Consider the following 62,881-nt stretch of genomic DNA (forward strand, 5'->3'; position numbering starts at 1 on the left):
GGATATTGTGCTAGGCTGTGTTTTGTTCATTGGATAAAGAACATCATGTGATGAGTAAGGGCATAGATTTGGAGTCAGGTTGCCTAGTTTCAGTCTGGCTCAACATTTTGTAACCTTGATCAAGTAACTTGGTTTAGTGCCTCAGCTTGTAAAGGGGAGATGACATGGTTCCCAAACCCTGGGGTTATTGATAAGGATATAAATCATTTACAGTGGCTAAGTTACAAAAAATTTACCAATATAGCTATAAATGTGCTTTTTTATGTATATTTTCTCACTGAGTGAAAAGAACCCTCTATGAAGTACAAATTCTGACCACTTTACAGATGAAGAATCTGCAAATGATAGAGGCTAAATTTTCTATATGGGCATTCAGTCAGCAAGTGAAGAACACAATCTAAATCAGAGCCCAAGACCCTTGACTCCAAATCCTTATTTCTACTATGCAGACTGCTTCATTGCTAGATGTTCATTTGATATCTTAGCTTGGGTTTTCCTGAAAGCAGATTCCAAGGTAAATATGGGCATCACTTAGTATCAATTGCAACTGACTCTTTAATCTCCAAGACTATCTTGCAAAAAGTCATATGAATGGCTACATTTTGGGACAGCCAGTACTAGGGGTGGAAAGGAAAAAACTGTATTCACCAACTCCTGTCTTCCATTGATGCAAATTTTGCTCCTTGTGTGGGCAGAAATGGGCCTCATAACATTACATTTTAGAAGCAATAGGAGCTACTGGGTGGATGGTGAGATGCACGTATTACAGACACCAGGCAAGCCAGTGTCAGTTTGCTCCTTTGCAAAATCAATGGAAGCCCACACAGAGTTGAGTTGGTACCACAGAAATGGCTCAAGAAGAAACAGTGTCCTTAGGCCCTAAACAGAGGTGAGGCAAAGAGGATATGGGAGTGCATAAGAAGTGTTTGACAAATATGGTAACCAATACTCTCTTAATAAATCTTTTATAGCTCTTAGCTCAAAGCTAGGTCAAATGGAATATTGCTTAGAGTAATCCTCTAATTTATGCTTGCCCTTTCAAGTTTAATAGCAATTAAGTATAAGCAGCAATAACTGCCCTGTTGACTAAGGCACCATGTCACTGGAGTTGCCAGATAAAATATAGGATGCTCAGTTAAATTAAAATTTCAGAAAAATAATGTATAAGTAATGCCTCAAGTATTACACAGGCATCATGTTAAATCTGACTTTTAGGTAAACAATGAATATTTCTTTTAGTATAAATATGTCCCAAATATTGCATAGGACATATGTATATTTAAAAAGGTGTTCATTATTTATCTGAAACTCAAATTAAATTGCATATCCTTCATTTATTCCTCTTCATTTATCAACCCTAATGTTAGCTCATTTGGTCATTTAGGATTCTAGCAAAACCCCCAAGACTGGTTCTGCACAAGAGTAAGCAAACACACAATAAATGAGAATGAGAGGGGTGATGGATATTTTATTCTTAAGAAATATTCCCCATGGGTTTGCAATATAGGAGCTGACATTTCTGCCATTTGAATAATTTACTTGTATTATGACATTTTGTCTGCAGAGGTTTTAATTGAAATGCAAGTAAAGTAACCCAGAAGGGTGCCTCTCAGCTTACCTATTACAAGTTAGAATGGATTAGTTACAACCCTGTTGCTGTACTATCTGAAACATGTAGATGTATTGGGATCCACGGGAGGCAATGAGGGACAGGAGAATTATGTGTGGTTCAGCCTCGCTCCACCTTTCTTTGGCTACAACAGTCGGGTGGCTCTGTGCAAGATGGCTAAGTAGTACAGTCTTTCTGTATCTACATGGAATTGGGTGTTGGTGAGCACAGTTAATGTCTTTCTCATAGAGCCCTAAGGAAGAAAAACCTTGAAAAATTAGATTTTGATTAGAGAGAATACCAATGACAACAATAATAATCATTTTACATTGTATGGCTTCATAATTCAAAAACATTCATTTGAGAATTGTAAAATCCTAGAAGTCATCCAAACATAAGTAGTCCCATTTCACAGATTAAAAATTTGAGACTGAAAGATTAGGGAACTTATCTGAGATTGCAAAGTTGGTAAGAAACAGAATAGAGATGAAACTGTATTTTGGAACTTGAGATTTTCTGCACTTTCTTTATCTATGAAGCGCAAATTTATTTAAGTAGTAGAACTTCTGAAAGTTATGATGTCCCTTGAAGCACATCTATTTTATTCACAAGATTACATTATATGTACACAATAGAAAGACCATGAGCACATATATCCACATCAAAAACTGATAATATGAGAATAAACCATTTTTATGTTTTCCCATGAATATTAATAGGGGATTTAAACAAGCCTCTAATTAATATGAAAAAAACAGAGATCAGCTGTCAGATACAGCTCCAAGTCAGAATTAAGACTACAATTAATAAGCAATTTGCAACAGTCCTGTGAGAATGATCGAGTATTGCCCTCATTTTGAAGATGAGAAAGTGGAACAGAGAAGGTAAATAACAGAGCAAGTGTCACATAGCATGAGATGAAGATGAAATGATTTCTGCCTAACACTGCTTTCTTTGGTTTGTCACATTTTCTGCCATGTTTTACTATCACATTGATAACTAAATGTGCTTTATAGATTGGCAGCTGCCCTGGGAGAGAAGGACTTTAATCCAGTTTTATTTAACTAGAGGCCAGGGGGTTTTAGTTCTCAAGCATGTGAATGCCCTCCTCCTAGGTGATTGAGAACCTTATGTTGGAATTGGGGAGGGAGAGAGAGAGAGGCAAAATTCTGCACATGACCTTTCCAAAACATTGTTCTGTTACTATAATTGGAACCATTTTGTGCCCACAGGTATATGCAGCTGCAGCAAACAAAGTGGAGAGTTGTGATTGTGTAAATAGATTCAAGCTTTTATCCTCTCCTTAAATACTATCCTAAACATGTGTATTTCCCTGGGTCCCATCAGGAAACAAGTGGCACTCAAACTGGATGTTTGGAGAGAGTTTAATGAAGGGAATATATAGAAGAGTGAAGGTAGTATTGAAGGAAACCAAAAATGGACATTGAAACCCCCTAAACTAGCAACAGCAGCGTTATTATCTCCCTATGATCTTTAGGTCTAAGAAGCAAAAGGAGGGAGAGGTAACAGAAACCTGGAGAGGTTCACCAAACAGGAACTGTGGCAGTTAATTGAGGAATGCAGCCATGCCTCTTTGCCAAACCAGGCACAGCAGGGCGGAAGCATCTTCTCTTCTCCCTTCTCATCTTTTGCTGGTTAGACTCATTGGCCAAACTCAACCAGACACAAGAGAGCCAAGGAGCCTAATTGATGCAACCCACAGCAGTCAGCCTCTTGGGGCACACAGGTAGAGGAGGGTAGAGAATAAATATGAATCAGGCAAATGAAGAAAAGCCAGTACAACACATACTGAAATCAATGACTACCACGTTTTAAACATTATGTTAAACACAATGTCTATGCTATGTCTAACAATTATGGGTAGTTTACTTATAATCGATCTTCAGTATACAGCATGAATAAAGTCATCCCTATTGTCTACAATATACTAGATTCATACCATAAAATTTCTCAATTCATCTTTTATGAATTATACTTTTTATACAATTTCCTTAAGGGAACACATTACCTCATGGAGAATACTACAGAATGTTCTCTAAAAGATGATAATTAATTTTGGACCATGTATAGACTTTGAAATACCTTGTTGTAAGGCTAAAATTTTTGTCACCTTTCTGGGAAGAAATTTACTCAAGAGGTAAGACAGGAATGTTTTGTGGATTCATAGCTGTCCGTGTAGTGTGATACACCAACATTGAGAAAGTGCTTCCTAACTGGACCCTGAGATGTTACATTAAATAATTAGAAATTCCTTCTTATGGCTTCATTGTTTTGTGGTTTAATTTTTGTAAACACAAATATTATAAGAATTAGAACATAGTTCATTCATTAATTCATCTAATTCTTCCTTTATTAAACATTTATTTTTACTGTTTGTAGTTTACTTAGACATTAGAGTAAAAACAAGAAAATTCCTGTCCTCAAGGTGCTCAGAGTCAAATGGAGATTGGACAAAGTATTCAGGAACTCCAGAATTGGTTGATACATGCTATGGCAGAGGAATATACAAGATACTACAGGAGAATATCTAACTCTTTCTTGGAGGATGAGAGAAGGAAAGGAGAGTGGTAAGGATCAAGATAAGACTCTTTGTAGCTGAAATAATATCTTAGCTGAAAATATATGGAAGTACATCAGATGGATAACATGGAGGTAAGTGTAGAAAGTGGGCTTTGCAGGCCAAATAGGTCCCTCATCCTTGACCCCAGATAATCTGAATTCATAAGAGTGCTCTGAGGTTAAAGGATGAAGGGCCTTGAATTTTAACTTATGCAGCTGATGAAAGATGAAGTAAAGAAGAGACCCTACTTAGGGTTGCATGAAGGAGGCCAGAATAGAAAATGAGTCAATTAAAGTGGTTTTGCAATGGTTTTAACAAAACATGAGGAAATGTGAACCAATGAGGTGGTAGTGAGAGTAGAGAGGATTGAGGGATTCTGAAAAATATTCAGGAGCATGACTTTGTAATCAATTCAGTGGTATGAAGACTAGCTGAGGGTAGGAAGAGCAAAAGAAAGATTAGAGTGATGCCCATGTTTTTGTCTGCAGTGACTGAGTCTCTAGTATTGTTATGCTTTTGATGTGGTGTCCCCCAAAAGCTCACGTATGAGAAAATGCAAGAGGTTTGGAGGAGAGATGATTGAATTATAGCCTTAACCTAATCAGTGGATTAATCCCTAATGGGATTAACTGAGTGGTGACTGGAGGCAGGTGGGGTATGGCTGGAGGAACTGGTTCATTGGGGGTCTGGCTTTGAGGTATACATTTGTATCTCGAAAGTGGAGGGCTTGGTCTCTCTGCTTTCTGATCATCATGTGAGTTGCTTCCTTCCGCCATGATGTTTGGCCTCACCTTGACCCCCAAGGAATGGATCTGGCTGTCTTTGGACCTCTGAACCCATGAGCACTTAAATAAACTTTTCTTCCTCTACAGTTATTATTGTATCTTTTAGTCATAGCAGCATCAAGTATTGACTGAGATGAGGAATGTAGGTGGAGGGAAAGGTTTGCACATGGAAACATCTTGAAAAAGACCCTGTGAGAAAGGTCTGAAGGCCTTGTCAGAGTGTGGGTGATAATTGAAGCAGAAACTATGTGGGGTTAGCAGAGAAGAGGCACAAAAGCTAATCTTTTAGGAAGAAAACTAAGCTTAAGATCCATGTGAAGGCAGAAAAGTTCATCGATGAGACCCAAAACTCTTAAAGGAACAGTAGTCTAAAATGTCAAATGTTACGGAGAGATCATATTAATTTAGAATAGATCAGGCTGCAAATAACAGACTCAAAATGGGGTTAGAGCATTATAAAAGACTCGTCAAGAAGTTTGAGATAGGTGGTCTCTTTGTGGGTTCATATCATGGAGAATCCAGGCACTTTACATCCCTCTGCTCTGCCACCTGTCAATAATTTCAGTAAGACTATAATTTCTACCCCAGAGCCACAGGCTGGATACTCCAAGCAAAAGGTTTGCCTCAGAGAACATTCCAAGCAGAAATCAAGGAGAGTTGAAAGAGTAAGGCTTTCTCCTTATGTGTCTCATTCTTTTTCAGGGAGGAAAACTTTCTCCATGGGATCCCATCAGATTTCTTCTGATGCCCCACAGATGGGGTTCATTCATTCCCACACCTAGATCAGTGGCTGAAAGGAAAGTGATCATGGTTGTCATGACCGGCTTAGGTCAAACATGATTCGTCCCTGATGGATGGGTAAACAAAGAGTCCTGAGAGCAAAAAGTGGGTAAAAACAGCAATTTTCAGTGTTTGTCTGCTATAGGAGTTGAGTAAGTATGGGATGGAAGGATGTACATTAGATTTGACATTTAGGAGTTTATTGGTAACCTCACAGTAAGAAAAGTTTCAGAATGGGATAGTGAGGGCTGAGTTAGAAAGAGGCACTGAGGCAGGTTGCAGTGGGTTGAAGAGTATATAGAAGGAGGCTATATGCTATGTTTATCAATCCTCTTTTGAAAACAAATTGTGATAAATGGAGAGATGGTGTAGGTTATCTGAGTGTTTGGGGGAAAGAAAAACCAAGATAAAAGAAATTGGAACATGGAAGATAAACTCTGCCCAGTTCACCATTTGCAAAAGGTACCATCTTTGGCAAGGAGGATGATTTTCTCCACATTTGAATTTCTTCTCATTGTTAGGTTTGACCACAGCCTATAATTTTTAGAAGGCCAAGTCAGCAGCGAGAGGTTGTTTTGAACTCTAATAAAGCCTTACTATTCCACAGCTGTGTACAGTTGCGGGGAAATGTGATCAAAAGGTTTCTACAAAGCACTTAAATTACATTAGCTGGAAGGGGTTCAATTTTGAACTCTTTCCAGGATTTTTAATAGAGAGATTATATATTTCATTTAAAAAGCAAGGATAAGGCAGAGGGTGGGTGATCTATCTAATTGAATAAGAACACAGATTTTTCTACTGAAGTCATGCACTGTATTTTTTCACTGGTGCTTGACAATCTGTGTATGCCTCAAAATCTCTTTTCCTCCATCTGCCCATTGCTGGGAGGACTGATGGGTAGTCTCCTCTTCACATCAGTCATCTTGAGGACAGGCAGAATCAGATAATCTTACTGGTTGATGAGTTGTTTCTTCTGCTATAGGGTCATTAGGCTTAGCTCTTAAGCTTATGAAAATGTAAAGCAGTAGGAGAAAGGTTGTGACTTGTAGACAAATGTACTGATGGGAACCATCACAGGACAACTGATCACCTCTCTTTCTGGTCATACAGCACTATCTCTAAACATGCATTTTAGGGAAAGAGTCTTAAGTACAGAGAAGTTAAATACAGGGTAATTCAGTCTGACTCTATCTGGCTGGCGCCTTTTTGAGCTGCTTTACCCAATTTGGGACAGTATTCCCTCTGGGCTTTACCAATTTAGAAGCAGAGTATCAGAGATGAAGGATTTAAGCAATCCTCTGATTAATACGAGTAAACAGAGATCTAGTAATCTCTGTCAGACACAGCCTCTAAAGAGTCTGTAGCTTTTGCTCTACTAGACCTGGTAGGCCTCATTTTTCATAATATCTTAGTTAATCAAGAGAAAACCCTAAGAAAATATTAATATATTAATATCCAAACTGTGTCAAGCTCTCTTTAATTTTCAGGCACTTAAAATGGTCTGAAGCCTAGGCTGGCCTTGAAGCTCTCATTCTAGGCAATGGGAAGCTGCCAATTCAGAAAAGATTGCTATGTGGGGAATGGCTAAAGGACAGTTAAACTGTGATTTGCTTATTTATCCAATACCTCTCATTTAAAAAAAAAAAAAAAAAGTTAAAGGGTGTTTCATCTAGTTAGACTTTCCTGCAACAACAGTCCAAAAGCTAGGCATTGCACCAATCAGGATTCTCGGCAGCAAACAACAAACTCTGGCTAAGTAAGGCAGGAAATGAAGTTGAATAAAAAGGACAATGGAGAGTCCCTACACTCTCCAAAAGGGTAGGAATCAAATTTAGAGGACACGTAGTCAAACTGTGCTGAAAATCATGCTGTGGAACCAGTTCTACAAGCACACACTGCCACCCCTGCTGGTTGGTGGACATTGCAGATGGCGTTCCTGGCATTGTCAGAAATGGATCATGATGTTGTTGCCCTTCCTGCTGACTCTGGGAATTGAATGTAGGTGCCATTCACTGCTGCCATCCATCAGCAGGAAGAAATAGGTTCAGTTCCCTCTTTGAATGTCTAGTTTCCAGTTTAAAGCCTGGGGCAAGGGCAGCTGATTGGCAGAACTCTAGATATAGCCAATGTTCTAGCAGCAAGAGAGGAGGGAAAAAGATGTGTCTGACACATTCAGATTATACAATGGGAGATTTAATACTTCCTCATAAGATGAGTGGTTCAGATACTGGGCAGTCAAAAAGGACAAATGTTGACTATAGTGACCCACAGTAGTTTCATTTTGTTATTTTTACTATAGTTTATTGTTTTGAGAAGGTAATATAATCAGAAGTTGAAAAATTAAAAAGAAAAGTAAAAAGCCAATCTTCCTCTTCCCTGTTTCCCAGTCATCCACTGGTAGATTGTTTACTGTTATCAATACTCACTTTCCCTCCCTGGAGGAGGATTATATTCCCCCCACCCTTTGTAGTCAGGCTTGGCTATGTGATTGGCATGGATCAATGAAACATAAGCATTTGTGGCCACTCCCTTCTGGGATGAAGTTTCAAAAGCCAATTCGTTTTTTGCCTTTCTTTCTTTCCTTCTGCCATGTTGACTGGCAGTGTTTCAAATGGTGATGACGTTCCAGAGTACATTAGATATTTCTTATTTGTTCCTACAGGGTCTATCCCCCCACCCCCATGATCATTTGTGCTGTGGAGACTGCCTTTTATGGACTGTAATAATAAGTTCTTTTGTCTTCTGGCTTCTGGTTGCGTTTCACTAATGAGAGCTACTGGCCAGAAATCAGAAGGCAAAGTAGTGTGAATCTAGGATAGTGATCCTCTTGTTTTCTCCCATTCAACTCTCGATGGGATGGCTGCATACCTCTCCAAAGATCTCCAATTCCTGCTAGGTGCAACCTACTCTTTTTAGGTAATTCCATTGCTGTTGATTTCCCTCAACCTTATTCTCACTTCCCTTTAATAAGCTCACCTTAATTACTTATTAATTACTTATTTGAGTATGTCATCTGCTCCCTACCAGGACCTAACACACAAAGGACAACTATCATGAGCTAAAGACTCTCCCTTTAACCCAGATTTCTGTTTTTTTTTTTTTTTTTTACCATGGCAAAACCTTGCATATTCTGACTGGTATGCAGTGTTTTTAGTTTCTTATAAAGCAGTTATATTTTAATCAATAATTGTTGTCACAACCACTGTGGGGCTTAATAAAAACATACACGTTCATGTTTTCCTCCTGCAGAGTCAGTCTTAAGCGGGGCCCAGACCTTTTATTTTTAATAAGTTCCAAACCATTGGTTTTTGAGGATTCCCAGGATCAATAATATATCTCATATTGGCCTGTGTTTTTTTCAGATGCATTTTATGGATTGTGGAATTTGAAGAAGCATTATACAGGGTTCTCCAGACAAACAGAACCAGTAGGATGTATTTTAAGGAACTGGCTCATGCAACTATGGAAGCTGGCAAGTCCAAAATCTGCAATTCAAGTTGGAAGGCATCTGCTGGCAGAATTCCCTCCTGCTTGGGGGAGTTCAGTCTTTTTTTCTACTAAGGTTTTTAGCTGATTAGAAAAATCCCACCCACATTATGGAGGGCAATCTGCTTTACTCAAAGTCCACTGATTAAAATGTTAATCTCTTCCAAAAAAAAAAAAAAAACTCTTACAGAAACATCCAGAATAATGTTTGATCACATATCTGGGCACCATGGCCCAGCCAAGTTGACACACAAAATTAATCATCACAGGAAGTTGTATGACACATGAGTAGGATTAAATACTAAGTGTTGAAGAGGATGGTAATACTCCATTGGCAGAGATGCTTTAAAAGAAAACCAGATACATGTTAGTATCTGTATTTGTTGGTGTCAGTCAAATGACACACTGGCTAAGTAAAATTTCTTGATTCATCATGTATATGGAATTTCCTTTAAAATCCATACAGAACACTTCTGTGTAGTTAAAAATATGTGCCTTGTCATTAGACAGCCTTGTTTTGAGCCCTGGCTCCCCCTTGGTTATCTGTGTGAATCTGGAAAAGCTCCTTAAGTCCTTCATCTTTGGTTTTCTTTAATATGACAATTAAATTGGAAAATGTACCTAAAGCACTTAGTAAAGTTTCTAAAACAAAGTAGATATTCAATATGTTTTTAAAAAGACAGTTCAAGGACTGGGGTTGTGGTTTAGTGGTAGAGCACTTGCCTCACATGTATGAGGCACTGGGTTTGAATCTCAGCATTGCATATAAATAAATGGATAAAATAAGGTCCATCAACAACTAAAAAAAAAACCAAGACAATGCAAAATTGCATTTTACTTCATAATTGTATGAGAAGAGGTGAACCACTTAAACTATTTTCAGTATCTTTTCTTTAAAAAAATTTAGAGATCATGTTAATATTCTTTCCAGACTTTTATCTGACATGTGCCAGGAGAGTTCTTGGAAGTGAGGCAGAGCAAAGTAAGAGGGAGAACAGCTCAGATGTATAAGTATTCACAAATCTTGTGTCTGGGAACAGTTTGATTCAAAATAGTTGCATGGATGTACTGGCAGAGAACCTTTCTCTCCTTTACCTAAGAGCAATGACTCATTTTCAACCTTAATGAGAAAGGAAGTGTGAGTCCCAGTGTTGGCAGGCAACATTTATGTACACGTCTCCACCTTTCAGCTATCAAAGCCATGGGGTATTGTACAAATCTAAGATTCTCCTTGTTTGCAGAGCAGAGAAACTGATGCTGTTGAACCGTGTTAAACCGGGGATGGATTCTATTTAGCCCAAGAAGGGAGCAGGTATGTGAGCAGCAGTCTTGTGGCTTTTATAGATAAAGGTAGCCATAGCTAACCATGTGCTCCCCTGGTTCATATTCTTGACCTTAGCCTTCCATTTTAGTTATCTGCTATGTTTCTGATGGACAGCTACACATATTCTAAGAGCATTAGTCCTTAGTGGTCAAACCCATGCTTCTTGTTAACTTGACTTCATCTCATACTACTTAAAAGATGGTGGACCCAAAATAATTTTGAAATGTTTTTGGTAAAATTTTATAGCTTCCCACAGTGCTCTGCTGCAGCCATAACATTCTCCCTTTGTGTGGAGTTCTGAATCCTTTGCTTATGCACTTTGGTCTGCTGATGACTTAGGTCCCAGGGTATTGCCAGTAAAAGGTTCTGGCGAGAAGTGCTTTGGATCATTTGAGTGTTTGGTATTCTTCTAAATCCATCCACAACAAACTGAGGACTTTGTAGAAGCATGCCCGTTTTGTGATTACATGACCTCAGTGCAAGAAAATGTCAGTTGGTATAAATTTTTCATAACCACTATTCTACCTCAATTTCAGAAGGTAACCGATACTATTTTTGAGAGAAACGTCCTTGAAGCATTGGCACTTCAAGTTTTCTCCTATCATGTTCAGGGGTCTTTCTTCTGCTCCTGCCTTTCCACTACCCCCTCCTTCAGAGACAATGTGAGAAAGAAGAAAACCTGGTGGATAAACTAGGAAGGCAAGGGAATCAGTAGGACCAGCTGTCATCAGGAACACAGTCTGGACTCTGTAACTCTATGGATTTTGTGAGACAAAATGGAATAGAACCAGATCATTTTTATGTCTCTCTAGCTCTATGATTCTAGGAACTCCAGGACTATACAGAACGCTGTGCCACTCAAGGTTTCAGCTACCCCTACAAGGCACATCATTTCATCCCTGTTTTGAAGAAATGGATATTTGTTGACATTTTAAACATAAAGAATATTTTAAAATATTAATATACAACTGGTTAATATATTAAAAGGTTACCTTTTATGTTGCATTTTTGTTGGAGTAAAAAACTCATAACATCTAACATTTTAACCATTTTAAGTACAGTTTTATCATGTTAAGTCTGTTCACATGGTGAAACAAATCTCCAGAACATTTTTATCTTGCCAAACTGAAACTCTATGCCCATTAAATGACAACTGCCTTGGCCCCTTCCCCCTGACTCTGATAAGCATTGTTCTACTTTCCATTTCTATAAATTTGACTGTAAGACACATGGTCCAACAAGCAAGAGTATATAGCATGAGAAGAGGACTAAAAGCAGAACCCTAGGGAACACAATCTCTTTAAGATGCCATCAGATGAAGGAGAAGGAAGCTGTGGGAAAGAAGCCCAGGGGACAGGGGTGCTCCCAAAGGGAAGTAGACAAATGTCAGAAACTACAGAGAGGCCAAGGAACATGAGGACAAAGGGGTGTTAGCACTAAGAAGGCTGCTAGGATTCTTTGCAGTTCTAGAAGAGGCTAGAAGGTTGATTCAAGTGGATGGAGGAGTGAGCTGGTGGTGAGAAGGTACAGGAATTTGTTGAAGACTACTCAAGAAATTTAAGTGTGAACAAAGGGAAGAGATGGGGTAGGAGCTAGAGGAGGACAGCGTAGTATTTTTCACTTCTAATCATTGTTTCTTAAACTGAAAAAAATCTCAAGAATGTTTAAGAGCTTGTTTCAGTTTAACTATTGTGACATAAAAAAAAAAAACACAATTCCAACACTGAATGTTTAAAAAAATCATTTTATTTTGCCTGAATGCTGTGTGGAATCAGAAATTTAAGAAGGTCTCCTCCAGGCTGCTGGGCTCTGAGCCCTGTGGTGTCAGTGTTGAGGCTGAGACTTGAGGACCCACTTCTGAGATGAGGCTCCTTCTGCACACATAGTGCCTTGGTCCTCCTTGTCCTCTCTCTCCTCCAGTGCCTCTCATAGAACAGTAGTCTCAGAATAATCACACTCATCACCTCACCACTCACTTCCAAGAGATCCAGATGGAAGCAGCAAGATTTTTTTTTTTTAACCTCGATTGGAAAGTCAGAGAATGTCACTTCTGCTACTTCCTAGTAGTCACACAAGTCATCAGGGCCTGCACAGATTCAAGAGAAGCCAAGGAGGAGACTTGACCTCTTGATGAGGGATGGCATGAGACCACAGGCAGGGAAAGACTTGAGGGCAGCTGTCTCGGAGACAAGTAGAGAGACCGGGATTGAAGTTCCTCAGGTGTCCCAGGAGGCAGCAGCGGATGAGATTTTGGAGATCTGAAACCACAGATGGGTAGATTGAGAAGTCTTCAGAAGGAGGATGGAGCTTCTTTTATGACATTACAGACCTCTATAAAACACAAACTCAAAGGTGACCCGAGGACACTTCTCAGTGTATTGTAGAGTTACGGTGTTCTATCTACTTTCTTCATGTACCTAGCACTCTCTGAGAGGAAGTTTAGGTCCTTAGGGGAGCGCTTTGCTAAAACAACAGATGCTGTAGAGATTCACAGACAAGTACAATGAGGGTCTTGCTGCTATGTGTTGGTCTTTGGACTCTCCCATCTCAAGTATGTGCTGAAGAAATCTTTGTGGACCAGGATCACTCTTGTTACCTTTACCTATCTTCCTTTATGAGTGATCAGCAGTAACACCTCTAATAAAATCATTCTTCTGTCTCCTGGAGAGAAAGTGCAGTAGATAGTCTCAGCAGTTAAGTTAACTATTTCAAACTGCTTTGTTTAACATCCTTGGGGCAAATTACTTGAGCTTAGCGTCAGTTTTCCCATTAAAAACAATTTTGTAGTTGTAGATGGACAGAATGCCTTTTATTTTATTTTTTTAAAATGTGGTGCTAAGGATCAAACCCAGTGCCTCACACATGATAGACAAGCACTCTGCCACTGAGCTATAGCCCCAGCCCACTTTTCCCATTTGTGAAATGGGTTTTTGTGAGAATAAAATAATAATTCACATAAGGTAGTACTTAGTAATCTCTCAAAAGTGACTAGGGATTGTTGAATTGAATTTGCATATCTTTATTATTTTTTATTCATTTATTTTTTAGTTGTAGGTGGACACAATGCCTTTATTTTTATTTATTTTTATGTGGTGCTGAGGATTGAACCCAGTGCCTCACCTACACTACGTGAGCACTCTACCACTGAGCCACAACCCCAAGCCCTGAAGTTGCATGTCTTTAAATGAATTCTTCAGTTTCATCTTTGGGTGGGAAGCAAACGTTTAGATCATTAACATCTGAAAGCACTTTCTGGACAAGCTGGAAATTGTTGTGATTTGCTTTACACAAATGGTGCACTTAGTGTGGGAGTGGAATTTTAACTCATGTACCTCAAAAGTTTTACAAGCTTCTGCAGGGGCTAGTTTATAAGGAGAAAGTGTCTTGGGCACTTACATAAGACAATAAATTGAGTCAGAGGTAAGAAAGGGACTTTGAGTCTCTGTCGAGTTTGCTACTACCTAAGCCACCCAGACATGTGAGAATCTGCCTTTGTGTGAACAGCTCATGGGTCTTCTAGATTCTATCTCCAGCCCCTTTCTCTCCCAGCCAGCCTGTCCTCGCTGGACCCAGCCAGGCTCCTGGAGCCTAGTCTGGTCTGAGTTAGAGCCCTGGGCCTCCTTTTTTGCCTGGGAGCAAAGTTAGAACAATAGCATTTATCAATCCTTTGCCCTATTTTAAAATGAGATATAACAACAGCACACTTTGACTAACATTTTTATAAATACTGTAGAAGAAAGACTTCCTTGGGCCAGTTTCAAGAATTTGAGGCATTATGCTGGTAAGCAATGATGCAGAACTGACTTGATCTCTGTTTTGGCTGCCAAATACCTCTGGCTGGTTACAACCACTTTGTTGATTCCTCAACATCCCCTTTGTTCTTCACAATATCCAGCCTTCTGCAGTGATAGTCATTTCCACACATGACCTCTGAGCACTCCCACACACAGCCATTACACTCCCGAGTCCAGACTAAATATAGCCTGACCTCAAAGCTTCACCAGTGCCTGCTCCTATCCCTGCCCTTGCCATGAAAGCTCCGACTTAGGTGGATCCTGGATGTCTTTCTACTAGCCTGTGCATGACAAAGGTCTCTTCCTTCCTCACATGCCAGGAAGGGTTTCCTGACCAATTCTTCCACCAATTTTTCACTCCACAGAGTTCCTGATCCTCCCTCTCTTTCAATCTCTGTGTATCCTTAGTGGGTTTTAATGGCTGAGTTTCTACATATGCTTACTGTTTTTTTTTTTCCCCCTCACTGTTAAAAAGCAAGAAGCAAAAACTTGACTCTGTATCTTAATCCAAAAAGATTCTGCCCAGACTATCAGGAAAGAGTGGGATGGTGAGGTGAGCAGGTAGGACATTGGGAACCAAGTAGAACACCTGCTTCTAGGATGCGTTGCCCAAAGGACCAATATATGCCCGGCCACCTTCAGCAGTCTTTGGTGGGGGGTTGCTCCCTGGAGAATATTCATTCTCTAGTAATTTTATTTTGTTCTTACTGGGGCAGAATGACCTGCAGAGGACAGAGAAAGCCTGTAGGCAGTGTTGTGGGTGTTGCCAGCAGTCCTAGGTGCTGGCCAAGAACACAAACTGATAAGTCCTGAGGGATATGATAGGAGCCCCATTTGTGACATTATTTTCCTTGTCTTTCAGGTTCCCATGGGTATGCTATTTTTGCATAGTTGTAATCACAGTATAAATATGATTTTGTACTGTTCTTTTTTTACTAGAAGCAAGTTTTCAGGTTGACTCAGTTTTTATAATTAAGGCTACATAATTTCATCTCCTGCATATGCCATAATTCCCATAACCATTCCTCCATTGCCAAACATTTAGTTTATTTCATTTTTTTGTGCTATTATAAATTGCTAAAAAAAAACCTCTGGAAGGTATGAATACAGCAAAGTGTTATCAGCAGTTGCCTTTGAGTGACAGAATTATAGGCATACTTTTTTCATTCTATTTTCCTATTATTGCTTTTATAACAGGAAAAAATAACAGTTTTCTGTGTTAATTTGGTGAGCTAAATGGTACCAAATTATTCAAACACTGATGTATGTTGCTGGGAATGTATCTAACAGATGTGATAAACATCTATGATCAGGTAACTTTATGGAAATGAAATTATTTTAGATAAACTGGGTTGACCTGATTCAATTGGTTGAAAGGGCTTAAGAGCATAATTGAAGATTTTTTGAAGAAGAAATTTTGCCTTGGATACAGCTTCAGGCCCTGCCTGGGTTCCCAGTCTGTCCTACCCTATGGATTTGGAACTTGCCCAACCAGCTTTCACAATCATATAGGCCAATTCCCTTGGGGGAAAAAAAATCCCTATGTGAACACACAGGCACACACATACATATTCTCTGGAGGACTCCTTAATGATCCAATAATCTCTCATCGCTCCTCCCAAAGATACCACCAAGCAAATTTTAAAGCCAACAGAATTTTTTAACATTTTGCATTTTTTTCTATCTAAGATCGAGACTTTTGGATGTGGCATGAACATATTGTAGTAACATGTAAATTCTTTACTATGAACCCCAAACAACTGGTATAGTGAACCTGGAGCTAAACTAAAGGGTGAGCCAGATGGGAATGTAATGAAGTGTCAATCTAAAATGGGTTTTGAAACATCTCTGAAGAAAATTGTGTCCACCCTGAACCCTCTCAGGGAGAACACCGTGTGTGTGTGTGTGTGTGTGTGTGTGTGTGTGTGTGTATGTGTGTGTGTATTTAGAAGGGATGATTTAATAAACTGCTTGGGCCAGGACAATGCAACTTTCAAGAAGAATGTTCAAAGAAAAGCTGATGGTTCCTAAACTGCCCTCTAAAAGTGGTGGATTCAATTAACTCTAGATTTTGTTTTGTTTTTTTTTTGGTGGTTGAGTAAGCCAGTTTGGGACCAGAGCTGAACTGTAAGAGACAATGAAGAAGAGGGTCATGAATCTTTTTGCCTCCCTTCTAAGAAAATTTAAATATTTAAACAAATATCTGTTGGAGTGCCAGAATATTAATTGGATTGGGTTGCCCATTTAGCTAGGCCTCCCTAAATGGACCTCAAGCTGACACTCAAATTACATTTATTAAGCCCATGTTGTGTATATTTACTGCAAATCTTAGGACATTTTTAAGGTTTAGAGAAGAGTTTGCATGGTGTGGGGATGGGGGCAGGATATGAAGAGCCTGAATTCCAGAAGGACCTATAAAAGATGTGGGGTTTCAAGAGCTTTCTTCCACTTATTCAAGAAAACATATTTTGAATGCCAGGCTAAGTACGAGGCTAGACGAGAGAAAGAGAGAGAGAAAGAGAGAGAGAGAGAGAGAGTCAGTCCTGATGGAGTAGTCTGGGGAAAAGACAGGCAGTCGTTGCATTGTGAATGCTTACTCAGTAGTGAGCACAGTAAAACAAGCACATGAGCTGCTCAGAGGACCTACGATAAACAGACCTAGATGAGTCACAAGAGTAGAGGCAGCCTTGCAGAAGCAGGTGTTTTGATGGGACTGATAAAGAAGCTTCCTTTCCTAATCTGCACCTGAGTCCCCGAGTTAGAGCTAAATGTGTCTGTGTGTGCTAGTGTGGGAAGGAAGGGCAGGTAGGAGAGGCGTTGAGGAAGTTGGTACTGCAACTGTTCATCTTGGTATTTGGAAAGACTAGCTCATCACCTCTTAGCAAAACAGCAGAAGGAAAACAAGAACAGTGAAAATAAGAGTAGCTTTCCAGTGCCTCAAATAGTCCTTGTCCCTTAACAGGTACTTACTAAATAAAGACTAAGTGAAGGGAGATTGCCCAGTTCTGTGCTATGGGCCAGGCACTGTATTTAGGTGCTTTAGATACACTTTGTTACTTAACCTTCCCAAGAATGGGGACCAGAAATGAGTAGAGTTTGCATTGAATTCTTACACTAATTTATTCTTTCCTTTGGCATGTGATGAAATTAATGTTTATCTGCAGCTTGCTGATGAACTTCCCATTCCTTTGATATAAGAGCTTTCAGAGCAAACAATTAACAAAAATAAATGTTTGGATGAGACATTTTTAACTTGGCTTTCACTTTTGTTGATGAGCTACCTTCTGTTTCTCCATTATTTCTGATTTTTTTTCCTCAACCATAAGTCTTACTAGAAGTTTCCAAATTGGATTTTGCTTACTATTAATTTGTTTTAAATGGAGTCAACTCTATGAAAATCTCTTTAAACAAAGAGATGCCCTGGTTTTTGTCTTGCTGGATCTTGTAAGATCTGACCAGGGTGGTCAGGGACAGGTTAGTGTGTGAGGCATGCTTTAACAAGTTATGAGATATGCTTTGACATTTCTAGTAAGGCCACTGAGCAACATGTCTAGGGCTCTTGCTTTGTCTATGATATATAATTTTCATGGCTTCAAAATTCATCCTTAAGGGCTGGGGTTATAGCTCAGTGGTAGAGTACTTGTCTAGCATGTGTGAGGCACTGGGTTTGATTCCCAGCACCACATAAAAATAAATAAAATAAAAATATTATGCTCATCTACAAATAAAAAAATTTTTAAATTAATTCCCAAAATATTCTTCTGAATTAGGAATGTCAGTACAAGTTCTTGGCTGCAAATAATAGACACTAATTCTGGTTAGCGTAAGCAGAGGAGAAATTCACTAGAAAGACATCTAGGAGCTCAAAGAATCAACTACAAGCACCTAGAATCAGGATTGACAAACAGAAACCAAGGTGGCAGGACACAGCCTGAATGATGATATAGGGTCTGTCAAACATCGCTGCTGTTGGACACTGGTTACCACTCCTGAACATTCCCACAAAAGTGCATTCCAAAATATCATCATATCGTTGAGTCACTTACTCCAGATACAGAATTTGAGGTGAAATTCTGCTGTCCCTGGTGGGCCAAGTTTAGGTCACATGGCAGAGCTCTAGTTGCTACAACTCAGAGAAAGCAAGCATTTGTGCTTTTTTTTTTTCTTTCTTTCTTTCTTTCTTTTTGGCTTCCATAGTAGTAGGCACAGCCAGGAATAGGATGAGACACAAACCTGAGGGAAGCACTCGCTCTCAAGGCCTTTAGGTTTTCAACCCCGAACAATTTTTACAAAGCATACAATTTAATTTTAAAGATATTCAAGTTCTGTAAAATATTTCATGTATGAACCCAGATTTGCACATAACAAAAATATCACACCATACAGTTTGCAATCTGTTTCATTGTTTTACATTTTAAACACATACACTCTTCGTGGTCAAATAGAAATAACTCACATTCTGTTTCTTTGTCTAGACAATCATGTGCTATCACTACTGCTTTCCAATCTGTTTAAACGCAAGAATGTGAAGACTCCCAAAGGCTGGAGACATGAAATGTTCTCAGGAGGGAGTTTGTATGATTCCAACCTGACGACTTACTTTCCAAAGGAAAGCCTGTGTCTGAGCCCACCTGGGTGGGGCTACAGCAATGGCAGCAATTGTTTAGAGCTTGTGAGGAGGTGTATTTTCTCATTGACATTGTTTAAATTGTCAGCACTTGATGATCATAAGCAGCCACTTAGAGTCAGTTTTATTATTTTAAAATTCTTATCTCCTATTGCCTTTCCCACTGTATGAACCTTTCTACAGGGAGCTGGCAATATACATTGACTACAGAGATACTGTACTGGGAAGGAGGATACAGCAGATGGACACAGATATGTACCAGGTCCATATATTATCTGTTCAAAAGATAAATAAGATAAAGCAAGATGGCTTCTTAGAGGTATCTTAGCTCTAGCTCTTTCTTATGGGAGTGTTCATGACAAGCAGGAATGTTGTGAGTCCAGGTTCGTGTGGCCCAGTTAGTTGTCTGCTGAGCCTGAGAAATGAATGCCTTTGGCCAAACTGGCAACAGGGGCAGGAGAGTTATCAGTTAGCTTACATTCCTTCCACTGTGAGAAAGACAAGAAAAAACTGTCTGCCCATGGATGTGCCCTCATCACTAAAAAATCGGACACTGCTGATTAAAATCAGATTCCCATCCTATAAGCACATCTTCCGCTAATTAGACACATTAGCTTTGTGCAAGGTTGGGTGTAAAACAACTTTCATTCACCCATTTCAGAAGACAGGCTGATGAGGGTAAGAAGATATAAGAAAAGCCACTATTTGGATCTCTAGGAAGGAATTCTCTGTGCAAGGCAGGGAAATTTTCACAGCTGGACTCGCCCCCAAAAGATAATTTTATAAATAGTGTTTTTTTTTTTTTGTACCTTTTCAGCTGCATTAGAAAATACAAGATTTACCTAACCCTAACCCCAAGATGAATAGACATAACGAATTCCCAGACACACAGACTTGGCAATGACTGCTTCGCCCCCGAAAGGGCGCTTTGCGCTAAGCGCTTCTGACATTAATGTTCATGCTTAAGCAAACACATTACTGAGAGAGAAGAATGGCTCTCTCAGCCTGCCCAGGATGCTCAGCACAATGGGAACTGCAACTGCCCTGGGTCTCATTAAAGTAGATGCAGGGAGACATAGTTCTGTGGATGCACATGGGGATCCTCAGATTCGCAGACCCTTACTTACACATCACATACAATTAGCATCAAATAGCTGACATGGAGTTCCTAAGGAGAGAAAAATACCCTTTACTTGTTTTTAATAAGGCTGAGATATCTGCATCTCTGAATTCTCCTCCTCTTCCTTCTCTTTTCCTTCACACAAAAACATTCACATTTGCGGGGAAAAAAAAAGAGGCCGGTTGGAGAATCAGATGATGATTTCTAGAGAAAGCTATATTTGGGATTATTTCTTAATCTTTTCCACTGTAGCTGTATCCTTGGAGTGTCTGTGTTCACATTAGCATTTCTGTCTGGGGCTATGAATTACCCTGTCAAAAGGAGTTTCAAACTGGGTTTGTTACCTGGATACCCACAAATATGCTCAGTCTGTTTGTATAAATCTGAAAAACCTTCCTTGTCCTTAGGAAACCAGGCCATTCTGCATATTAGGAAGGGGAGAGTGAATCCAGTCTTCTACTGGTGCTTTGGGCTGTTAGGGGAACAGTGCCTGGATAAATAATGGTAGAAGGGAGCCCAGAATCCGTTCTTGACTGGGGTGGTTGTATTCCATTCACAAGGTAATAGACTTCTGTGGTTGGGGAAATGGGGCTAAGTATGCCATCAGACATCCCAAAGGCAAGCTTAAGTCCACGTCCCATCTGCCTACAATAATAGCAGTCACTATTAAAAATCTCCTCCACATGGTACACAATATGCCACAGAAGAGTCCAGCTGTTGAAGCACAGACCAGAAACAGGGACCACAAGAGACAAGGGCAAAGCAGACGCTGGAGGGATGACAGAATTCCATGGCTCAAATCCTGGACCATCTGCGCCCTGAAAGAGCCCAACAGATCTGCTGAGAGACAGTTCAACCGTTCTTCTCTCATCAGGTCAGACTGGAGCATCTGCATCTGACAACATCTCATATATGTCACTCTCACTCTTTTCATAGCCCACTTCCTCCAACCCCATATCCTGACCGGGAAGCCAACTATGAGTCAGGGTGATCACGTCATGCTCAGGACCCCTGGAGGCACCACACCCAGCACCATCCTTGCAAAGAAGGGAACTTTAGTGGCTTCCTATCCACAGATGCACTACCCAGACGGTGGTTGTCAATTTCTATCACCCAAAACCCTCTTGGCCAGGCCCGCTGAAATGGGCTCACCAAGAGGGAGGGGAAGAAAGACAGTGGATGCTGACAGGGCCAGCTGCTTGACTGTCATTTCCTTGCTGCTGGTGCTAGGCAGATGTTCTACTGCCACGGCCCCTGCAACTCATTGCATATGACCCTCCTGGCAGCTTGATTTTACTTATTGCAAGGTGTCCCCAAGTGTGCCCCATGATCCATTTACGGGAGATATTATCTAGGGTGCATATTTAAAACGTGGGTTCAGAATCCCTGATGCATGAGATTAATCTAATCTCATTCATGTAAACAATTGAGAACCATGGGAGTTCTTTTACCACTGACTGTATGAGTTGACACTTTATTTCATTTGGACCTCAGAGAATGGAATAGAGCTAATCATGCTAATCATTCAGTTTGCATAGCACATTCATCATTAAACTTTGGTCAACCATCCATGTTGCTTTATATAAACATCCTTCACTGCCTATGATTTGACCACTGACCCATCTTGTTTATGTTCATGCTGAACTAAATCACCGCTGTATTAGCAAATGCCAGGTTGTTTCCAGGTCCTTGCTCATCATCCACACACGCCACACACCATGATGAACACCCTGTCCGTGTATTCTTAGGATCTGCACATGAAGGTTTCCTTGGGCACATACTCAGAGCCAAGACTGTATCCTTGATTTCTCAGGCCTGACTGCTTTGCACAATGGCCAGCAGTTTACTCTGCACTAGGAGTGCATCTTTTCTTTACTTGAGTGTGTCTAACCTGCTGTGAAGTGATCTCCCAATGTTGTTTTAATTTACATTTCTCTGATTGCTAGTAATGTTGAGCATCTCTTTGTATGCTTTTTGGCCACTTAAAGGTTTTCCTTATAGACTTTGCATGTTTTCCTGTTGTCTCCTCTCTTTTTATTGATATTTTCTAGGATTTAAGATTTCCTCGCTCCTTTGGTTTTGGGTTAGTAACATTTCCTCATCAATTGTGCACCTGCTGGCTTTGTCTATGATATGTTTGTTAGAATGAATCTTAAATCTTGTTCTGGAGAAAGTGCTATCAAATTTTCTTCTCATTATGGTTTTTATGTTTGGAAGTTTTTTTTTTTTTTAATTTTAAGAAACACCCCCCTTTTGGCTGGGGATGTGGCTCAAGCGGCGCTTGCCTGGCATGCGCGGAGCACTGGGTTCGATCCTCAGCACCACATAAAAATAAAATAAAAAGATGTTGTGTCCACCCAAAACTAAAAAATAAAAAAATAAAATTAAAAAAAGAACCCCCCCCCCCTTTGAAAGTCACAGAAATAGTCACACATACTTTCCTCTATTACTATAGAATTTTACATTTAACATTTAGGCCTTTAATTTATTTGGTGAGATTGTCAGGTGGGGCTGAATAGGGTCAATTTTCAATATGATATTCACTTATAAATCTATTGCCTCTCCAGAGATTTGCCATGCTCTTTGTCCCAGGCCAAGTTCCCATGGTTAGTGAGGTCTATTTCTGGGTCCTCCATTCTGTTTCTTTGGCTAATTTCTCTCTTTTTCTTTTTCTCTTTTAAAATCATAATTTTGTAATGATTCTTAATCTCTAATAAGTCAAATCCCTTTTTTGCTTACTTTAAAAAAATCAGCTCTTTGTGAATGTTTATTCCTCCATGTAAGTTTTTAAATTGGTTTCTGAAAGTCCCAGAAATTGATGGAGGGCATTTTACTGGAACCACACTGGAGGAATAGTTTTATTTGGGGAGAACTTATATTCTTAAATTATTAAATTGTCCCACATAATTGATGTATCACTCCATTTATTCAGCTATTTGTTTATGTTCATTACTCAAATCAATCCCCCCAAAAGATCCTGTGCATTTTTGTTCGATTGCTTCCTAAATAATTAAGAATTTAAAATCTCCTTTTTTAGTTCCTCTAGATCTCTTTGTTGTTGCCTTGGACTTTTCCTCCACCCTGGTCTTGCTTTCCCCTTGAGGGTTTTTTTTTTTTTTTTTTTGTGTGTGTGTGTGTGTGTCTGTGTGTGTGTGTGTATGTGTACCGGGGATTGAACTCAGGGGCACTTGACCACTGAGCCACATCCCCAGCCCTATTTTGTATTTTATTTAGAGACAGGGTCTCACTGAGTTGCTTAGCACCTCACTTTTGCTGAGGCTGGCTTTGAACTCATGATTCTCTTGTCTCAGCCTCCTGAGCTGCTAGTACTATAGGCATGCACCACTGCCCCTGGCTTCCCCTTGAGCTTTTATAGTCTCTTGGTATCTCTTAGCTTTCCTAACCTTAGCCCTCACTACTCTACCTCTTTAGTTCTGCCTTCCCATCCCCTGGTTACCAAGTATGACCACTTAGATACTCTTTTTTCTGAGTGCTTCAGAGATGTTACCTAAAGTCATATCAGACATATAGCCCAGGATGTTAATGAGATTTGTATCTCACAGTTGACTGTAACTTATATGAGGGGAAAAATAAAACCTCTGACCCAGTTTTAGGTTATAGAATGCATTTGAACTGGATTTATTCCAAAGAGTGTCAGAGAAGAAAAATTGTTCTTGGCAATATAAAACTCATATAACAGTAGCCTAAACAATAAAGGCATTTATGGTTTCATATAACAAAAAGTCTGAGGTAGTTCCAGGGTTGGTAGAACAGTTCACTGAGGACATTTTGACATTTCTTCAGGTTTTTCCATCATGGTGGCAAGATGCTCACTCTACCACATGTAAAAAAATGAGGGGTTGGGGCAGAGAAGGCTAGAGAGTTCTGTTTTCTTTGCATCAAGCACAAAGATCTATACCAGAAATCCCCTGGAGGATTTCTCTTTCTAATTCATTAGCCAGAACAATGTGGCATGACTACTCTTATCCATTGCTGGCAAAAGGAATGGGACAGCCATGCTTAGTTTAGATGAATTCATGATTCAGTTCCTGAGCTGGGAATTTTTCTAATAAAACAAAATGTTCTGATAGCAAAGAATGTATGCAGAATGGAGTTGGGTAGAAAACTAGTGTAGATGAGAAAAGACTTAAGGCAAGATCAACTATGTTCTTAAATTTTAGGGCCTTGAAGTTAGGGTTTTTTCACTTGCTTATTTAGCAGTATTGATTGAGTGAGGCACTGGGAGTCCAAGGATGAGCAAAACTGAACAGAGTCCCCACCACCACAAAGATTGCAATGCTACATAGGTAAAAGCATTAAATGGATGTTCACATACATACACACACACACACACACACACACACATATGTGTGTGCACATATATATACACACATATGTAGATGTGTATATATATATATATGTATGCATAGCCACATATATATGTAAGGTTACCAATTGAGCAAAGCATTATAAAGGACAGGAGCAGAGAACTAGGGGAGCATATAATGAGGACACCCATCCTGGGCAGTTATAATTTTTGTACACCCCAGAAAGATGCTAAGAAGATTGGTGGTGCCCCAAAAGCCTGAGATAGCCAGGAAAGGGAAGGGAGTTTATGAGATTAGAGGAATGCTGGGCTCTAGGATCCAGTGGCACCCAGCCGTTGAGCCCAAACAGCCAGATGGGACCAAGTACAGATCACTGCTTACCATTCCAAGGAGCAGAATTGTACAGTGACTCCATCGCAGAGATCAGAAAGGCCCCAGAGGCCTGGGTGGGTTGAAGAACCCCATCTCTCCTCTGTTGCCACAGGTCATTGACTCACAGACCATTTGTTATGTATTTAGATGCCAATTTGAAAGGAGAAAAGCAAAGATCTCTTAAAGTCTTAATCTTATCCCCAAAGAACTTATATCCCTAAAGAAATATTCAATATATTAAATAAGTATAAAATGGGTGACTTGGAAAAAATAGCGTTCTTTCTATACTACTCAGCAGATGGAGTTAGTGAAGAAAACTAGAGCAGATAGCTAAAATTTAAATATATTTTCATTGCAGCTGAGTTACTGTGAGTATATTTGAATTGCTCAAAACAACCTTCTGAAGAAATCACCATTATCAACTCTGTTTAAAGATAAAGTTTGGCACATTAAAAATTTAAATAAACTGGGGCTGGGGTTGTGGCTGTGCGAGGGCCTGAGTTCATTCCCCAGCACCACATAAAAATAAACAAATAAAATAAAGGTATTGTTCCCAATTACAACTAAGAAATAAATATTTAAAAAAAATTTAAATAAACTGGGTGCAGCGATACATATGTATAATCCCAACTACTTGAGAGGCTAAGGCAGGAAGACACCAATTTGAGGCCAGCCTCAGCAATTTAGAGAGACTGTCTCAAAGTAAAAAGGGTTGGGGATGTAGCTCATTGGTAGAATGACCATAAGTTCAATTCTTAGTACTGTAAGAAAAAAAAAATTACAGTGTGTTTGAGCAGTGATTCATGAATTGAGAAATTCAGGCCAAATTTGGGCAGTTTGAGGCTCTACTGATGGGGCGCTGGGCAAGGCATTTTTATAGGGTAAAGGCAAAAGCAAGACAAAGAACACATTTGATTGGTTAAAGTAGAGCAGTAGCCTTATTCAGATCAGTCCAGTGAAAAGTCCCTAGTTAGAGATTAGTTGGAGGTTTCTGGTTAAACTTAAGTTTCACTTACCACTTACACCAAGCTAGGTTTTAGTTTGCTTACATAGGAACTCAGGGCACTGAAACTGGTTCAGCCTAATTATTTCCCAATTAATTATTTTAACAACTCCATTTTATAGACAAGGAACCTGAGGCTTGAGAGATAAATGACTTTGCCCACATCACAAAATTAACAAATGGCATTTCTTGAATTTGATCCCAATGTAACTTTACAACCTCCAGGCTTTTAATTATTACACTATACTAATTTATATGGTGGCAAGTGCAATAATAATTACAGATAAACTTTCAGGATTATATGGGGGAGGAAAAGATGAATTCTAGAAAGGGAGGATGGAAACTTTCTGGAAGAGGCAGATTTGATTCCAGTTTTTCATTGATGTGGTCCATCTTTTCCTCTTTAACATACAATGTCAGGGGGCTGGGGCTGGGGCTGTAGCTCAGTGGTAGAGCACTTGCCTCTCATGAGTGAGGTACTGGGCTTGATCCTCAGCACCACATAAAAATAAATAAATAAAGATATTATACCAGCTACAACTTAAAACATATTTTAAAAAACAAAACCAAAACCAAAAACATACAATTCCAGTTACTGTCAGTCCTTGTCAATGAACTTCAACATCTGGATCACTTATTTATTTCTACACTTTTTATCCTTGGTTTCTCAGTCACATGAGCCTATTTTTTTGGTGCATTTAACAAATTCTAATTGTATAACAGGCGTGGTATATACCAAGTTGTAGAGACTGTGGATTTCTTCCTTTGGAGAGGGTACATACACCCTCCCCCTGTGGTACAGACAGAATAGTTTTTGATCCTGTTAATCCAATTAGTGAGTATCCCAGTCCAGGTTGAATTTTAGCTCTGCTAAGTCTCAGTCTTCCACTGGCTCATTTCTGACCTCCTGGATTTTCAACAAAAATCCTATTATATTTTGCAAAGCCTCTCCTCCAGCTTGTACTAAACTCTAACCTTGGACCTAAGAGACTGCAGAAAAACTGCACTTTGCTTTTCAAAGCTAGGTTTTGCCATTGCCTTTGAAAACTCCTGGTCTGAAGAGCCACAGTCTTTGGAAGACCTCATGTGGAAACAGGCTATAAATTGTGGCCTTCCCAAGTCTTCCACCTGAACTCTCATTCTCTTTCCCTCCTCCTTAGCAACTTTCTGCCAGACTTTGCACTGCACCTTGCCCCAGGATTCTCAGCCTCCTGCAATAGTCCCAAGGGTAAAGTGACTACAGAAATGAGCTCCTTCTGCTCAGGTTCTTCCTCCTGCTGCCTTAGCTATTCCTGTTTTCTTTGCCTCTGAAGATCCCAGTTACCTTCAACTAGATAATATCTGTATTTTATTTGCTCTTTCTAATTATTCTAGGTGGGAGTGCTGGTCCAACCACAAGCACTTTCATCCACCCAGAAGAGGAAGCAGTTGAGATGGGAAGGGTCGATGGACTTCAATAAGGCAAATAACCTACTCAAAATAGATGATCTCTCTATCACCAAATCCACAGTCCCTTCCCCACTTTATTGTCAACCTCTGGACCTGTCTGTATTATTTGGTTCACCCACAGAGACTCTCCATTTTATTTATTTATTTTTAATATATGATTGCATCTTTGATTTCATCTGATAAGTTTTTCAGTTCTTTGTTTTCACATATTCTTTTTTTTTTCACTGTCATATTTTTCTTGAAAGAGGTCAATCAGCTCTTAGAAATGTGTATCTTCTTTAAGGTTAAACTTCAGTAATACTGTCCTTTGGTTGGCCTTTGCTATTTTCTCAGGAATCTACTTTTTCTCATTTTCTTCAATTATTCTAAATCAAGGTGTAATAAGTCTGACTAATCTTGGTCTGTTCTCCCTTCTGTACCTTTAATTCTTCCAGTACTTCTATAGTTCCTCCTTCACTCTTTTTATTCTGTAATATTAGATTCAGCCTCCATTGCTCTTGTACATATTTTTTCCTTATAAAACCCCCCTCTCTGGGCTTCAGCAGCCACCTGTGTGTGCATCAACCTGGACCCTATGCTAAGAACTGGAGACTCCAGCCTCACACCAACAGCCATTGGATGGGGCAAATCTGAAATCTCTTCTTTAAAAAAAAAAAAAACCACAAATAATCCTACAAGTATGGGTAATATCTTTGTGGGAAACCAGAAATGTTATGCTAAGAATGTGAGAGGGGTTTAGAGGAAGAACTTGCTTGGAGAGTTTAGTATTTTAAAAGTAAAAAGAAAGAAGTGAAAAAAATAATAAAAATGTGATTATTTTCCATGTGATGGTAAAAGACAAAAATTAGCAAATTAAGATGTATAAAGATATTTTGGTCAGTTCTTAGAGGGATAAGTTTTATTATAAATTATAATATCTGACTACCTTAAAATACAGGTATTTTAAAGACTGTATTTCAAATTCATCAGGCAAAGAAAGATTATTTAATAAATAGTGTTAAAGATAACTAGTTAACCATCTGGAAAAAAATTAATTGCAGCCAAACCTAAAGCTTTTAAACCAGAATAAATTTCAGATAGACCAAAGATTTAAAAGTAAATAACAAATCATAAATATGTAAAAAGAAGTCAGGAAAGGAGTGTGTGTGTGTGTGTGTGTGTGTGTGTGTGTAGTTTTCAATTTTAGATTGGGAAAGTTCTAATTAGAAACACAGAGTCCATTAAAATAAAAGGATTTCTAAAACACCAAGGTAAAGCTGAAAGACAAACAACAAGGGGAAAATTAAGATTATAGACAAATCAAGATTATAGACAAATAACTAATTACCCTACTGTATAAAAACACTCTTGCAAATCAGTCCAAAAGAGATCAATAACATCCTGGATGAAAAGAACTAAGGATGTGAACCATTTACAAGACAGAGATACAAATTGCCCTTAAATATATGAAAGATTTTCAATCTCACTCATAATTTGAGAAACGCAAATTAAAGCCATAATGAGATACCATTGTTTCCCTATCATAGTAGATATTTTTTTAAAAGGTCAATAACATAATATATTAGCAAAGGTGTGAAGGAACAGGTACTTTCTACATTACTGAGAGGGCTTGAAATTAAATTGGAAGAATCTCTAAGAGGGAAAGTTATGCAATTTCTATCAAAATTCAAATTCTCGTGTCCTTGAACCCAGTATTTCCCATTCTAGAAGTAGAAATTTGGTCACACACATATACATACAAAACCTTAATTGTAGCATTGTTGTAAAATCAAAATATAAAGAGCAATATAAATGTCCATTTATAGGGAAACTATTCAATAAGGCATTTTTCCTTCATACAATAGAGTAAAATGCTGTTATAACAAAGAATCAAGTAGCTCTTTATGAATGAACACAGAATATCTTCAAGGTATATTGTTAAATGAAAATATCAAGATGCAGGACAGTTTGCATAATATGCTACTCTTGGTATGAAATTTTTTACCAAAGAACATATTGTGTACTTACATATTTGAATTTGTCTATGAGAAAACAGAACTTAGTTTTCTCCAAGGATAAGGACTTCCATTGCTAAGGGTAAAGGGTGGGAGGGAGATGACTCACCATATACTTGGTGAATGGTACACACTGAAATTTAATCCATATGACCATATTTCCTATTAAAAATAAATTATAAACTTTCCTCTTAGTACTGCCTTCATAGTGTCCCACAGATTTTGATGTGTTAGTGTTCTCATTTACCTCTAAGAATTTATTTTATCCTTGATTTCTTCTACTATCCATTCATCATTCAATAGTGTATTATTTAGTCTCCATGTGTTACAATGGCTTGCATTTTTTATTTTCTCATTGATTTCTAATTTTATTCCATTGCATTCTGATATAATGCAGGGTATTATCTCTGTTTTCTTGTATTTACTAAGAGTTGCTTTGTGGCATAAGATATGGTCTATTTTAGAGAAGGAGCCACATGCTGCTGAGAAGAAAGTATATTTGCTCTTTTGTGGATGAAATATTCTATATGTCTGTTAAGTCTAAACTATTGATTATATTCTTTATTTCTATAGTTTCCTTATTTAGTTTTTGTTTGGAAGATCTGTCAATAGTGAGAGAGGTGTTTTAAAGTCACCTGGTATTATTGTATTGCGATCTATTTGACTCTTGCTACTGAGAAGGGTTTGTTTGATGTATATAGATGCTTTATTGTTTCGGGCATACATATTTATAATTGTTATGTTCTGCTTATATATACTTCCCTTAAGAAGTATGAAGTGTTAACTTTGGTTTGAAGTCTACTTTATTTGAGATGAGAATGGAAACCCCTGCTTATTTACACAGTCCATATGAGGGATAAGTTTTTTCCCATCCTTTCACTTTCAGTCTGTGGATGTCTTTGCCCATGAGGTGAGTCTCTTGAAGACAGCATATTGTTGGGTCTTGCTTTTTAATCCAATCTGCCAATCTATGTCTTTTGATTGATGAATTTAGGCTGTTAACATTCAAGGTTACTATTGAGACATGATTTGTATTCCCTATCTTTTTGATTTATTTCTGGTTTTTGATTTGTCTAGTTTCTCATTTGGTTGAATGTCCCTTTAGTGTAGATCTTCTCTTTGCTGGTTTTCACTTTCTTTTTTTCACTTCAGCCTCATGGAATATTTTGTTGAGAATGCTCTGTAGCGTAGGCTTTCTAGTTGTGAATTTTTAAAATTTTTCTTGATCATGGAAAGTCTTAATTTCATCTTCAAGTCTGAAACTTAATTTTGCTGAATATAAAATTCTTGGTCGGCATCTGTTTTCTTTCAGAGCTTGAAATATATTATTCCAGGTCCTCCTAGCTTTGAGGGTCTGGGTTGAGAAATAAGTTGAGATCTGAATTGTTTTCCCCCTATATGTAATTTGCAAAATTTCTCAATAAATTCTGGTAAATTGCATACAAAAACATGTTAAAAATATAGTACACCATGATCAAGTGGGGTTCATCCCAGGGATGCAAGGTTGGTTCAACATACAGAAATCAATAAATGTAATTCATCATATTAATAGACTTAAAAACAAAAATCATATGATCATCTCAATAGATGCAGAAAAAGCATTTGACAAAATACAGCACAACTTCATGTTCAAAACTCTAGAAAAACTAGGGATAATAAGGACATACCTCAACACTCTAAAAACTATATATGCTAAACCCAAGGCCTGCATCATTCTAAATGGAGAAAAATTGAAAGCATTCCCTCTAAAAACTAAAACAAGATAAGGATGTGTTCTTTCACAACTTCTATTCAACATCATCCTTAAAACTCTAGCCAGAGCAATTGGACAAAAGAAAGAAATTAAAGAAATATAAATAGGTAAAGAAGAAATCAAACTATCACTAGTAGCTGATGACATGATTCTATATCTAGAAGACCCAAAAAATTCCACCAGAAAACTTCTAGAACTAATAAATGAATTCAGCAAAGTAGCAGGATATAAAATCAAAACCCATAAATCAAATGCATTCCTATACATCAGCAATGAATCCACAGAAAGAGAAATTAGGAAAACTACCCCATTCACAATAGCCTCAGAAAAAAACCCAAAAAACAAACAAAAAACAACAACTGGGAATCAATCTAACAAAAGAGGTGAAAGATCTCTACAATGAAAACTACAGAACACTAAAGAAAGAATTTGAAGAAAACTTTGGAAGATGGAAAGATCTCCCTAACCCTAACTATGGAACCAACCTAGGTCCTTCAATAAATGAATGGATTAAGAAAATGTGGTATAGATACTCAATGGAATATTACTCAGTTTTAAAGAAGAGTGAAATTATGGCATTTGCCAGTAAATGGATGGAGTTGGGAAAATATCATGCTAAGCAAAATAAACCAATCCCAAAAAATCAAAGGCTGAATGTTTTCTCTAATATGCAGATGCTAATTCATAAGGTGGGGGGCACTAGAGAAGAATAGCTTACCTTAGGTTAGGTAGAGGGAAGTGATGGGAGAGAAGGGGAGAGGATGTGGGGATAGGAAAAATGGTGGAAATAAACAGACATTATTACTTTATGTATATATGTGACTGCATGACCAATATGATTCTGCAACATGTACACTCAGAAAATGAGAATTATATCTCATGTATGTATATCAAAGTGCATAAATGCATTCTACTGTCATGTATAACTAATTAAAACAAATTTAAAAATTAACAAAAAAACAAACCATAAAATATCTTTAATTATAAATTAACTTGGTTTTTATACTTTAGTGCCCTTGGATAGAAGATGTGTGCTAGAGAATGGATTTCCATGAGTGGGAAGGATAACAGAGAGCATAGATGGCTCTTTTAAACATCTAAGTTCTGTACTTTATTTTTTTATTTTATGTATTTTTAATTTTATTTTTTAATTGTTACTTTAATTATACAAATTTATGGCTTCTAAAGATTATAGTTCAAGAGTTTCCCCAATGCAGTAAAAGAAAACACACACGCAGGCCTCCTCAGACTATCAGTGTTTCCTCCCAGGCCTTAGCTACAAAAAGCTTTCTCCTTCACTGCTCTCAGAGTCACACATTTCCTGCCTCTCAGCTGCCTGTGCTTGCTGATGTTTGACCTGAATGGCCTTTACAGGGTCAAGCAAGATGAGATGGGGCAACAGAGGGACCCCTGAGGCCTCCCTTTGAAGGCCTAGTGCTGAGGGAGGTGCTGGTCTACTGAATGTGCATATGTACTTGTGTGCTATTTAGTGTGCCTGTGATGTTTCTTTTTATGAGTTTTCTGAGTATTCAGTCACTATATTTAACGCCCTCTCAAATTGGTGCTCTAGAAACTTCTCATTTCCCCTAAAGTTTTCAGATTTGAGAAATTTAGAGATCAACCTTTCTAAATTCTGCTTTTATTGCCTGTGAGAAGCTGTCACTCCAACTGACTTCATTTTGCATGGTTTTAGAACACATCTTAATTCTAGTCTCAACTCTCCACTAACTAACTGTGGGCCAAATCTTGGTTCTTGTTTCAGCTCTGTACTGACATCTATGTTAATTACAAACAGGTCAATTAATATTTTTAGCACTCATCTATAAAAATAGGGGACGGGAATAAAATGTCTTTAGATCTTTCCACATCTAAAACTCTGACTCAGAGGAGAAATTCTCTTCCCTACCACACCTCCAAAGAAATAAGTTGGCTTTGTTATTCATTCTTTGCCATTATTCTAAAAAGCTTGAGTGGTCTATGGAATAAGAACTTTCAATCCAGGTAGATCAAATAATAATCACATATAATTGAACTTAACTGGCATATTTTATATGTTATATATATATAATATATAATTGAACTGGTATATATATATATATATATATATATATATATATATATATATATATATAATATAATACATATTAGAAAAAACACAGATAAAAATTATATAATTTTGTAGTGAGGAATACCTTTCTAAGTACAATTCAATAGTAAGAAACAAAGAAAATTATTGATACATTGGCCATTTAAAATAAAACTATGTTCTAAACCACACACTCAAGTTATAAAAAACTGAAAAAAAATTTGCATTCTATCTGACAGCAAAGGGTTAATTTTGAATTATGAAGAACTCTTAGAATATGAAAAGGTAAAATATAATTGTAACATACCCAAATTACACAAAAAAGGAAAAAAGCAAATGGCCAATAAATATGAAAAATATTTCACATTACTAGTAATAAATGAAATACGGGCCAAAATAAAATAAAAATACTTTTTAACCTATAAAATTGAAAATGTTTGAAAGAATGATAATAACTAGTGTTGACAAGGGTGTGAGATAATTGGTACTTTCATATACTTTCAGGGGAAGATCAATTGATTCAAAGTTTCTGGAGGGCAATCTGGCAAAATGATATAGCATTTTAAATGGGCACACCCACATTTGAATGTTCACATCTAAGAATTTATCCTAAGGAAATAGGATAAATGCACAAAAATGCCCAACCAAAAATGTTCCTTAGTGTGTAATTTATCATAAAACAGTGGCAAACCTAAATATTTGTCAAAGGGGAATGGAGAGTTAAGTAATACTTTAAAAGATGGACAGATATACTTAATATATTAAGAGACACAAAAGATTATGCATTGGAATATATACAAGACACAATAGTGTTATGATCATATTTTACTATGTTTGTATTTTAAAATCTGAATAACAAATATCAATAATTATCATGTCTGGAGGTTTTGGATAACAGGCGATTTTTACTTTCTTGTGTATGCTTATTTGCATTTTCTGATTATTCAAAAATAATGAACATTTGTTAGTTTTATTATTAGGAGAAAAATAAAACCATAACCCTCCTTTCCAAACTCATAAATGATCCTTAGATTAAAAAAAAAACTGTAGATGAGTGATGCAGATATTTCTGTGACTTGGTTTTCGTTACCATAGCAAAGTGAACATAGAAATAATAGCCAAGATTAAACTTCTGTGTCTGTCAAATGTCTCAGCAAGATTTGCTTCCTCTATTGCGGATGGAAAGCTGAATTTTCCAGTGAACTTCCACAAAGTTGTCACTTCACTGGGGGGTTCCAGCAATAATATTTTGAATAACATCTGTCATGGAAATGAGCTTGGATTTACATTTTCCATAAAGAAAAGGTGTCCAAACATCCAGTTTTGTTTGTCCATTTCTCTCCTTTCCTTTATCCACTCTACCACCAGTCTTCTCCTTCCTTTGCTTTTCCCCTTTCTTCTTTTTCTTCTCCCTCCCCTCTCCTTCTCTCTCTTTCTTCCTTTTTGGCGATTTGCTTACCAGGCATTTGCTAAGAGTTTTTGAGATGCCGAGCACTGTGCCCAGCCCTGCAAGCAACTTTGGAGTCATCATAGGAGCAGGGGGACCAGGACTTTCCCAGATCCCTGCAGGTGGTGGCAATTCCAAGGCAAAATGGTAATACTGGGATGTTGGAATTTATTTGTATCTAGTACTGAAATATTGGGATTGATATTGTTATATTTTTAAATATCCAGAAATCATTAGATTTAAACCATCATGAAATAACATGTGCAATAATTTTCAAAAGCACCCACTCATAGCACACTTCACAAAACTGTTATAAAACAGGAAGCAAATGTGTCCATTGATGAAAATGTAAACATTAAATATACAGTGTTATGCTATTACAAATTAGCAAACGAATTAACAATATCACATTAAAAATAAGTTCTCGGGTCTGGGGATGTGGCTCAAGCGGTAGCGCGCTCTCCTGGCATGCGTGCAGCCCGGGTTCGAGCCTCAGCACCACATACAAACAAAGATGTTGTGTCTGCCGAAAACTAAAAAATAAATATTAAAAAATTCTCTCTCTCTCTCTCTCTCACACTCTCTCTTTAAAAAAAATAAGTTCTCATAAAATAAAAATTTAATTAGCTTATAAAAATGAATGATCTTTGAAAAATCATGGTAATATCATTTGATTTTAAAGAGTACAATTTTTAAAAACAAAATGCTTTGATGATGTCATTGTTGAGATGCCAGCATATTTCTATGCAAATTTTTCCAACTATTAAAAATACTTTTCCCAACTTTGTACTAGTGGGTGAACAGTGAGGGGGATATTATAGATTAAATTATTGTCCCCTGGTGCATTCATCTTCAAATATTTCTTGCGGTTCTGGGGACTTTCAGGAGTGTGTGTGTATGTGTGTGTGTGTGTGTGTGTGTGTTTATGACATGTATATGGTGACTGTGTGGTATGTATGCATGTGTGCGATCTGTTGTATATGGCTGCATGTGGTGTGACAATTGAGTGTGTGTGTATATGTGTGTATACTGTGTGGTATATGTACATGCATGGTACATGTTGAGGAATCTGTGTATGTGTTGTTTGTTTTGGCACATGTGACGAGTGTGGATGATAATGTATGCCCTCTCTGCACAGTGTAGGCACGTGGCCCATGTGTGTATGGTGTGTGTGCTCTGTGGGTATCTGTGGGGAGCTGGCAGAGACTGGCCAAGGGCTGACCTTGCTATTAGAATCGGTATATGGATTTTTCTCCAGCTAATCTCAGCTGACTCTGGCCAGGAGGCTGAGTTGGGTGCTTTGCTCACACCTGCAGAGACAAACTCCCATGAGACCAATACTAGATTGTAAGGCCCAAAGACTTAAGAGAGTTTCAGCCTCTGAGAACAGGGCTCATCATCAGTTTGTCTAGAAAGGAGGGTCCACAAACTCTGAGCAGCCCCCAGGGAATTTAGAAAGCCAGGGCTGGAAGATACCTTAGTGTCTTCAGTCCACTACCTGTCAGCAGGAGGACTTCACATTTTAGTGGGTAGTAAAACCAACTTGCTGGATTATAAGTTTTTGGTTTTTTTTTAAACATAATGGGATAAAAACAGAACAGAAGAGTGCCAAATAGAATAGGAATAGAAAACAGCATGCATTAGGAAGGATAAGTACAGGTCCTTGGAACTTTTTTTCAATCTGTGTGTTTGCATGCACATGCAGTGTTTTAATGTAAGATGACTTTGTCAACATCTGTCATGTAACTTCACTTTTTTTACTTCACAGTTTGAAAACAGAGGGTACCTGAGGTAAAGTGATCTGCCTTCTGAGGTCACAGGGTATTAGTGACAGGAACAGAATCTTTCCGTTACAGCCCATGTGCTAAGAGCTAACAGTGAGTCACTAGAAAGAATCAGAACAATAACCTCTCTCTTCCTTTAGGGGAAAATAGTACTTTTTTTGAAATATTATTGCTTCTCAAAACATTCAAACTTCCTGCAATTTCCAAATGGGAAAACTGAACACATTGACCAGTGTTTAAGATTCCCTTCCACTCTGAAAATGGTAGAGTTTTATGATTTTTTAAGGAGGTCAGTGAGAGAGAAAAGTAGGTGACGCATCTGTGTTTCTGTAGAAAAATGATGATTTTTATCTAGACACAGTGAACATGAGTTCAAGACTTCCCCGTCACTGTGGGCCCTGGGGCAATCGTTGGACATCTTCCCCACTGTGATACACTTTCTCTACTTCACAGCTACTCCGTGGGAGTCAAACATGACCATGCATGTGAGATGCCTAGGAAAGCCTCAGAGTGAGGCAAGAGAAGCTTCTGGCAATCCCCACACTTGATCTGCTCACCGCCTCCAGCCTTGGAGCCAGTCTTTGCAGGACCAGGTCTGGACAGCTGAGACCAACTGGGTACTCTTCATATGCCTACACAAGGTGACTTCATGTGCTTCTTCCCCTTACAAGAATGATGAAGATCAACTATTCTGCATTTAAAGGATTTGAAGGATGAAACACACAATGAAAAGATTCTCCTAGAAACATAAAAATCAAAACGAAACCTTGGACTGAGTGAAACATCACGTCCTGGCTTTGTGCCTGCCCACACAATGACTTTTGTAGCCAGAACATCCTGCCCATCTCTCCAGTTTCTATCTTGACCACTGTCCCCATCACTGCCAGATCCAGACACACTGGCCTTCCCTGTGATCTACAAACATGTCATGCCTCATGTTTGCCTTGGTGCATGCTGTTCCTCAATCTGAAGAATCTGTTCCACTCTCCATTTTCCACTAAATACCCTAGCTCAGGCTTCAAATCTTGGCTCAATTGTCACTTCTTAGAGGCCAAGATTAGGTCCTGGGGATAATCTCCTGTGAACCTTTCCTTGAGGATTTCTAGTTAAAATTTTACATTTTCTACCCGAATCATTTGAGTTATATTCATCTCCTTTACCAGAAAATAAACTCCATGAGGGTGGGGAGGTCCTTACCTCTTACTATGCCCCAGCACCAAGAACAGCACATGGTCAAGTGCTCAAGAACCAAATGCAGAGTAAACAAATACACCTGCAGGTCTATTGCTTTTACTCAGAAGATCTCTGTATCTCACCCATTTCTAATCAAATGCTATACACACAGTGATGTAACAGGTGCTGAATTAATAAGGCAGGTCCTCAGTAACTTATTTCAATGTCTTCAATATGACCAAAGATATTTCTTCCAGAGAACATCAGCCTCAACTTGAGCCTTTTAATTGCACAAATATTCTGGATTCTCAATGGTTATATTTTGCATTTTTCTGAATTACTATTTTAGGTGCTGCAAGTTCTTCCTGCTGTCCTTAAACTCCTCAGTAGCTGAAGAAAGAAGGAATGTTTGCTGTCTCTATTTCATTTCTCTTTCACTGTGCACAGTGAAGACTCAAAAATCTGTTTGCCTCGGTCTGGTTGGTACTACCCTGTTGCCTGGATTCACTGTATATCTATCTAGGGAGAAGAATTGGGGAACTTGTTATGAAATATTTAAGAAAAAACATTTGTATGGCATTTAACAAATACTCCTGCCTTTGTTATCTAGTTTTAACATCACAACACTACTGCAAGAAGGTGGAACTTTCCAAATTTCACAGGTAATGAAACTCAAAGGCTTTGTTCATGTTCAAGGTCACAGAGCAAGTACTTTGAAGAGTTGGACTCAACTCCTGCTCTTTTAATTTCAGTGTTGCATATCGATAGATAACGCCCCTTTGTTATTCATATTTCACAGGCTTTGCAATACATCATAATTATTCCTTGTATTTTATGGCGCTTCTTGTTTTTCCAAATATGCTATATTAATTCATGTGACACCCACAATAACTTCCTGAAGTATTCATTCATCTTTACAGATAAGTAAGCAGACGGTGAGTGGTGAATGACATTTGATTAGCAGAATGGCTAGAGACAAAGTTCAATTCTCTGCTCTCCATGTGACCATCTAGGGTAGACAGAATAATGACTCCCAAAGATGTCCTAGTCTCCCAAACCTATGAATACTTTACCTTACATGGCAAAAGGAACTTTGGAGATGTGATTAATGTGTGAACCTTGAGTTAGGAAGATTATCCTGATTTATCAGGGAGGAACCTGTATAATCACAAGGATTCTTACAAGAGGAAAATGGGCGGGTCAGAGTCTGAGAATGAGATACGATGATAGAATCACAGACACAGTGAGAAAGATATATATATGAGAAAGAGGTGGGGGAAGATTTGTAGATGCTATGCTGCCAACTTTGAAGATGGAGGGTGGTTTCACAGGCCACAGAATGCAGGTGGCCTCTAGAAGCTGAGGAAGGCCAGGAGACAGATGCTTCTCTGTAGCCTCCAGAAAGAATGGAGCCCTACTGATACCTTTTAACCCCTAGAACTATGATACATTTGAGATGTTCCAAGCTATTAAGTAGTTTTAATTTGTTAATAGCAGCAATGGGAAACTAATACACTACTCAAAACAATGAATAACTTTAGCTACTCGTTTTGTATCCCAAACCCCAGGTCGGGAGGGTGACAGGGTAGATCAGGGACAGACCTTAGTGGTAAGAGAGGCCAGTATGCTACAAGCCTGATGAGAGAGATGTGGGTCCCACTATCCTTGCAAGTTTTCCAATAGTCCCCCACCACAGGATACAGGGACTAGATCCCAAACTCCCTGACCCACTCTACCTCTCCAACCTATCTTTGCCCCTGTCTCCCACACTCACCACACTAAAGAGACTCATCTTCTTCCTCTTGCTAGAATTTTTGGCACTTCCTGTCTTCTCTGCTTGAAATGCTCTCACCCTGGAATCTTACATAGTACCTTCTCATCACCTCTGCAGAGAGCATTTACCTGACCCCCTTTCCCAAAATGTCCCCAGTCATTCTCCACTGGGTCAACTACTTTTATTTCCTAAGTCACACCTGTTCCATCTAAGACTCTCTTCTTGATTGTTTATCCATATGGTCTGTGCCCCTCAATGAAATGTACACTCCATGAACACTACCAGGCCTACAGCTGCTCCCTGTGTTTGGGATTGTTTGCCATTCAGTAGGTATTTGTCGAGTGGGTGAACATATTGGGCTTTCTACAGCCAATCTCTAGCCCTCCAAGAGGAGTTTCTGCTTAGACATGCACATGTGGACCCTTAGATTCTCTTCTCTATAGGGTTCCTAACTGCCCTTAGATGAGGCCTGGGTTCTAATCCAGAAAGAGAAAAGCAGGCCCTGGGCCACAGTGTGCTCCTGGTGAACCTAAGTATTTCCATAGATCACCAACTTCAGACACAGCCACCTGGTGACCGCAATGGAACAAAAACCAAACATTAGTCCATAATCAGGTCTACACCCAGACAAAAATAAGAATATTGTTCAAACCCCAAAAGTAACCAACAAAGTCTCTTTCTGGGCTAACACGAGTGACTTCTGTTTCTTAAGCAATAATAGCGTTAGCCTCACCTTGTTTCTTCTGCCTTCCAGGTAAGAAGGACTAAGGTCCCCAATCATATATTTGTACATGTTTCCTGATACCATCCAATTCTCAGCAATGTCCCCTTTCCTTGAATCCTCCCCAACATCACCCAAGCCCTAATCCTATAATAAGTTCTTTTCCTTTTCTGTTTTGGGGAAAGGAAATTGTACTTAAGCCAACTGGTCAGCTAGAAAATCTTAAAACTATTTTGTCAATGCAACAATATGCTGGATGCCTACTGGGTGCATATTACCAACTTGCACAAGACAGAGCTGGTGAGGTGCCTGGTGGAGTTGATTCCTTATAGACACAAGACATGAAGGGGCCCAGCTGGTACAAATATGGCCTGCCAGGCTCACTGCAGGGCTGCTTGGGCCCAAGACACAGCTATACCCAGCTAATCTTTCCACTCCTACCTGTTCCATTCCCCACACTTATAGATCCACCTGAAACTTTCCTTCCTGCCTAAACTAATCCACTCCACCCCCACCCCCTCAACCTCATATTCACAGCCTGCGTCTCCGTCACAGGTCTGTGGATCCAGGCCTCTAGCCTCTACCCTCTCTTAAAGCTCTGCTTGATGATTAACTCACAGTTTTCCCGACTTTCTTTTCAGTTCAGCCCCATTAGCTCCCCAAGCTTGGAGCAGCTGCTCTCAACATTTACCAAGGGAGCTCAAGTTACAGTAGCTGGCTGGACTGATTTATGGAGTTTGGGTGTTTGACTGCAGTGGGAGTGGGGTTCCTATTGTTCGTCTCCCCATCTAGAGCCTAAGTTCCTCCAGGGCATAGGCCACACCTGCCAGGTTGGTTTTTTTATTACTTCCTCCCAGAATCTGGAGCCTGAATGAGAAGGGTGAGTGCCCAGCACCCGGCAGGCTATGAGAAAGTCAGTCAAGAAACTGTTTTTCTGTGGGGTTGTGGAATAATTCTCAAGGGACCTCCTGTCCCATCCCCAGGGCAACTTCCTTACCCTAGCTTCCAGGAAGGTGTCAGAGGACCTGTTTTCAGAGATGCTGGAAGCACATCCACTATCTTGAATAGCTCAAGTTGTTTGCTCTTAACTCTGAGCTTCATGAATTTCTATGCATAAAACACTGATTCTAGATTAGTTTTCTTTCTACAACTGGATGTCTTTCTGTTCTGTATCATCAGTCCAGAGATCAGCTGACTCCTGTTAGGCATGAGAGTTAATCTCTGATGTCCTTCCAAATACCTATGACTCTTTGTAGGGCAAGGTCAAAGTTACATCCTTACATACTTTTTTTTTTTTTAAACAGGAGCATATTGGGATAAAAGATGTTATGCCACTATCTTAAATAGAACCTTATTAACCTAAATGTACAATTGAGGGAAATGCCCAAGATAGAAAGTTTAGTTTTAAAAAAAGCAAAGTTTGCAAAATAATGTGTATACCATGAACTCATTCTTTTTTTTTTTTTTTTTTTTTGGATGAGGGGGGATTGAATCGAAGGGCACTGAGCCACACTCCTAATCCTTATATTATTATTTAGAGACAGGTTCTCACTGAGTTGCTTAGGGCCTCACTAAGTTGCTGAGGATGGTTTTGAACTTGCAGTTCTGCTGCCTCAGCCTCCTGAGCTGTTGAGATTACAGGTGTGCGCCACTGTGCCTGGCCTAATGAACTCATTTTTATAATCTCATATGTTTAATATGGTTTTTACATATAGAAAGAATTAAGAGGATATTTGTCAAACTCTCATATAGTGGGAGTTATGAGGGGACTTTCAATATTTAACTTTTCTAAATTGTTTCAATTATTTAACAAGTTATATTTGTTACTTTTGAAATAAGTAACATTTTTTTTAAAAAGGGGATTTGAGATAGCAACTGTTATTTTCACCCCATTAAATTATACTTTTAGCATCTCCTACAAAAAAATAAATAAATAACTTTGCTTCACCACTGAAAACACTCTATTTAATAAAGTGAGGCTTTATGTATAGCTTCTCTTTTAAAATTTTTAGCAAAAGAAAAAAAAATGGAAATGACAGCTATCTCAAAGCACATGGGATTTTTTGTGAGTGGCATACTCATGCCAGCCAGGGGAAATCTGAGATGCAGGGATCATTCTAAAACTCTCAGAAATAGTTCCTTAGAGAAATGGTTGAGGGGCGGTCATTCATTGTATTAATTCTATACATTATTGAGTGCTCCTGACTACCAGGCTGGTGCTTGATGCCAGGGCCAATCAGTTGACAGAAAGAGAATTAGAATTTCCAGCAAACACACTATGGGATTCTGCTGCCCCAGAGCTGTGGGTTGCCCTGTCTAGATACACACATGGGGTGGGGGTCAGACTGATGCTGAACTTAGTTCCTGCTCTCACCACTTATTAGGTCATAACCAGGTAGGTACTACTTTTGAGACTTATTAGGCGCAGAGACTTAGGCCATTTAGGGGTTGGGTCAGATACCGACAACAGTGGCCAGAAGGAACACAGGCTTAAATAAGATAGTTTATTTTTTTGTTTATTTAAATAAACAAGTCTGGAGGTGGGCAGTCCAAGACTGGTACCACAAGTCATGGTCATCAGGGCCCCAGGCTTTTTCTGTCCTTCCCTGCCATCCTCACCTTATAACTTTCTTTTTCAAGGTTATAAGCAGGTGCTGAACACTTAGCCACCCCCTGCACTTCAGGAAAGAAGCAGGAAGGGGAAAGAGTCAGAACAACTTCATGTAAGCAGCATAATCCTTTATATATATATATATATATATATATATATATATATATATATATATATATATATATTTTAGTTGTAGATAAATACAATACCTTCATTGATTTTATGTGGTGCTAAAGATAAACCCAGTGCCTCACATGTTCAAGGAAAGCCATCCACTACTGAGTCACAACTCCAGCCTAGCATAAACCGTTTTTAAGAAGCTTTTTTGAAGGTTTAACCCAATGACCTATGCTTCCATCTTATGAGCCACAGCTGCCTACAAGAGAGACTGGAAAATTCAGACTTTCAGCTGACCATACTGCATCACCAAGGGCAAGTCAGGGTTCTTTTAAGAAGGGAGCTTTAGGATACTGTGTGGGCAACTAGCTCTTCCTAGCCTGTGGCAATAATACTGCCTACTTCATCAATAGAATAAATAAGATAATATTTAAAAGTCACCTCCCTTTTGAAGCCTTCCTCAGGTGAAGTTAGTCATTCTTCCCTTAGGGATACAGTAGCACATTTTTCATATTTAAATCCTAACAGCTGGCTAGAGTGTATTGTCATTTCACATCAATGTCACCTCATGGGGCTTTATTCACTTGTACCTGGAATGTCAGTACCATGGAAATTCTCAACAAATCTTAGTTGAATAATGAATTTCCCTCTCTTCCTTTCTTTATGTTACTTCCTGAACCTATTTTACTTTCCAATATCTTCCAGGCCCTAAGCCTATATCTTTGAGAATTTTGGTCAGGTTCTGGGCTTCTCAGGGCTGAGACAGGGTGGAAAGAGTGGAGAGGACAGGCCTCAAATATCTGCTTTCCCCTTGTCTGCTGTGTGCCGTTAGGAAAATTGCTTAACTTCTGAACTCTAGTTTCCTTCTTCGGGAAGTGGGAACAATATTAGTGATCATATGTATGCGACATAAGATTAACTGAACATGAACAACAACAACAACAACAAAAAGAACTAAAAAATTAATTAATTAATTAATTAAAAAGATTAATTGAACATGGACTGGGCACAAAGGGGCATGCCTGTAATCCCAGCAACTTATTGGAGGCTGAAGCAGGAGGTTCACAAGTTTGAGACCAGCCTCAGCAACCAAGTAAGACCCTGTCTCAAAGAATTAAAAGGGCTGGGATGCAGCTCAGTGGTAAAGTGCCCTTGGATTGTTCAGCATGTTTGTGGTATGGATCTGCACTCAGTAGACATTAATATCCTTGGTTTTATTATCCTGCACTAGTTTTTCTACTACTCTAAAAGAGCTAGTGCAGGCAAATTAAAAATAACTGATATTTTTTAAGTGCTTACTATGTGCCAGGTAAGTCCTTCTTCATTTAGTCCTCATCATAACCCCAGTAGGTGCTACTGTCATAACCAGGTGGGTACTACTGTCATCATTTTCATTCTAGATGAGGACACCGAGGCTCAGGAATCATCCAGCTAGAAGACAGAGGCAGAGCCATGTATCTACCACCACTTTTCATTTTTTTTGCACTTGGTAACCATTAGCCTCAATGTGTCCACCATTACCTCTCCACTGATCAATCATTGGCCATTTCTCTGCATCACTCTGAGGAAGATTCTGGCTCAGCCTACCCATGGGATGGTTCTCTCAGCTTTCCACAGAACCCTGGCAGCTATTCACACTCCCCAGAGAACATGACGAGAAGTTTGGTTGCAAGGCCTGAGAACATCCGTGACCTCAGAGCAGTTGTCATTAGAAAAGCACCCCCCGCCCCCCCCCCCCCACCTCATGAGAATCCAGCCTGTGAAAAATTCAAACTTATAAAAAAGATCAATGTGTGTGTGCGTGGGAGGATGACATGCGTCACATCAAGATAATTCACTTCACAAAGTGAGTCACCCCAGGCTGCCTTAATTTAGCAGTCTTGTGCACTTACAGTAATTTAATTTTTGAAAAAATTCCATTTATATGAAACTTTACAGGGACTCATCTATTCAGCCAAGTGAAATCCACCCAGGGAGTTCCATGATCTTCATGTTGCAGGGAAATTGCTACAGACCCTGCCTGAGCTGACTTGTGTTTTTCTTTTCCAAATTTTCCTCTGAGGAGGAGCTTTTTGAACCCTGTTGTAGGAAGAACATCATTGAAAATCATTCGGTTATCACAATAGAAAGAAGTTAATTTTAGCTAGGCTGGGTGCTCCCACCAGTCCCTACCCCTCCTTTGCAGTACTGGAAAAGTACAAAGTTTATTTCCTTAGGATTTTAAAACTTGACGAGATCTGGAAATCAGGAGTTAAGGAGCTGGCATCCTGCCATGGGGCAGAAAACTAATGACATCAAGAACTTAGAGGCCAGGGAGGGAGGAGATGGGCCATTCAGGGAGTTGGCTGATCCTGGGCAAGCTGTCCCAGTGGCAAGGATTAACGATGTGGCTTTCTGACCAGGCTGCCAGTGATAGGGCATAAAAATCACTGGCAAGAAAGCAGAGAGGGAGGAGGGAAAGTGGGTGTGAGAGTTTGTAAAAACCTTGGAGAGAAAAGTGAAATACATATTCTTCCCTTATATTTTGCAGAAATTTAAAACCATGCTTGAAAATGAAATCCATAGAATGACGGGGACTAAGGCTTCTCTATCATCACCAGCCTGAACTGAAAAAGGACGAGGAACCCAAGCATTTAAAAGTGTTTGTGAGTGACCTTCTAGAGGAAACCGGAGCCTGCTGTGAGTTTACATTTCAGAAAAATCTGGCCTGGCCAAGACTGTCCTGACTCATGCTCATGGGCTGGAGCTCATGGTTTTTGCTGGAAAAGGTTGATATTTCCTTCTAAAGCAATAACACAAAGAGATGGGACCCAGGAGTGCTCAGAAACCCTCTTTAAGTTCTACACAGTCTTTCACTTACTTGCCCCTTTTGACAGAGGGCAAGACCAGGCAGGTGGGCAAGGTGCATGATTTTAAAGAGGCCCACTAGTCTCTGGTTTGTGCAAGTATAGGATGGGTATCTGAGAGCAAGTGTTTCTTTCAATCTTGTGCCCTATACACCTGCCTGACCTCACTACCCTCCTTGCCCTGCCTTCCCCCAACTCTGCATTCAGTAACCCCACTCCAAGTCAATTGGTTGGGAATGGGGTATGGGCATTTTTGGAAGCCACTCAGCTGATTCTGATAGGTAGTCAGGATGGAGAACTATAAGAGAATAGGAGTTGGTGGCAAATTGAAGGGATTCAACTGAAAGCTAAAAATCAACCTTGACTTTATCTTTTCTTGTGTGTTAACAGGAGGACACTTTATCAAATTCATTTTGGTTCAATCTGTTCATTATGTTATAACTCTCAGAGGGAACTGTATAGATAAGTTTGCCAGATAAATTGTAGAATACCCAGTTGAATTTGAATTTTGGATAAACAACAAATTAATTTTTAGACTTCTCTGAAATTCAAATTAACTGGGCATCCTCTTTGATAAATCTGGTCACCCTAGTCTTTTGTGACATGTCAAAGTGTGTGGGCTTGATTGTGTAGATAGAATCTCCGAGTTTGTACTAGAGAACACAAGTTGTAATGATAGGTGTATTACATTGAAAAGCAAATAAGTTTGGCAAACACTGGATAAAGCCAAGTTAAAGAAATTCTTGGACTATAAAACTTCTTGGAGACTTTAATACACAAATGTGCAGTAAACCCTCAGGTTGGAGTTATCAAATTTTTATAAATGGGAGACATCATACAGAGCTGATGTTCCCAGCAAACCAACTGTGGAGAGCCCTGTTGGGAGAGAAGGGGTGCTATTGAAGGGTCTTAAACATGAAAGTGATGGTCAGATTAATATTGAGATAAATACTTCCATTTTTAGTAGTACCAGTTTGAGCACAGAGCCCAGACAGTGGGTTGTATTATTTTGCTAGGGCTGCCATAGTAAAGAACCACAGACTGGGTAGCTTAAACAACAAAAAAGTTATTTTCTCACAGTTCTGGAGGCCAGAAGCCTGAGATCAGTCATTCTGAGTCCTCTCTCCCAGGTTTGTCGGGTCATCTGTTGTCACATGGTCTCCCCTCTGTATTTGTGTCTTGATCTCCTCTTCTTATAAGGAGGCCAGTTATACTGGATTAGGACCCACCTATATGACCTCATTTTACCTTACTTCTTTAAAGGCCTTATCTCTAAATCGAGTCATATTCAGACGTGGGGGGTGGGTGGGTAGGATTTTAACACATGAATGTTAAAGAGGTACAACGCAGCCCATAACAGGAGCTATTATAATTGTCCCATGGGAAGGTGATGGGCTTATGAATTAAGTTGGTGACAGTGGAAATGAGGTGAAGGGAATCTGAGAAAAATTAAAGAGCCAGAACTGAAGGACAGGGACATTATCCACTGGCAAATGAGCAAAAGTAAAGTATGTTTTCTAGCAGAGCAGAAAACACTCAAATATTTCTGTTTCTACTCCCTCACTGTTTCCCGAGTCTGGGATTCCTACTCAATGCAATGCAGTATTGGATTCAGTACATTTTATGGATAGAAACATGAAAAACACAATTATTAAATATTTCCTATGAATTTCCCAAAATGTCCACTAGTTTTTATATTGGAGCAATTGACTGATTCCTGCATTATCTCTCTCCATTCTTGAAAACGAATACTGAGTGTTATGAGAATGCTTGACCTATTTGTGCCAGATTCATTCTGCTTCAGGGCTGGAATCTGGTGGTTGCCAAGGAGAGCAGTGGCTTGGTGAGTAGCCTTTCATTTAGGAGCAATGGCTCAGACAGACTTGACTATGTTGGGGACTGTGGTGCTCAGGCCCTTTAAAGACACATTGAAGACTGACCAGCTCCATTCTCTGCCTTCTGCTCATAAGCTAGCCAGAATAACCAATAACTTTTGAGAATGGAAGTCCTAATCAAATTTTGATAGTAAGAAAAAAATCAATAAATGGTTTAAACAGATGAAAAAGTGGCCATTGGACATTTTGATAGTGGCCTTTAGTTCTGCTAAACCTATAAAGCACACTAACTCCCCACATACACTTGTTATTGCCAGAGTTGGGACTAAAGACCCACAGGATGGCACACCCTCCACGTGCCAGCCTTTTTGGCCTTGTTTGGTCAGGACACCAAGAACAACTGGATGGCCATGGTATAAAGGGGATGTCTTGGTAACACCCTGAAAATCTGCCCCAACTACCACAAGCTAGGACTCATCCTTGCTGAAGTGTGCAGAATTCTTGTTGATACAAGTGTTCTTTCAGTTAAAAGCAATAAATTCCTTTTGGTTTAACTTTAAAAAAAATCAATTGAGAAACTCAGATTCTTCTCCCTTTGTCTCCTGAGAATCGATGCATTTCTCAGTCTTCTGTATTCTCCACCAATTAAATAAGGGTGTGGGCTAAAATGCAAAAACTGTCTATAATCTTGGCCTCTTTTCTGTTGTATCTTCTGTGGCTTCTTTCTCTCAGCTGACACTTACAGTCTACATCTTTTCAAAGATTTTCCCTTTTCCAGTTATCTCATAATATTCTGCCTCATTGTGGAACCAGAGGCTTGCCTTAAATTCTCTATTCAAGTAATAGCACCTTGAAAGGCAGGAAGAAATTCCTGTTGGTTCTCCATGGCTCCCAGCACATACCCAGATCATGACAGACAGAATCAAACTGGTACTGGATCAGTTACAGAGCTATTATTCCAGCTGGACCTGGTCCTGCCTCCTGCACATGCAATGCTCAAAAGTGACTTTGTAATGTGCTCTGGAGTTAACCTCTTTTCTTCTTTTATTTAATTAAAATTCAACCTACAATAGTTGAAGTCCATTTCATAATCCATTTATAGCACATGGTTTGAAAAAAAAAAAGCCCCCAATAATTACTCACTTGTATTCACCCCTCTTTGCAATGTAGTTTCCTAGCTGCTTCCGTGGAGAGAAAGTCTGTTTCCCAACCCCTTGAATGTAGGATGATCTTTGACCTGCTTTGATCAGTAAATGATAGCAGAAGTAACATTGTGCCATTTCCAAGTTTAACTGGTCTTGTGAGTTCCTGTTCTTCTTTTAGAACTCTGCCCTGCTACCAAGTGAACAGACAGACAGATGGTGAAGGAGCACATGGCCAGGTCAACCCTGTTACTCCTGTTGCCTCAGCTGACAGCCAGTTAATCCCTAGAAGCACAGCTCTGTAGTTGAACTGTAGCTGACCATAGACACATGAAAAAAACTAAAATACAAGAAAAATGTATAGTTTGATCCACCCTAAATTGCTGATCTGCCGAATCATGAGCTAAATAAATGGTTGCTGTTTTAACCCACTAAGTTAGGAGGTTGTTAGTTCACATCAACAGTTAACTAAGAAACCATCTGAAATGTTCAGATGTTTGAAGAATGTAAGGAACTTCCAGTCAATCAACATTACTTCTCAAACTTATGTTTTGGTACAATTTTGGTGCTCTGAACTCACAGCAATGAGAGATAAATAGAAAACAGAAGCCCTACAGCTGCCTCATAGATAAACATCCCCACAAAGGAGATACATACTGTGTTACAGAACTAAAATTAGGGAGGGGACCTGGGGAGTTGAGCTCGGCAAAGTAAAGGGAGTTAGAGTTCCACCAAGGGCAGAGTGCAAAAACCAGCATACTGCTTGAAGCCAAGGGTTGGCAGGAATAGTTAACATCACTATTTTTCCAGCTCATTAAAGGAGACTTAAAAAGAATTGCCAAGTGTTATCACTCCAGTTAGGCATTCTCCTCCACCACTCCAGTGACTCTGCTAAAACAGAGATCAGCTCTCGCCCTTCATTTTACTAAGAGGACTTGATAGACTTGCTCCTCCAATATTTTCTTCTTTCCTATGTAAGGACATAATACTTCCTGGTTTCCCTACAACCTGGCAGGCCACTTGCCTCTGTTTCTAATGGTTCCTCCTCTCCTTAAACTTTTAAAATTGGAGAACACTTGGATTCTTGGTCCTGTTCTCTACCCATATCCACTCTCAGATAATCTTATTCATGGCTTTAAATATTGTCTACACCAACTACTTTCAATTTCAATCTCCAGCTCAGACCTCTCCCCAAACCCCAGGCTTCTAATATTTTTTGAAAAAGCAAGACAAGAAACATGAATAGGCAGATATTGATTATGTAAATATGAAAAGGAACAATTGGAAATCTTTGAAATAAAAAGTGTAATAATTTAAATTAGAAGTTCCAGTAGATAGGATAAACTCTATACTGACCACAATTAAACAGAGAATTAATGATATGATAAATTGCCCTCATAGAGCCAAAGAGATAGAGAAAAAAAAAGAAAAACATACGAAAACAGGCAAGAAGCATAAAGAGAATAGGACTTCCAAAGAGGGGAACAAAGAGAAACAACATTTAAAAGACAAATAGCAGAGTCTTCCATAATTGGAAAAAGAGAAATTTGTTGGACCAAAGGACCACTTGGATGCTTAAATTGAATAAATAAGAAAACCTACACCTACCAGACACACTGAAGTAAAACTGCATTAACATTGAACAGAAGCATTGAGAAATCTCCAGGAAGGAAATACATACTATTTACAAAGATGCCACAATTGCACTGAGAACAGATTTCTTATCGCCAATAATGGAGATTAAACACACACACACACATACACACACACACACACACACACACTGTGAAAGGACTTCACAGAAAACATATTCTTGGACTACAGTTAAATTAAATTTCAATCTACAATAAAGTTAAAAACAACATCAATAATTACTTTTTTGGAAATTCAGTAAAACAACCTTCTAGATAAGTCACGAGTTAAAGAGGTATTCACAATGAAAATGATAAAACATTTAGAATTAAAAGACAAGGTAAATCTGTCATATCATGACTTGTGAGAACTCTTCCAGAAAAAAAAAATGCAATTAAGATATTTTGGGGATAACTGACAATGTTTGAAAGAGGAATATAGATTAGATAATAGTGTTATATTAGAATTCTTGACTTTGACTGTTATACTATAATGTGAGTGCATGTCTTTGCCCTTAGGAAATATACACTGAAATATTTAAGGATGAAGGAATATGATACTTAAAACTTACTCTCAGGTAGGATCAAATGATGATAATGATGGAGATAATGATGAGAAAAATAAAGCAAATGTGGTAAAATGATATTCTAGAAATGGTGACTCTGGGTGAAGTATATACAGCAGTTTTTTCTTACACTATTCTTGTAAAATTTTTTAGCTTGAAAAGAAAGTTGTAATGTGTAGCTAAAGTTAAAGAAGAGTGTATTTTAAAATCCAGTTCTGTTTTTTTTTTTTTTTTTTAAAGAATAGTGATTTTCCTGACTTCATTTCCCTTTGGAAGGTTCACGGTTGTGCTAATGAGATAAACCACAAATCTGTTTTGTGAGAAAACTGCATGTTCTGCAAATTAGCACACTTGACCGTGATACCTGTCGTACAGTATATGAAACAGCATTCTATGGTTGCCAGCACCATTTGTTAGGAATTGCCTTGGGGATAAACATAAGCCAGTGACTAAACAATGATGTCACACAATTGTTTTAATAACTGAACCAAAAAAAGTAACTCGTGCCACATTCCAACCAGGTCATAAAACCATATTTAAGGAGCTTTGGTCTTGGGATTTCTCTAAGCCTTTTATAATACTTTGTTTTAGCTTCTCTCTCCATGTGCCATAATTCAAAACAGGGAAATCTAATCTCCTTTTAAATGTTTCCTGAGAAATCTGCCTCTTGACTCCAGAAGAGTGCTGAAGTGTCAACCCATTACTGATTGTTTCCAGACGCTCAGTCTCATGTAGCAAGACTATGACAGAGGATGGAGGACGAGAGCTAGAGTTCCATGAGCCACCAGGTGATTGCCAGGGAGTTAGAGGGAGGGTGGTGGCAGGAGGAGGGAGGAGAGAGAGGCAAGGGAAGAGACAGAGGAACTACAAATACTTTCAAAAAGAGCTTCAAGGATACGTTTTATCTCATCTGACCAAACCTTATCATCACTGCTTCCTGCAGAAAATCTTTCTAGACTGGATGGACCACATGGAGAATTCCTAATGTACCAGATGCTGGAGTGATTATCTTGTTCTATTCATGGTTCCCCCATAGGTATTACCTTTGAAGAAAAAGGAAAGGAATCTGGACTGAATGGCAATACATGTCTCATAGCAGCAATCACTGAGGGCTTTGGTGGAATTTCTCAACAAGATTAGTGAGGGAGGGTTCTGGTGGATTTTCTCAATGGAAGATTAGTACTAGAAGAAAGCAGTATTTAAATTTTTCAGTTAGCTTGAACTTTATAAAGATGTCCAAAATGCTAAATAAAAATAGCAAAGCCTAACTCTATTCCTCCCTGCTACCCCACCACACCAAAGGGTTTTCTTGACATCATTTGAAAACGTCCAACTTAGGAAAATGAGGGACAGTGAAATTGAGATCCTTTGTCTGAGCCAGAGCACCTTCAAAAATATTTTTTTTCCAGACCTTCCAAAAATGGGCAGACAGCCTAAAACTCTTAGTGGAATTGATATTAATATGCAATGAACTACATCTCCAAGAATTTGTACTGACTTCTTCCCAGCTCCATCATGGAGTACAGGCTGTGTAAGGAAGCAAACACAAGGCAGAGGGGCAGAGTATGGGTCCCATGATGGCAGCCAGTTTTCTCTGCTCTGGCTTAAATTAGGCTGCCATCATATATGCTTAGTTTGGCCTGAATTTTGTCTCTGTGTTTCCAGGGAGAATAGAAAGAAGAGAAGGAAAACACTATTTCACATAATAACATGGTTATTATACTTTTATACTATTTTAAAACTTTGCAGAATTCACCCACGTACTGCACATTGAATAAGTTTCACAATAACTCTGTGAGAGAATAATGGTAGTATTATCCTTATTCTACAAACAAGGTAAGTGAAGACAGAACAGCCAGGTGGTTCGCCCAAGGACACTTCATCAGGTGATGAGAGAGAGAATGGTCAGCCAGTGACAGAGGGAAGAGCACACCATTGTATTTCCCATCAGACTCCAGACTGAATTTGGGCTATTTTCAGTGAACATATTCTTAGACCCAAACACAAACACTGTTCTAATTTGAAGGAACAGAAGAAATAATTCATTTCAATGATTCATGGATCAGAAAGAAAATTAAAGTAAGATGACTATGGTTAATAATAATTTATACTTCGCACCTGCTAAAAGAATGGGTTTTAAATATTCTTACCAGAAAGAAATGTACGTGTTGATGTGATGGATATGTTAATTCGCCTCATAAGATCATTCCACAATGCATACATGCACTGAAACATCACACTGTACCCTATAACCATAAATAAATGCAATTATTATTTGTCATTTTAAAATTAAATTAATTTAAAAATTAAATGACAAATAATACATTTTGAAAAATACATTTTGAAATTACAGTTTGAAAGGGGACATCACATAATTGCTTGTGACCTGTGTATTTTTCAGAACTGTTTATAAATCTTTTATATTCAAATATAGATTTGCATGTGGTGGATAAATTCTGGCACCACAGATGTACATATTCATTGGAACCTATTTGCTGGTTCAAACTACTCTCTCTCCTAGGAAGAATTTTAAGGCAGTTTATACAGTCCCTGAAGTAAGTCTGAAGTGGGAGGGCCAGAGCCAGCCCCAAGAATGAGAGGACTAATTTGGCAGCTGTCAGGACAGATCAGCTCACAGAGTGGGAAGTGGGTTGAAGGGAGGGAGCTCTGTCTGCAAGGACAAAGCCGGACATGGAGGTCCCATTTGTCAAGTTGCTCCTCTTCCAGGAAGCCACCCATAAAGCCTCACATGGCTCTTTCACCTCATGTGATGAAAGTAGAATGCTACCTCTGGCACACACAGGACACATTTCCAATTTCAATTGCATTACTAGGGCCTGAAACATCCAAGCTCAGAAGTCCTTAAATAACACAGGGTTTGCAGCAGCTCGTCAGAACACTCCTGGAATTCCTTTAAAATGCAGAAGGATGAGTAACTCTGGCTCTCCTTTCTGCAGAGGGCTGGGGAAAGGCCCAGACACAACCTGCCAATGGCACAAAATTTGTAAAGCAAATCATGTGAACAAGCCATTACTTTTCAGAACAAAGCCTGTTGAGGATTAAAGTGTCTTTTTGGCACCCAGGGGTTGTTCATTTGCCTGTTTCAACTGTCCCAGTAGCTTCAGGAAATAGCAAGATGGGGAAGCCCACAAGAAAGCTAGCATCATCCAAAAAAGTATACACAGTCAGGAAGAGCCAAACATGATTAAAACATTCTTTTCAAAGGAAGAATCACTTTCCACTCAAAAAGTTCCCTGACCACCCCAGACGCCGATCCTAGGAATTTTTGAATCTTAGAATAAATATGAATACCAAAGAACAAATCCAAGTGTTTGGGGAACACGGAACTCTTTCTTCCCTTCTTTTTCTGAATATCTCATATTAGAAGCCTCTGACCACACTCCCGAGGAGCACATCTGCCTTGTGTTCACAGAACTGGAAAGCTGTCCTTGGCATGGCAGCTGACTAGCCCATCGACCTTGGGCTAATCACTTAATTTGGGATTGGCAATTTACAGTCAAAGCCATGATTACTGTGATCCCACAGAAGTGAGCCTGCCTGGGCATGGGGGGCCACAGGCAATAATTTGAAGGAATAGTGGAGACAAAATGCTGATGGAAATAAAGGCAACCAGATTTAAATGCCTGAGCAGTGATTTTTCACCAGGGCCCAACACCTTTCCAAAAGCCCTCTGGGCTTTGTAGTGGGCCTTGGGAGACACACCTACTTTTGGTTTAGAGGTATAGAAGCAGGACTTGGAAGGCTTATTAGACAATGCAATGAGAAGGTTGGAGGAGACTTGAGTAATGATGTCTTTGCTCAGCATTGTCTCAACAGGATAATCTTCTGGAAATAAATGTTCTCATCCCCTCCCTGCTTAAAATGGCTCTCCATTGTTACAAAACAAAAGCCAACATCCTCAGCACAGTCAATGCATTCCCATGTTATCCAGCTCCTGCCCACCTCTTCAGATCCTTGCTTTCTTCATTCCTTTTAATTTAGCCACAGGGACTTTCAGTTCCTCTAATGAGCATGTTCTTTGTATCTCAAGTGCTACCTTAACCCGCTTCACTTTTTAATTTTGACTTCTCTTTCAATGCTCAACCCTAATGTCACTTCCTCTGAGAAGCACTTCCTGACTTCTCCTTTCTACCCCCCTTTAAATTAGATAAAGCCTCTTTTAATATCCCTGCAGAGCATCCTATTATTCTTTTCCATCAGAAAAGAAAATTATCATAGTTGATAATTATATATTGACAGTTACTTATTTGATCATTTCCAGTCTTTCCCACTTGGCTATAAGCAGCATATGTCTCACTGGTCATTGTTATTCTAATGCCTATCCCAGAGTCTGGCACACAACAGATACACACCACTTGGGAATAAATGAATGGTCTCAGCTACCTCCTAAGGATGAAGGTGATGGAAAGCGGAAACTTGTTCTAGAAATCCAGAACACCATTCTCAGCCACCATTGCAAGTCTTATTGGTCAGGTAGTCACTGACATTCTAGCTACCAAACTGCTTTTGGAGAAGTATTACTATTTGTGAATAAAACACATCCATCCTTTTCATTAGTTTTGGTTCAGAACATAGGGGGAATTAAAGAAGAGATGAATCCCCACATTGTTCTGGTTTCTTTTATTAATAGACCATGGTTTGAATACATTCCACTGCCTGCCCCATCTCTGGAGACTGCTCAGAGAAAAGTGAAGAAGTCTGTGTGTGGGGACTCTGGCCTGACAGTGACATCCAACACAAGCAGAGACTTAAGAAATGCACTAACAATGAGGCTTTGTCTCTTCAATGCAACAGAGAAAAAACAAAACAAAACATACACACACAAAAAAACCCACCCTGCTTTTAAAAACAAAGCATTCATACAGAGCCAAATATGTCCTGAAGTCAACAGTCTAAATCCTTTTTCAGTCTGTTTAAGAGGTCCTGGGTCTCAGATGGATGAGCCAAGGACCTACCACTTAGAGATTACTGTCTAGGTCAACCCAGTTGACATTGGCCAAGCAACTACTATATATACACTAGGAACTTGGGAGATACCTGAAGGAGCAGAACATAGATGGCTACTTGTATAAACAGACAAGAACAAAACAATTAGAGAATAATTCCAGGGTTACACAAAAAAGGAGAGCGGGGTGGCATGGTTGCCTGTTCCTGAGTGGTATAGTTCCTTTGCACTGAGATCCCTTTAATCATTCAGGAAGTCTTCCTAGAAGAGGTAAATTTGAGTTTATAGGAAAATAAAACCTTGGCTTTGTAGAGAGAGCTGAACTGTGAGCACATCTGGGCTCAGAAGAAGCAGGTACCAGGAGCTGAGAGTCATGACTTTGTGTTAGAGATGCTGGGATTTGGGAGGCTTCTGATTAATTCTTTTTTCAGGGGGCAATATGAATCCTTTTGTAGCATCTATATATAATGAACTGCCGGGCATCTAGAAGATGAGGTGAAGTTTTATTCTTCTTTTCAGCTGGATGTTTGTATACGATGCAGAATCAGTGTCTCTCTGATTTTCTCACTAATCCAGGATTCCAGGTAATAATAATTTCATTCCACTAGCTGAATCCAGCCTCCTGCCCTGGCAAACACCTTATAACTTATACTGTGCAATTTTGCTTGTACTTATCTATCCTGTTGTCTGAACCAGTCTTCATGAGTCCTACTGAATTTTAAGCAGCTGTGTCCACTTAGCTGCTGTCACCTAGGTAAAGATGCCAGGGTAGAAGGTACAGGTCATACATACCACAGCAGCAATTACTTCCCACAGGGAAGAGGCTAGAAGTGAAGCTAAAACATCTTCAGCTATAATAGCATCTCTTTTAAGGCAAGCCATTTCCTCAGGGAGAGTCTGCTGCTCTGAGCAAAGGCAGGACAATAAAAGATCAAGGGTGTCTTTCTAAGGCTACGAACAGAACAGCTACCACCTTGAAGTTGCTCTGCTTTTGACCCTTTTAAAAGCCGTGACAACAACAAAGTTACTTTTTCTATGAGCTGGCCAAGCATCTCTTTTCTTAACCACAGAAACTTCAGTGTTAGTAGAGAACAGGCAGGGAGGGACATCCTAGGAGATCACGTCCCTATCTCAGCAGGTGTCACTCCAGCCTGTCTTCCTCTGAGCACATTTTTGCACAACTCTTCCATCTTTTCCCTTCTCTTCTACTCTCAAAGTCACTAATCTGTGCTCTCTTCCCCTCCTGTGGTTTCTGTAGCTTCATTTCCAGAGGCATGTGGAAATAATGCTGGACTGTGTACAGGGGCAATTCCAAGGAATCACCTGCCACCCATTTCTAGTTTATAGTAAGACTTTGGAACTGATTCAAGAAGCATGGAGATCAGAGTTACAGATAAAGCTAAAGCCAAATTACATTCTGTGCTGGAGGCAGACTTCTCTTTTCCCAGAAGATAAAGCAATAGAAAAAAAAAAGTAGCCCAACAGGGGTGATTCTGGAAATAGGCAGGTGGGGTTTCTGGTTGAGTAAAGGGGGTGCCTGCAGGAGAGTCCTCCTCATGAGCACAGCTACCATCTCTTGCACACAGAGCTTGGAACAATTTGGTTTAACAGTTGTGCTTTTCTGTGTATAGAAAGGAATGAATGAGAGTCTAGTACTGGCCATTAGTAGCAGACCTGGGTTAGGCCTGACAAACCTTGATATGCTCACAGGTCACCTCACCATCATGTCAAAAATGCAGATCTCCTTTCAATAGACCCTAGTCAGAGCCTTCATCTCCATTAAGCTCCTAGTGATACTCATGTCCTGGTCCTATGCACATTTTAAATAGCAAGAGGTTGAATTTCTATTTACTGCCTTCCTAGCCCCAGCTGGGCTATGTCATTTTATCAAAACAAGATGGTAGGAGTGAGGACCAATTACAGTCTCAATCATCCATTGTTAGAGCTGTTTCTTACAAGTGCTTTTAAAAGGCCCCTCCCCCTTGCTCCTGGTTGCAAGAAGCCCCTGGGTAGCCAGATACTGTGGGCAAGCATCTCTTTTAAGGCAAGCCACTGTGCAATAATGGCTTTGGTTCTTTTACCCCAGTCAGGTGGCTGCTGGTTGATGCGGAGTAGGGAGTTTAGTGTGATAGCAATGACGGTGCATCTTCCGCAGTAGGTGGGGAATACTTGGTTGCAATAGCTTTGCCTCCTACTTCTGCCTCCCCTTACCCCCCAACTTCCGCCCCAACTGTGGCAAGGATGAGGAAGTAGCTGGAGAGAGATGGGAGGAGGATATTTTTCACTTTCTCTGCTAGAGGACACCACACTTTTTTTTTAAAACAATTATTTATAGGATAATTTCCTCTATGAAATCTCCCAAGCAGGGGGATAGTGAGGAGGCTGATTGAAGGACAAAGGGAGGGAAAAGGTGGTACTCACGGTGCTGGAGGACAGGCAGGTAGGGGAAACGTTGAAGGCTTGTTTCAGGCCAGTCTTCTCACCTGCAAGGTGTTGGGCAGATTGCAGATGTTAAACCAAGTGTCTGAGATTTAAACCAGTTGTAGGTAATGTTTGGCAGGTGTACTAATTTTTCTAGGGTAGGCATAGATTTCAATGGATTCTCATAGGGTCCTTGATTCATAAAAGGTTTGTAAGCTTCATTTTCAATCAGGATCATCTTCAAGTCCTTCCCAGAGTGGATATTTGGAGTTCTAGGCTTCTGGAAGCAGTAGACATCAAGCAAAAGCCACAGAATTAGGAGGGACAGTCAGCCACTTAGAATCATATTCTCCTGGAGTTAGAAGGGGCTCAGCTACCAACGACCCCATATTACAGAAGGGAAGCTGAGCCATAGTCAATTCAAGAGAATTTCCCTAAGCCATGAGTGAGAAGCCAAGTTTAGACTAGAACCTTGGCCTCGTATACACAGAGGGCAAGTCTGCACAGGGGAAAAGCCCTTTCAATCTGGCAGTTGCTGGGAAGGGCAAGACATTTGCAACCACAGCTTCAGGAGCCCAGCTGGCTATTTCTAGCTTGCTGAATGTCAAAATATCCAGGCTGCTTCTCACAGCAACCTCCACTTGTCAGACCAAATCAAGGCATCAGTGCATCAAGCAGGCAAATCAGCTCCGGGCTTCGCAAGCCTCTAGGCGCCCTTGAGCCCCACGCGTGCTGCACCTGACTAGGTCCTGCGGTGTACCTTACCCAGGCTGCGGAGGGGCCAGAGAGTGCTCTGCCCACGCGCTCCGGGGCACAGTTTCCACCTACGGCCCCTTGTCTCCGCTTGAGTGCAATCTGCAGTCTTCTCTTGCCTGTGAGGTCGCCTGGGTTTTCCCAGTGTTGGAGCCAACTCAGCAGCCTGCTTTGGCTGAACGTGACCATGGGAGCTGGTCTCCCAAGTCAGCTTAAACCTCAAGAATGGTCTGGGCACGACAGGCTCCCTTTTGTTTTTGTTTGGTTTATTTTGTTCAGAATCCCACCTTTGCTTTTCTCCTTCTTAGCACAACTCTCACCCCACTGCCCTGGCTCCAATTCCTCTCTAGATCCAAGTCCTGGGGTTTGTCTGTGTCTCTGCAGAATTAATCCAGTTTTATAGGAACAAAAGCCAAGCCCCATCCTGAGTGCTGCTGAACTATTGGAACACTTGCTGGTTAGGCTTTGGATGCTGCAAGCTGACCTGAACCCTCAAGAGGCTGACAGTCTCTTCTATGGGGATGGTGTTTCATGCTGTAATCTGATGGTCACAGAGGAGTTTGCTGGTGAAATAAAGAGCCCGAGGCAGAGAGGCGCAGGGAATGAGCGTCGTAGGCCTAGAGAGAACATATCACCTTGTGACACCTGAAAATAGGCAGGGTGGCTAGTACAGGGAAAGAGATGGGGGAAAGTAGCATGTGCTGAGCTGGAAAGAAACAAAGAGGAACTCATGGGTCAAAGAAAGGAGTGTGGACTATTCTGAGGCAATACAGGGCTTCAGAAGGGCTAACAGGGAAGTGACTTTCTTAGGTGGGACTAGATGTAGAACTCCTGTAGATGCCAATATAGGAAGAGCAGCTCATTAAAGGCAGAAGCATTTTCTCCAACAAGGGATTCAGATTACCCAGTTCTTTTGCTCACCCCCCACCCCCCCACACCCTGCTGCCCTATTCCATCCCTGGCTTCCCTGCGATTGATTTTTGCCTTCTAAATCCCATTGGCTCTTGCCTAGAGCCAATGCTAGGTCGACTGTACTCTCAATCCACCACCCTGCTTTCAATCATTCCTTTGCTCGTTGACTCAATATGTTTATTCAATGGTTGCTTAGGTGCCAGGTGTTGTGTGAGTCGTTGGAGGCAACAAAAGATTCACGTGTATCCTGATTGCAAAAAAGCTCAGAATTTGTGCAGTGATTCCCAAAACTGCCATGCATCAGAATCGCCTGTAACGTTTTTAAAATTACAGACATTTGGGCTTCACCCCAGACGGATTGAATCTGAATGTTTGAGGGTAAATTCCAGGAAGTCATCTTATTAAAACTCTCCTCCAGGTAATTTTGCTGAGCAGTCAGAGCCACTGATCCTTAGAGGAATGCCGAACTGGAATTTCTTGGGTGACTTTTCCTCTGCAAAGTTGATGGCAAGAACACACCCAGAGTCTGGCTCCTGTCCACGAGATAGTCAGAGAGGAAGACAGGGATAAGCTCAGTCCAGCTGAGCTGTGAGTCTGGGACCTGCTTCAACAAAGCAGGAGGGGCAGCTGGGATGGGCCAGTGGCAGGGTAAAGGAGAAAGAATTGGGATGATGGGGTCAGGGGCTGTGCCTGCCTGGAGTAGAAAGTACCTCTTTCTCTACCTAAGATAAATAAATTGCCCAGTTAGAAAGCAGCAGACCAGCTCTGCTTGTTGAATGTGTTTGTTTCAGCAGCACCTTGGTGACTCTGGTCAAACAGAGATGGGGGTTAAGGTGGATAAAAAAAAAAATAATCATCAAGCATGTTATGCACAAACCCATAAATCTACACCAGTTCAGTCTGAGTACTGGGACAAACAAAAACAAAAGGTGAGGGCTTCTGGCTTACTGTCTCCAGAAATAGACCCCCATAAGTTGATGGTCCCCCGTGGAGAGATTCCGGGAAGTGGCAGTTCTGTTAGATCATGCCTGCCATCTCATGTTCCTGCCATTTCACATGCTGGTGGACAGTTCTTCATGGAACTTGAAAGGATTAAGTTTTCAGCTCTAAACTTTGTCTCTTGGTGAAGACTGTTGCCAGAAATCTATTTGTTAAGTATTTATTTGTTGAGATGTTATCTGAGGTACTATATCCTGAACATTGTCCGGACAGCAAGAATCAGAGAGCAAAGTACTCTGGGTGGCATACAGACATGTAAGGCAGTCTTTGTCTTCAAGAAGCTTACAATCCTACAGGAAAGACAGGACATGGGTGTGTAAAATAGAATGAAAATGGTATAGGCCGGAAGTAGTAACTCGGTATCAGATTTAGCATCAATAGGATTTGTACTGAAATATCCCTTTCTCATATAGGTCTGAGCACCTTTCAGGAAGACAGTTCTGGACTGTAGCTATTAATACATGATCTTCTTCACAAAAGAGGTAGAGAGAATGCTGCTTGACTTAGTAGTGATAGAGTCTTTGTGCCAATAATATAAGCCCTTGATAGGAATTTGTGCTTAGTCCTCTCAATTATTTATGTGATGGCTTAAAACGGCAGGAACCAAGCGAGTCACAAGCCTGGACATGTGGATGAAAGGCATTTTCCATCTGGAGAGAGTCGCTGCACCTCTGCTTGAACACTAGAGGAGGAGTCTTGGAAGAAGCCGGTGAGGAAGGAGGACACAGAGTCTCCCTGGGGGAAGTGAGGAGGCCAGCCCCTGGTTTAAAACCTATGTGTGACTTTTTGGGCCTAACCACTGACAATCACAAAGGCTTTGCCTGGCCTGACTCATGGGAAAGCCACCTTCTCCACACCAGGGGAGAGACATAGTCAGTGTGTGACACACTCTGGAGGGAGCTGCTTATCGAGGTCTCAGGCCCTTCTGGCAGGGCATGCTCTTTATAGATAGGAAGAGGGAACCTGGAGGACACTTCCCTTCACTCAGCTCCCTCAACCCCAGGGTCCATGAAACTGCCCAAGCCTTTTTTCAGGGCTCTGTCCACAGTGAGATGCCCTGAGTCTGTATTTACTCACTTGCCCCCAGATTCCTATGCTGTTCTAAGGGGGAAAGTGGGATAGGGCAGTGAGTGCCTGTGTTAGTTTTAGACTCTTGCTAATACTGTGGCAACAAGTGATTAAAGGCTTAACTCTTTCATTTTTGGCTTGTTCCTTTAAATGACTACTTCTTATTCCTGGAAGCTTGGTTCTCCCTCTCTCCCAGCTCAGCTGAGCTCCTGAGAAAGGCTCTGCCTTTAACTTACTGGAGGGAAGAACTCAAAGGACAGTCTCATTTCTGTTGGAGATGATGGCTCTCATTACCTGTGTTGCTATTTCATTTCTAGATTTTGACCTCTCTCCCTCTACCTCCTTGACTCTCTCTCTCTCTCTCTCTCTCTCTCTCTCTCACACACACACACACACACACACACACACACACACACAGTAACTGACTGAGGATCAGGAGAAGCACAGAGCTACCCTTGGGGCTGGGTAGAGAGTCAGCAAGAAAGAAAGGAATAATGAGGCAGGTGCTAGTCACAGTCAAACTTACAAACTAAGGACTACCCAAACCTCAGAGACCCAGTTCTTCCCATCTTATTTATAGAGGAAAAGCCAGAGTGTGAGAGCTAAGTGACTTGGCCAGGATCACCCAACTAGAACCAGGTCCTGACCCTCAGGCTGGAGATCTGATAAATTACCAGGCTGCCTCCTTGAATCTTCTTTCTGCTTTCCTGCTGTAGCTCCTGTGCAGAGTTGTGCCCCTGGGGACCTGGGGTTGCACTGAGCCCTCACCCAGTTAGTACACTCCTGAGTCTGCAGCCTGACTTGAGAAAAGTGACAGCAGGACCCTTCAGACTTGAGCTCCCATCAGAATCACCTAGAGTCAGTTAAAATGGACTTGCTCTCCCCACTGTAGAGTTTCTGATTCAGTGGAGGTCTGACAATCTGCATTTCTAACAAATTTCCAGGTGTGGACTAGACTATAAACAACCAAAAAAAAAAAAATGGCAGAGAGAGGAAGAATGGACTCTAAGTAAAGGCAGATAGA

At 39.8% G+C, this 62,881-nt stretch overlaps 1 long non-coding RNA gene across 2 annotated transcripts; it reads right to left on the bottom strand.

The window, feature by feature from the left end:
- Nucleotides 1–12,293: 12,293 nt before the first annotated feature.
- On the bottom strand, nucleotides 12,294–59,575 carry LOC114088209 (uncharacterized). Of its 2 annotated transcripts, XR_003581943.2 has the most exons (3): nucleotides 59,363–59,575; nucleotides 58,126–58,187; nucleotides 12,294–12,823 (listed from the first exon to the last, which is right to left on the bottom strand). It is a non-coding gene; the product is annotated as an uncharacterized lncRNA (long non-coding RNA). The 2 variants fall into 2 exon arrangements; XR_011706193.1 differs by lacking the exon at nucleotides 59,363–59,575 and having other exon boundaries at nucleotides 58,126–58,364.
- Nucleotides 59,576–62,881: the final 3,306 nt, after the last annotated feature.

Source organism: Marmota flaviventris, chromosome 2 (genome assembly GCF_047511675.1).
Source record: "Marmota flaviventris isolate mMarFla1 chromosome 2, mMarFla1.hap1, whole genome shotgun sequence".
Lineage (NCBI taxonomy): Eukaryota > Metazoa > Chordata > Mammalia > Rodentia > Sciuridae > Marmota > Marmota flaviventris.